This window comes from Momordica charantia (genome assembly GCF_013281855.1).
Source record: "Momordica charantia cultivar OHB3-1 chromosome 7 unlocalized genomic scaffold, Mcharantia_2.0 BLBB01000007.1, whole genome shotgun sequence".
In the NCBI taxonomy this organism is placed as follows: Eukaryota; Viridiplantae; Streptophyta; class Magnoliopsida; order Cucurbitales; family Cucurbitaceae; genus Momordica; species Momordica charantia.
In genome coordinates, this window is record NW_028275165.1 from 7,770,859 (window position 1) to 7,832,858 (window position 62,000).

General features: G+C 38.8%; 2 protein-coding genes and 1 pseudogene across 2 annotated transcripts; 2 read left to right on the forward strand and 1 right to left on the reverse strand.

The window, feature by feature from the left end:
- The first annotated feature begins 1,416 nt into the window (after positions 1-1,416).
- Positions 1,417-6,184, forward strand: LOC111023799 (RGG repeats nuclear RNA binding protein A). Its single transcript, XM_022301278.2, has 7 exons — positions 1,417-1,856; positions 2,588-2,882; positions 2,967-3,032; positions 3,339-3,471; positions 3,738-3,896; positions 4,021-4,077; positions 5,759-6,184. Exons 1-7 carry the CDS (start codon positions 1,652-1,654, stop codon positions 5,936-5,938), a joined length of 1,095 nt encoding a protein of 364 aa, XP_022156970.1. The 5' UTR covers positions 1,417-1,651; the 3' UTR covers positions 5,939-6,184.
- An 11,513-nt stretch (positions 6,185-17,697) lies between these two features.
- Positions 17,698-24,893, reverse strand: LOC111023805 (uncharacterized; annotated as a pseudogene).
- Positions 24,894-39,664: 14,771 nt separating this feature from the next.
- LOC111023798 (RGG repeats nuclear RNA binding protein A) lies at positions 39,665-43,795 on the forward strand. Its single transcript, XM_022301277.2, has 7 exons — positions 39,665-40,151; positions 41,386-41,680; positions 41,764-41,829; positions 42,024-42,156; positions 42,410-42,568; positions 42,694-42,747; positions 43,360-43,795. The coding sequence occupies exons 1-7, from the start codon at positions 39,953-39,955 to the stop codon at positions 43,543-43,545; spliced, it is 1,092 nt and encodes a 363-aa protein (XP_022156969.1). The 5' UTR covers positions 39,665-39,952; the 3' UTR covers positions 43,546-43,795.
- The last annotated feature ends 18,205 nt before the right edge of the window (positions 43,796-62,000 follow it).

Consider the following 62,000-nt stretch of genomic DNA (forward strand, 5'->3'; position numbering starts at 1 on the left):
TAATTAGGGCAATGTTGGGACTAAAAAATTAAATTAAAATCTCAGATTCTAGATTTGTAAAATTTGAAAGAAAAAATTTGAAATATCATCTCTAGATTTAGCCTCCCTTTAATTTATGATAACAATAACAATTGTTTTTCCTAATATTTTTATAATATAATTTAGGTTAAACAAAATATAATTTGAATTTTAGATAATTATCTTACAACAAATTTAAATATTGGGTACCAACATCAAAATAATTGAAATAATATGTTTAAAATTTGAAATATCATTTCTAGATTTAGCCTCCCTTTAATTTGTTATAACAATTGTTTTCCTAATATTTTTATAATATAATTTAGGTTAAAAAAATATAATTTGAATTTTAAATAATTATCTTACAACAAATTTAAATATTGAGTGCCAACAGTCAAAATAATTGAAATAATATGTTTACTTTAGTCATTAATGATTTTAATTTGAATTTACCGTACATTACAACTAGTTCAAAATTAAAATTTACCGAACACTAATTCACTTCTTATCACAGCTAATTTTTCTAAAAGCTAAGTTGCCTATAGTTATTTTAAAAGTCATAGCAATTCTAAACTAAGCATTACTGAAGAGAAGTGAAACTTTGTGGGATTGGAGAATGTGTTTCGAGCCATAGAAAGAGTAAAAAGAGAGGAAAGAGATAATTAACCAGAGAACAAAATAGAGAGGGATAAGATGATATAAATGAAACTCAAAATAAATGACAAATTAGGTATTAAAAAAGAAAATTTCTTCCACGTACATATTCTTATATATATTATAGATATAGATTAATACAAAATTGAAAACGACTTACCATGGAAATTGAAGTAATAAATTTGTAACCCTCAATAAAAAACAAGTTATATAATATTCCAACAATGACACGAGTTCTCAAACGACATTAACCTAAGCATAACTCTACATACATATTGATTAATACAAAACTATATAAAAAGAATGACAAATTAGGTATTAAAAAGTGTTTATTCCACATCCATATTCTTATATATATTGTATATATAGATTAATACAAAACTATATAAAAAAAAACATCCGGTACTCACAATTTTAACGACTTAAAAATCATCATTATGAAAATTGAAGGAATAAAATTTGTAACCTCAATAAGAAAAACAAGTTATATAATATTCCAACAATGACACGAGTTTCATATATATAAAGTTCGAAAGATGTTAACCTAGCCTAAGTATAATTCTACATACATATCTACCAAAGCGAACATAACTGGTCGTTAATTGATATATATCTCAAATCAAGAGATTATTAGTTGGATCTGTAACGTATGGTGAGAAGGGAAGGTCAGAATCTAAATTTAAAAAAATAATAAAATAATATAAAAAATCGAAGGACGCAAATAAATTGAGCGTTTTAGGTCAGGCGTGTACTTGTGCTCTTACTCCCATCAGTCACTCAGCAATTGCGGCTAGGGTTTTCCTCTTACTCCTGTTTTCCACCAGTTATCAATCTGTTCTTTTACAGATCCCTTGTTCTTGTTCTTTCGTTCATTGGATTCATGGAGTTCTTGTTAAGATAGGGGTGTGTGGTCGCCTTTCTCGGAGTGGAATTTCTTCTTCAGGTTTTTTTGGGTATTGGTTTTTGAGATAGTTTGGAAATGGCGACCGTTAATCCATTCGATTTATTGGGAGATGATGACGCCGAGGACCCTTCGCAGCTAATTGCGGCTAAGCAGGTGGCGGCGGTGGCGGCGGCGCCTAAGAAAGGCCCTGCTCATGCTCAGGCCAAACCGGCGGCTTCGGCAGCCCCACAGAATAAGCCTGCTACTCTTCCATCCAAGCCTCTTCCCCCTGCTCAGGCTGGTGAGCTTCTTCGTTTTTCGTTTAAATCTCTGGGTTTGATTGTGAAGTTTTATCTGTTTATCGCTTTCGTTTGATTGATTTTACATTTCCTGATATTGGTTGGTGTTTCGTTCTGGCTGTTTGTCTATTTACTGTGAACTTCGCAACAGTTAGGGGTGATGACTGTTTAATTCAGTGGTATATTAAAATTACTTTACCTGCAAAAGATTTATGGTATAGTTGTATTATGTATGCACACTTCCGAAGGCCCTGGAGTTCTAGTTTGTTTTAAGTTCAGGTAATACTCAGTAATTTGTGGTGTAGCTACCATGATTGGAACACTAATGAAATGAAAGTATCAATACAGTTTTTCAAAGAAATCTGAACAAACTTGTTTGCTTAATTTCTCTTTAAATGGTTTGTGATTTTTTTTTCCTTTTATAAATTTTATTCTTCTTGTTATGTTATGTTGTTTTTGTCCATGGTGACTTTAAAGAATTTGAATTTATTGATAATTATTTACAAGTTAAACTTTACCCAGTACTGGTTCTTGATTTGGGTTGTTCTGTGTTATGATATGGAACTTGGGAGTCTGCAATTAATTTCTTTGCTTTTTTATGATTTTGTCATCCTGTTAGATTATAATTTATCAACCTCTACTATTTCTATCCATTTGGTTTTTATGACCTTTTCCCAGTTGGTATAAATTATCTATTGAGTAATTGAGATAATCTTTTCCTGACTTTGAGTAGTAAGGGAAGCAAGGAGTGAAAACAGTCGCGGAGGTCGTGGAAGTGGGCGTGGTGGAGGAGGACGTGGATATGGTCGAGGCCGTGACACTGGTGGCTTCAATCGTGACTATGCCAATAATGAGAACTCATTTAGTAGCGCCCCTGAAGATGGAGATGCTGGAAAGACAACTGAAAGGCGTGGATATGTTGCTCCTCGTGGACGTGGTGGTCGTCGTGGTGGCTTCAACAATGGAGACGCTACTGATGGGGAACGACCTCGTAGAGCATTTGAACGCCACAGTGGAACCGGCCGTGGGTATGTGCACTTAAAAATAATTCATTTTACATATTCCTGCTGTACTACTATGTTTTGATTCCTTCAACCTGATTTTACGACTAGAAATGAGTTCAAACGCGAAGGGGCTGGGCGTGGAAATTGGGGAAGGTCAACAGACGAATTTTCTGAGTAAGTACATGAATACCTAGTCACCTTCTACCTTCATGGATGTCTTTTTTTGTTAAGTGCATGCATGTGTGAACCCCCTCAATGCCTCCAATTTGATGGTTAGTTAAGCCTCTCACCATGAGAAAGATGCACTCAAGCATCCAACCTAACCTACACAAAGGGCTTTGGCTCAAAAGCCGGCCACTCTGTGGGGGTTGGGGGGTGGGAGGAAATTTTTATGCATGTGTCAGTTCTCTCATACGCTAAGAAGGTTATTTTTCTCTTATCAACAATTATTTGTATATTGATATTATTGTTCTAAATCAGAGTACCGGAGGAAGCTGTTAATGAAACTGAAAAAAGCACAGGTGACGAGAAGCCTGTTCAAGAGGATGATGCTGCAGGTGTCAACACAGAGAACCCAGCTAAGGAATTGGAGGAAACAGAGCCAGAAGACAAGGTTAGTAGTTTCTTCAGTTTTTCTGGAACAATTTCGTTAAATCTGGAGCCTACCGTCTCACTTGTCCTTGATATTCTTGTGATTTAAAAGAAATTTTCGTTTTTGCTTGATTAGAAAATTTAGTAGGGTTTTATTACTTTGTCTTCAGTATCATACGTTTGATGCATGTTTGAGTTGTAAATTTGACTGCATCATAGCTTGATGGTCTGTGAACTTCTTGTACTTGATTTTGAATCTACTATTTGCTTTTTTTTAACCTGATGCAGGAAATGACTCTGGAGGAGTATCAAAAGTTGCTGGAGGAGAAAAGGAAGTCCCTTATGGCGCTAAAAACTACTGAGGAAAGGAAGGTGGATGCTAAAGAATTTGCATCCATGCAACAACTTTCAAGCAAAAAGGAGAACAACGACATTTTTATTAAATTGGTACACCTACCTAATCCTCTTTCACAGTTTAAATTATCTGTTGATCTGATGACCTTTGCCTCTTGGTATTACATCAAATGTAGACCTGACTTGGCCGATTTGTTTTCATTTGTTCCACTTGTAGGGTTCTGATAAGGATAAGCGAAAAGAAATTACAGACAAGGAGGAGAGAGCTAAGAAGGTATTACCTCATATTCTTAAACGGTTTATTTCCCATTTGATTGTTTACTCAGGATTGATGTCTAGTAACTTTTTAAAAGGTGCATGGCTGTGTCTAAATATATTACACCTAGTATTTTAATATTCATGTAAAAATATTAATTATACTTGAAAATTAATAACAACAAAAGGGAAAATCTCAATTGTGTCAATCAGTGTACATCAATGTGTAACTTCCTTGAGTTAATAATCTAGGCTCATCCTCAAAATGGAGAAACAAACTGGAAAACTTTTTAGATTGAACAAATGAGTGAATGGTTAGAAAAACCAAGATAGACAAAGGATTAGTAAAGGAGATTTTAAAATTATCCAAAAGAGAGGACATTCTTACAAAATGCATAATATAAAAAAAATACGATAACCTTGCCACCGCAGAGAAGATGGAAAAGCAACGACTTGTAGACCCTTACCGGCCTCCTTTTTCTTAAAAAATTCCTAAGATGACAATAAATAAAGATAAGAGAATAAAATTGTAAACGTGAAAAAGAAAAATAATAGGAGACACCTCTTAGCTTTGTCGCCTCCCACCACCACACTTTTTTCTTCTCCAGATGAGACAAACTTAGGGCTGTCTTTTAGTATGCGTGTGCCACCTCTTTCTTTTCTGTAGGCATAAGTAGAAATAAGTAGTGAGATTTTTGCTTAAAATAATGCGCCAGCCTGTGTGTTAAACCTTCAAGGACTTTTAAATTTGTCTTCTCAGTACTACTCATAACATTAAAGACAAACCCACCACCAGCCACCAGCCACCAGCCCACAATTTAAATCCTCTGTATAGTTCTCAATTGTTCAGTGAGGCATACGCCTTAAATGCCTCAAAGGCATACGCCTTCTTTTCAATGTAGGCACGTAAGCCTTGAGACACTTCACCATTGCCTTGCCTTGAGGTATGCCTCAACCAATTTTGAAAACATGGATGTCTAAGCTTGGACAAAGTGCTTCATGAGGATGCTTTTAAATTGGATCTATTTGGAACCTACATTAAGAAATTCAATTGAGTTTTCTTATTGAATCACTTTTGGGATTCATTTTGAACTAGAAGAAATGAAGGGATTGGCATTTTGGTTCTTAATCAAGTATTCCATTGTAACTTAAATTATGTGTTGAGTGAATATAATAATATTTTTAAGTAATAGCCCCTAGGCGTTGGCAAATATTTGGGGTCTCTTGGTCATACTAACTTAGAGGTCTTTAGTTCGAACCTTTTGGTGAGTTTAATACCAAAAACTCTTGATGTCTCCCGAGTCCGGGCCTTGGGTCGCTCTTGGGTATTGGGGAGCAAAACTCTGACTTCCAATTATCAAAAAAAAAAAAATGTAATAATATTTAAAGTAATATAATTGAGGAAATTAAGTATATTAAAATCTATTTTCTACGAGTATACATGAAAAAATATAAAAATTCTACTTTTCCTGTCATGTCACAATCTACTGCAACTTAGAATTGTTCGCTGCACATTGCTGGAAGTGGTAGAAAATAGAAAATGGCTTTTAGAATGCTTTGGCCGTTCGAATTTTAGTGCTAGACTTTATGCAAATGGGCCATATGGGTTTTTTTCAGATTGAAATTCTGAACCTTTGGAAATAGACCTGATAACAAGGTTAAAGTTACCTGATATTTTTGTTATTTGCTTTGCGTTTTAGTCCTTGAGTATCAACGAGTTCTTGAGGCCTGCCGAAGGAGAGAGACAGTACGCTCTAGGTGGTCGGGGTAGGGGTCGTGGCCGTGGTTCAAGGGGAGGTTACAGTGGCAGCTCGATGAGCAATGTTGCAGCCCCATCCATCGAGGACCCGGGTCAGTTCCCGACCTTAGGTGCAAAGTGAATTTCTCAATAAAATTTCCCTTGAAACTGTGTTTCGGGTTTTGGGCGTCTTTGATCTGGGGCAGGAAATTGACTAGAATAATTTAGAGTTCCCCCTGTATCAAAATGATTTTTAAGTTTATTTGTTTAGGTGTAAATTGTCAAAGCCTTGTATTTTTCCTTGTCCATTTTCCATTGTGTGTTCTCTTAACTGTTGTTTCAGACTGTTTGCTAGATCAGACTATTTATTTGACTTTTTTTTTTTTTACCTCATACTGTTTGTTTTCAAATTTGTATTTGTTTTATTGCTCTTTAGTAAAATGGGAGTTGAAATTAGCTGTTGGTGATATACAAGGGAATAAATTCTCTTTCTAATTCGGGGTGGAAGTGGGTCGGTTTCGTCCTTTTTTTTGTTTGGCTAAAATTGAAGTTGAAACAACCTTTCGATTTAAGAAAAGTAATTGATGTTGTAAATTGTAATCACTTTGTACTGATGAAACTCAAGTGTTGAACTAAAATTGATCACTTTTTTTATTGTATAATCAAGGTTTAAAATCATATGTTGAGGTTTTGATTTTGTGAAAATTATAAAAATAAAAATTTATGGAAATTATTTGAATAGTAAATGATGTTTTAATTGGGGTTCAATTAGATAATAATTGGTCACTTTTAATCTTCATTTCTAAATACGAGATATCTAAAAATATAAGTAATATTTATTTAATTGGTTAAGAGATGCATTCTTGTGCGGCAAGAAATCACAAATGAGCTAGAGCAGATGAGCATAGACATCTTTCCCTTCTATGCAAGTAGAGATGTGTCTCTTCATTTGAGTATCATAGAAATCTCAGGCCCGACGATGGATACAACATTATATTCTGTCACAGAAAATTTCTTCTAGAGAAGGGATTAGCATTGTTTTGACAGGGATGAACGGAGGAGGGACGTCTCTTCATTTGAGTATCATAGAGAAATCCCAAGCCCACACTGTATCCTGTCACATAAAATTCATTCTAGAGAAGGGATTAGTATCGTTTTGATAGGGATGAACGAAGGAGGGACGTCTCTTTATTTGAGTATCACAGAGAAATCTCAAACCGGACGATGGATACAGCATTGTATTCTATCATAGAGAAGAGATTAACATTGTACTGGTAGGAAAGAATTGCATCTCTCGAAGAGATGAGATGCATTTGAACAAGGACAAAAATATCTCTCATTTTACTAGGTAGTTCTAAAATATATATTTTTTTTCGAATAACTTTATTTTCCCAGAAAGTCTCAATGATGAAATAAGGCTCAATTTAGCTACTGACATGAAAACATTTATAAAATTTGAGATACCAAAACAAAATTAGAGTAAGTGGAAAAAAAATATTAAATTAAAAATTTAATTCAGTTTTAGTCTAAATTTTTATAGGTCATTTGGTTTAATGTTTATACGAATTCATTTTAATCCTTAACCTTAACGAGTAAACAGATTCATGACATGACATTTTTTAAGATGAATAAGTGTGTAGGTAGGTAAAAAATCTGGGTCGAATCTTAAATCTTTGTTCGAATAATCTTTCTTCCTTCGTATCTATGGTGATTCAAATTATTCGAATGGAGACTACTTTCAACAATTTTATGCAATTATAAAACATCACAATTCATTTACATTAGTTAATTTTAAATAATTAATTGTTTTTAGTTAATTTAATTTTATTGAGTAAAATTATTTTTAAAATAATTTTAAAAACTTAGATTATTTTACGTGGATTTTAATTTAAGTTCATTCATTAAATTTATTATAAATAATATACTTTAAATTTCATGTGGTTGATTTTATTTAACAATCCACCTGAATAATTATCCTAAAACAAAATTATTTAATAAACTTATATAAACTCTTAATTGTAATTAATTAGTATAATAATTGTTGGATGCCTAAATTTGGATTACCTAAATTGCCAAACTCGCATCAATCTAAGAAATAGATGACTTGAAAAACAAGCTAGAATTACACCCGTTATGGTGCTAGCCACACACACTCTGATGCTTAAGTCGGAATTGATGTTTTACGTAAAGTGTAGTAAAGAGTAGAGTTATGTAGCATATCTTTATTATGAGTTTCTTCTTCCTTCTTACAGAGGAGAAATTCTAAGGGTTACTAGGATATCTTTTTCTTATATCTCCCTAATATTTCTTCTTAGATAAGATGTCTTCTTCTTTTTGAACGATTGAGCTTTTCGGACCTTTTTTAAGGCTTTTGGCATTCCTCGTACTTGAACGAGAATCAAACAGATCTGACTAGGAAAATTGTTAGGCTAGTTGGCTGCAGGCTAATCGGCCTCCGCCTAGTGCTGAGCCTGAGCTTTAGAACGCTTGTGGCGTGGCCTTATCACCACTCGAAGCTGGTCGGCTCCGCTCGACTAGTTGGCTTGGCTGGTCAACTGAGCGTCTAGGCGTCGAGCCCAAGTGTTAGGGCGCTCAGGGTGTGGCTTTGTTGACACTCGCAGCTGGTTGGTTTGGCTGGTTGGCTGAGCGCCAAAGTGCCATCCTTAGCACTCTAACGACAATGCTATTTTTTGGGTCAGCTACAGATATCTTCGAGTCTTTGGTTATGGTCCATTGGTTGTCTTTGGCTCTCGAGTATTGATCCATGATTCATTTGTCTTACTTTACTTCGTCCATAAAAGTGGTTCTCACTCTCAAAGTAGAAGATAAAAATATCGGGCTTCTACATTGAGAATATTTGTTGTTTTGATTATCTCGAAAGAGCGTATCACTTGTGGCTTGGGCTTGGGTTGTCTGATCAACTCGGGTGGTTAGCTCGGCTTGGGTGGTTGGCTAAGCTTGATTGGTCGGCTCGGCCTATATATATATATGTTTTTAACTTCATCACTCTATTCGTCGTTTGATCTAATTAAGTCTTATGGGTTTACTTATGACTTGGCTCTTCGCCTACTTTCACTTTTAATACCCTTTAAAGTTCCTTAATTGGCATGATTGCTTTTAATCAAGTCTCTTAGGATTTATTAAGTAGCTGAGTTTATTCGCTCGCTTTTAGTTTTATTATTCTTGGGTCTTAACCGTCTGAGCTCATTCACTTGCCTTTAGTTTTAATACCATAGAGTTTTATCATCCGAGTTGGCTCGTTTGCCTACTTCCAATTTTCATATCATTGGTTTACTAATTGGCTCAGCTTATTTGTTTTCTTTCGATTTTAACACTCATTCGAGTTTCTTGATTAGTCTTGTTGAACTATTGCTAATTACTTGGCCACCAGTTAAAAAGGAGGTTTTTAGAGATGTTATATAAAAAAACACTACTTAAGTATGCAGAAAATGAAGAAAATAATTTATTTAAATAAAAAGAAAGTCAAATGAAAACATCGTGAAAAATGCAAATCTAACATGTATAAAACTTAAGATTGTAAAAAAGAAAAGTGAACTTCCAACTCATAAGTTTAGTTTTGTTGCCTTCAAGGCGATGTAGTAACATTCTCGGGATATTCATTGTTCTTTTCTAATCTCTCCTACCCTATATTTTATGTATAGCATTGTAGGATGAGGTGTAATTCACGACAAGGAACTCGACCATTCTCATTGTGTTTTTTTATCCTTCTCCAAATGTTATAGGGAGTTCTATACTTCCTTCATTGACTACCCGTTCTCCTCCAAACCCAACAACCGGTGTATGTCTACTTTTCAACTTGCTTTCACCCAAACCCATGACACTGTATGCAGTTAAGGAGAGTACGTTTGTCAAGCTTTCTCCTTCTACTAGAACTTGCTGAACCTTGATATTTGCTATTTTAAAGCAATTACCAAAGCATCATTATAGGTATGGTTTAAGTTAGCCATTTCACTTTTTGAAAACTCAATTTTTGGGGTTGGGTTGGCCACACGTGCATTGTAGATTTCATGAATTTATGGAATTGTCTTGGTTTCCCTAGCGTATGCTTTCCTTTTTCTTATGGATTCTCCCCCATAGGCCCTCCAAATATCTTCTTTATTTCCTTGGGAGGGGATTGATGTGATCATGATGAATTCCAAGCTCCAAGACTCAACCTACTCCAACAAAGAAGAAGAACTAGAAGAAATACCCTCAAAGAGAAGAAGACTTCATTGGACCCATCAACAAATTTTGTCCATCTTGAAGGTCAATGAACATCCAACAAGGGTCAAGAGGAAACGAGAAGTAGAGGAAAGGCCAAGTGAATGGCCACATCTCAAAGACATGCCCATCGCAAGGCAAAGGTCATGCCCTAAGCGCAAGGACACGCCAAGCGTGCACGCCCCACACCGCGTATGCTAGCACGCCCAGTAGCCAGGCGCATGCCCTGCCCCATGCTTTCACCTGCAAGGCGCTAACCTCGAAATGCCCCCTGTTGACACCAACGCCCGCGCGCCCCTGCCTTACCCTATCGCGCTAACCTCATAGCACGCCCCCTATTGTCAGCGCCTGCGCACACCCCTGCCTCACTCGCGACCGCGAGTCCCTGCCATGCCAACCTCGCAAGAGACTAACACCTCCCTAGCGCACACGCCTGCCTGGTTATCGTCGGTGCCAGCCCTCATGCCCCGCCTGTGCGCACGCTTGCCCATCGCCAGCGCTAGCCCCTCGCTCGGCTGCCTGCCCTCGCCAGTGCCCACGCCCCATGCGCACGTGTTGAACGATTTTGTGTCCCTTATGTGCAAGTATACACCATCATCGTAGCAAGTAATAAAATGTTCGAATCCACAGGGACTACTCACTAAACACTTCAATAATGGCTCAAGAAAGCTAATATTTAAACGACATATTTGGGACAACAGAAACAAAAAGGGCAATAAAAGAATTAAATGCTACGGTGTTCACTGAATGCAATTAATCTGAACTTAGATCAACTTCCCTTAATATGAAGAGTGAAATATGCAATCAAAAGGTTAACTGCTGACTTTTAAAAAGGTAAGGGGGAAAGTTTAATGTGACCTTTTATGGGCTAAACAAACGATGTTATGACATTAACAATGTTGAGATATTGGCCAAACAGAGATGAAGTCTTCCCAGACATCCCAGATTTTCTGCTATTAGGGTTTTTAGACAAACTCAATAGCATATAGTAACAATTTAAAACCGTGTTAGGTGAGCCCTATTCCTAAGTATCCACTATTTAACTTAAGCATATTCTAGCATGAATTGAAGTTTATCACTCCTTATTACAATTTTCCAAGAGTTAATAAGGAGATATTGCAATAATGGTGATCAAGCATGCTGAAAACAAACTTTGAAAACAACCTCAACTCAATATTCATTCATCATTAACACTAACAACACAGTTTATAGCCCAAGAAAAGAGTTCACAACATTTCACCTTTAGAAATGGGTTTAGCTACGCATAGCTATAAAAGAAAACAAGAAAAAGACAAGAAGAACTGAAATACAAAATAGAGTTAAGGATGAAGAGATGGAGCTGAAGGTTTAAGCTCCAAGTGGGTCATTTGATTGGAGGTTTTGTAAGGTAAAAATGGGTAAAAGTAAACGAAACTCATATTTGGTATACAGTTTTGTACACTTTATGTGGAGACAACTTATTCTTAGTCCATAGTTATTCCTCTCGACAAGGTTTTTATGTCCTTCAATTTTCATGAGTTTTAAACAAGTAGAAAAGACTATAATTTCTTATATATATAGTTTTTCTTATACTAATTTAATAACTTTCGAAACTACAATTATTTAAACATTTCTAACTAAAATATATATATCTTTAACTTTCCAATAAAAACCTATACCAGTTTTTTAGATAAATTTTGTACTAATTAATTATACAATCAATATGTACATATTTAATTTTACTTAAATAACATATACTATTATTCAATTTATCATTATGCTAATTTATTCAGTATAACTATAATTTAAAATTATATGATTTATAGTTAGTATATTTTGATATAAATTAATCCATTAAAATCTCAATAGATTGATTAAATTAATTAACTACAATAACTTAAATCATTACAATCAATTTACTAATTAAACTTAATTGATGTAAATTAATTTTTACTCATTAATGAAAATTAAATGAAAAGGTAAAAATCAACTAGATTGAACTAAATCGAATCAAATTAAATTATATAGAAAAATTCAATAGTTAAACATAGTTAATATAAAATAATATTTTAAGAATGTTAATATAAAATAATTAATAACTTAAAATAATTTGCCAAAGCGAGCCTGACTCAACGATAATTGGCATATACCTCAGTTCGAGTTCCCTCCCCAACACATGAATCCCCTGTTCCAAATGACCCCTAAAAAGTTTCATATGCTGTTTTAAGTCTAAACGTTAAATTATGATTCTATATAACCTACGTGTTGACTAATTGATAGCGTAGCCTGTCTTTAAGATAAAATACTCGCTAATTTAGCACACCTTATAGAATGATTAGGGCTAAGTCAAACATAGTTTCATTTGGTTAAAACACTATAATCTCATTTTAGAGGGTTGTAAATTCAAATTTCCACTCTCATGAATTAAAAAATTAATGGACAATTGGATAATATAGAGTGATACAGACTATAAAAAGTATTTGATACATTGTTTTGAAAAGAAGTATGTCGCACGTGACACTTTATTTTGTCTAACTATCTACTTTTTTTTGTTATTTTTTTAGCATGCATCATATAAACTTTAATGACTATGTAAAATGATCAAAAAGGGGAATATTGATTATCGAACCAGTTCGTCTGTCTGTTTAAAATGATGGACAATTTATTAGAAAAAAAGCGTAATATTATGGTTCATATAAATCAGATTCAATTACTATTTTTGTTTTTATATTTTCGGTTTTGGTTCATTTTTATTTTACAATGGGAGGGGAGTTGCTGGAAGATCCACGAGATATATGAGATTAGTAGGAAAACTAAATTGTCTTATAGTGACTAGGCCAGATATAGCTTATCCACCAACTGTAACAACCCGTATTTTCCAATACGGTCATTCTGACAAAATGCGGAAGCGTAAACAACTAAACACTAAATTAACGGAAAGACTTTTTTATTTAATACGATACTATGACAAAAAATAAGGACAAGTCCAACTTTGAAACAAAACAAAAAAACCTACACTATAATAAAGCCAAAGAATAACTACCAGAACTAACTAAGTTATCATAAGCTAATAACAATAGAAAATACTAAAGATTTCAACTCCTCATGCCAGAACGCTATTCCTCAATCACTATCTGAGCAGTCACTTGAACCTTCATCTGAAAACATTTAGAAAACAGAAAAAAAAAATGAGTACAAAAATACTCAATAAGCAATTTCCATATCGAATTTCGAAATTCATTTTCCTTTCAAAACATTCGTAAACAAAAATACGAACAAATCAAAACTTTTAAAGTCCTTTAAAATGTTTAATACAACTTTCAAAACTTTCAAAATAAACTAGATTTTCAGAAACAAAAGTCTTCAAATAAGATAAAATTTCCAGTCAATCAAAACAAACTTTCGTTCTTTCAAAACAAACTTTCGTTCTTTCAAAACAAACTTCCATTCATTCAAAACAAACTTTATTCGATCAAACTTCAAATCTTTCAAAACAAACTTTCTTTCACTCAAAACTTTCAAAGTTCATTCTAAAACACTTGGTACAACTTTCAAACTTTTGAATAACTAAATCATTCAAACATTCAAAACAATCTTACATTCATTCATACTTTCAAAATCATAGTGGAATGTTGCATTATTTTGGTAGCCTACAGAACATATGTGGTTACCCGTTGGTAACACCAAATCAATCAGAAGCTTCTATCAGAGTTGTCGAATTAATATCGACCAGAACAGAGTTACTTAAGTGTGAGGCCATGTGAGTAAATAACACACACATGAATCTTCATTCCCAAGGAATGTCAAACCACAAAAGTGTCTTCCCACAAATAAGCCAGAACAGAAATCCATCAATTCCAAATTAGGCTACAATCCCAAATAAGCAAAACATTCCTCAAAACAAAATCATGACATATCCGAATAGCCCTATCAAATCAATCAAAATATCTTTCAAATAAAATGAAAAACAAATACTTACTTTCAATATTAAATTAATTCAAAATATTGAAATAATTTAAAACAAATTTTATCAATCCTCCAAAACGTGATTTCAAATATTTCATAAATAAACAAAATATCAATTTCAAACCTTTAAATAAATCTAAACAAAACTTTATCAAATCACTTGACAATACTTCAAATACTTTGCAAATAAACATAATTTCAATTGTCAAATTAGTTTTCAAATCCATAATAAGACTTGAATTTCATATGCAAGATATCAATTTCAAATCTTCCTATCAAATCGAAAATAAATTATAGTTTGTTGTTATGATTTTTACATGAAAAATTATATATTTTTACCAAGTTTTAAAGATTATAAGTCACTATATGAGTTTTCCTACCATTGACCATTGGGCCACGTTGGAATATATTTATGCTATTTGAAAGGTTCTAGGCGTGATTTATTATATAAAAATCATGTTTGTCGCAACGTCATCGCGACGTGGAGCGGTCGACGTCATCCCCTGATAGGTCTCTTTCGAGATTCGGGTTTAGAGTCTCCACCAACCATCTACAAGGTGTGATTGGTCACCTATTTTAAAAAAAACTTGGTCTACGAAAACAAAATTTTGGTTCGGGAGTCGGTTGAGCGTAGGGAATGTGTTAGCACCCTACGACACCAGTTCGAAAACGGTATCATATTTTGTCGAAAATTATCCTATTATGTTTGGTCCAAAAAGAAAAAAAATACTTTTGTGTTTGATTTTAAATGTCCCAAATTTATTGGTTCATATTTTGGGATAAAATATGAACCAACAAGCATGAGTGGCGCAAAGACCATTAGGAGAACAAATTATCAACTCGAGAATATTAGAAAGTCTAAATTTCCGTCATTGGAGCTTCCGAAATAAGTATTTAAAAAAATTGATTAGAAAAATGAAATAAAATTTAATTTGAGGCCCACAAGGATTTGAACTTCCACCATGAGTATTATTACCCAAGTGCCTTTCCAATGTGCCAACACCTTAGAATGCAATTTAAAATTCTTTTTTATAATTCAAACTTTTTATTTTTGAATTTTGTTTAAAAAAAATTAAACGAAAATCCTTTATTTAGAAAGAAGGAAAAAAAATTAAATGATTATCTGGTAAAAACAATGAAAAAAATAAGAAGAAATAAAGTAAAAAAAATAAAAAAATCAATTTGTGGTACACATGAAGATTTGAACTTGTATCATCAATGTTAACACCCAATGCTTTTGCCACACTTCTTTCTTGATTTTACCCATAAGCTAAGGCATGGGTCTTTTTAAATAATAAACTTATCTTCGAAATTTGTATTTAAAATATATATATATATATATATATATATATATATATTAACGAAAAAAAAATTATTTTAGGGATTTTGAAATTCGTTTAAGACTATTTTATTTATATATAAAAAAATAGAAAAAAAATCATATAACCAAACTTATTTAAAATAAGCTCATATTCAATTTCTTCGAAACCTTATTTAATAATTATTTCATTTTAAAAAGCAAATAGTACTTTGTATTTTTTTAGAAGCAAAATTTGTTTCCTCTTAAACTTTCATAAAAACTTTATTTTAAAAGAAAATTTTTTTCCAACTTAGTTAAAATAAACTCTTATTCGATTTTGTTTCAAAACCTTTTATAAAAATTTTGGTTTGGTTTACTGGTAAAAGAAAAAACAAACAAACATTTTCCAAAATCATTTTTGTTTATTAACAAAATAAATAAAAAATAATAAAAATAATAAATAAAATAATAAAATAATAAAAAAAACACCTCCTTTATTCACTTAAGCTACCTCAATCACTGGAATAGAGGTCGCAGAAGTGCTGGTTGTCGCTACACCAGGATGGGTCGCTGGAGTTTGTGTTCTTCCTGCCAGGTCCAGCTATGTCGTCGCTGGAAGTCCCGTTGTGTCAGTCGCTGCAAGTTGGAGACAATGGCTAGAAAGAAACCCAACGCCACCAAGAGATTGGAACAAAGGGAGGTTTGGGGATTTGGTACAAGAAGAATGAAAGTGATGGAATTGAGTGATTTTATGATGTGGGTATGCTTAGGATTCACCCAACTTTTCTTCTCTACTTTTTATGAAACCAAAGAGACCCTCCTTATATAGGGGAAGAGGTGAGCCAAAATAGGAAGTAAAATTGATTTTGAGAAAAAACAGGGAGAAAGAACGAAACTTACTCCCTTTTACTTGACCATTTAAACAATAACTAAATAATAATAATAATAATAATAAACAAATTCCTTTTTTAAAAAAAAAAAACATAACCTACTCTAATATTTAATTCAATTAAAAAATTACATTAAAACTTTATGATAAATTAAACTTAGGATAATTTAAACCAAAAAAATTAAAATACCATTTAATACAGTAATGATAAAAAATAAAAATAAATAGATAAATAACAAAAATTAAGCCGGACCAAATACGGTGTTTACAGCTTGCCCCCTTTGTGTATCCTTGTAGAACTAAAAGGGTAGACAAAGGCAAAAGACAAAGTATTGGGAAGACGATATTTTAAAAAGGCTAGAATGACGAACCTTGCTTGACAGACTTGACCACGATCTTTGATCGGGTTTGATTTAACCAACAGAAAACTAAAAGGCAACGGACCTGGCTTGACACAGGCTTCGACCTGATCTATCGGGTTCGATTTAACCAACAGAAAAATAAAAAGTGACGAAACTGGCTTGACACAGGTTTCGACCACGATCTATCGGGTTCGATTTAACCAATAGAAAACTAAAAAGTGACGGACCTGGCTTGACACAGGCTTCGACCACGATCTATCGGGTTCGATTTAACCAACAGAAAACTAAAAGGCAACGGACCTGGCTTGACACAGGCTTCGACCACGATCTATCGGGTTCGATTTAACCAACAGAAAACTAAAAAGTGACGGACCTGGCTTGACACAGGCTTCGACCACGATTTATCGGGTTCGATTTAACCAATAGAAAACTAAAAAGTGATGGACCTGGCTTGACACAGGCTTCGACCACGATCTATCGGGTTCGATTTAACCAAAAAAAAACTAAAAGGCAACAGACCTGGCTTGACACAGGCTTCGACCATGATCTTTGATCGGATCGATTTAACCAACAAAAACTAAACAAGCTTGCTTGAGCAAAAATGAGTCGTCATGAAATTCTCTGCCATAGGGCTTTTTTGAGACTTCTCCAAGACAAATGCATGAAATGACGCATGAAACGATGCATGAAATGTGCGTTTGACGCATGATGATAACATGAAAATTTGTCTTGGATGCAAAAATAGAGTGAAATCACTTGCTTTTATAAAAACTTGGGATTGTTCAGATAGCCCGATCACCGCATTTCGCTTTCCTTCAAAAATCCTTTTAACTGGATCGAGAGTAACCAGAACAAATGGGACGACGACTCCCCTGATAACTTTGTAATGTCATATTTGCCCCAATGTTCCAGAGAACAAATGTTCCTATTTTTTGGTTTCCTGTGCCCTTATGCTTCGAGTAACACAAAGCCTTGGAGACGTGAATATAAAAGCTACCGTCCTTCGTAAATAGAAAGAGATGAATGGACACCAGACTTTATAAATAAGATTTCTAGTTATGACAAAGGACACAAATCTCAAAAATGTGGTTCAAATTTGTAGGCTATAATAGAAAATGAATACACAAAATGCCTTTCAAGTGAAATACTGAGATCAATGTGAAATTTTCGAGATACACGAGAAATTATGCATAATACTTTCGAACATGATCTGAATTGACTGGATTTAAAAACTCGCTGCCATCCATGTTAGCTAGAACTAGTGCTCCTCCAGAGAAAGCTTTTTTCACCACAAATGGTCCTTCATAATTCGGGGTCCACTTGCCTCGATGATCTTTCTGTAATGGGAGAATTCTTTTTAGAACTAAATTTCATTCTCTAAACCTTCTTAGGCGCACCTTCTTGTCATAGGCTTTCATCATTCTTCTTTGGTAAAGTTGTCCCCTGCATAATGCCGTCAACCTCTTTTCCTCTACAAAATTTAGTTGCTCATAACGCCTTTGGACCCACTCAGCCTCTTGTAACTTAGCTTCCATGATAACTCTCAATGATGGAATTTCTACTTCAATAGGGAGAACAGCTTCCATACCATAAACTAAAGAAAATGGCGTTGCCCCAGTTGAAGTACGGACTGAGGTGCGGTAACCATGTAAGGCAAACGGAAGCATTTCATGCCAGTCTCTGTAAGTTATAGTCATCTTTTCAACTATTCTTTTTATGTTTTTGTTGGCGGCTTCCACTGCACCATTCATCTTAGGTCGATAAGGGGTTGAGTTGAGATGTTTGATCTTAAACTGCTCACAGAGCTCACTCATCAATTTATTGTTCAAATTCCTTGCATTATTGGAAATTATGGTTTTAGGAAGACCATAACAACAAATAATTTCCTTCTTGATGAATTTGAGTACAACTCCTTTTGTCACATCTCGGTAAGAAGCTGATTCTACCCATTTAGTAAAATAATCTATGGCTACCAAAATGAATCGGTGCCCATTTGATGCTTTAGGTTCGATAGGTCCTATCACATCCATGCCCCATATAGAGAAAGGCCAAGGAGCTGTCAAAGTATGCAAATGAGAAGCAGGAACATGAGTCTTGTCCGAGTAAATTTGACATTTGTGACATTTTCTTGCATATTTAATACAATTGTCTCTATAGTCAGCCAGTAATAGCCAGCTCTTAAAATTTGTCTAGCCATCATGTGTCCATTTGCATGAGTGCCACAAACTCCTTCATGAATTTCCTCCATAATCCTATTGGAATCTCTTCCTTCGACGCATCTTAGGAGAACCATGTCATGGTTTCTCTTGTACAGTATCTCTCCGTTTAAGAAAAACTTCATTGCCAACTTGCGAAGGGTGCGCTTGTCATTTTCTGAAGCATATGGTGGATATTCTTTACTCTTGATATACTACTTGATGTCATAAAACCAGGGGTTACTGTCGGGTTCTTCCTCAATGCTCAAACAAGAAGTTGGGGCATCTCTCCTCCCAACTTTAATCGGACGGACATCTGTATTGAGTTCTAAATTGAACATCACTGCTAATGTGGCCAATGCATCTGCTACTTGATTATTTTCTCTTGGCAAATAATCAAATGAAATTTCATCAAATTCTTGTGACAATTCTGTTATGAGTTGTTTGTAAGGCAACAACTTAGCGTCTCTTGTTTCCCATTCTCCTCATAGCTGATGAATTACTAGCATAGAATCCCCAAAAACTTTAAGTTTCTTAACCTTCATATCAATAGCAGCTTGGACGCCCATCGAGCATGCTTCATACTCGGCCATATTATGCGTGCAGTCAAAACATAATCTGGCGGTAAGAGGGTATAGTTCCCCTTTGGGTGATATCAAAATAGCCCCTATCCCATGACCTAACTCGTTAGAGGCACCATCAAACATCATGGTCCAAGTTTGTGGGTCTAAACTTTCCTCACTTACGGTTATGGTGGAGATATACTCATCTGGAAAGTCGAACTTTACCAGTAAGTAGTCATTTATAGGTTGTTGAGCTAGGTAGTCGGCCAAAGCACTCCCCTTAATGGCCTTTTGAGTCACATGGACAATATCATATTCGGACAAAAGAACCTGCTACCTTGCAATTCGACCCGGGAGAGACGGCTTTTCGAAAATGTACTTTATGGGGTCCATCTTTGAAATGAGCCATGTGGTATAATACAACATGTATTGTCTTAGACGTCGGGCAGCCCAAACTAGAGCACAACAAGTTTTTTCTACTTGATAGTATCTAGTCTCGCAATCGGTGAACTTCTTACTTAAATAATATATAGCCTGTCCTTTCCTGTCTGAATCATCATGCTGCCCCAGTACACATCCCATTGAGTTTTCAGTCACTGTGAGATACAAAATAAGGGGTCGTCCTGGAGTTGGTGGCACAATAATTGGAAGGTCTTGCAAATACTACTTAATCTTATTGAATGCTGCTTGATAATCTTCACTCCATACCCCATCGTTGTTCTTGCGGAGCAATTTAAAGATGGGTTCGCAAGTTGCTGTTAAATGAGATATGAACCTTGCGATGTAGTTGAGTCGTCCTAGAAATCCTCTGACTTCTTTCTGCGTCTATGGAGGTGGCATCTCTAAGATTGCTTTGACTTTATCCGGGTCAACTTTAATGCCTTCTTGGCTTACTACAAAACCCAGGAGTTTTCCAGTGGTTGCCCCAAATATGCATTTGTTGGGATTGAGTTTCAATTTGAACTTCCTCAATCGATCAAACAGCTTCCTTAAAATAGTTGTGTGCTTCTCGCCCTGTTTTGACTTTACAATCATATCATCCACGTAAACTTCAATTTCTTTGTGCATCAAGTCATGAAAGAGAGTAACCATGCACGCTGGTAGGTTGCCCCAGCATTTTTTAGCCCAAATGGCATAACTTTGTAGCAGAAAGTTCCCTATAGCGTAATGAATGTGGTTTTTTCACGATTCTCAGGTGCCATCTTGATTTGATTGTATCCTGAGAACCCATCCATAAAGGAGAAGGTTGAGAATCCAGCAGTATTATCAACCAAAACATCGATATGAGGAAGCGGGAAGTTGTCTTTTGGACTTGCACGATTCAAGTCTCTATAATCCACACACATTCTTACTTGTCCATTTTTCTTTGGTACAGGGACAATGTTCACCACCCACTCAGGTAATTAGATACCGTAAGGAACCCTGCATCGATTTGCTTCCGTACTTCATCCTTTATCTTGATCAACATATCTGGCCTCATTTTCCGTAACTTCTGTCTCACCGGCTTGAACTCTGGGTTGATCGGCAATTTGTGCACTACGATGTCTGTATCTAAACCAGGCATATCCTGATAGGACCAAGCAAAAACATCAGCATACTCATGAAGTAACTCTATCAACTTTTTGCGACTCTCTGAAGACATATGAGTGCCTATTTTAACCTCTTTGGCTTTGGCTTGTGATCCCAAGTTAATTGTCTCAGTTAATTCTTCATCGGGTCCCAACATCTTTTCTTCTTCTTCTAGCATTCTCAATAACTCAGTAGAGGGCTCGTCATCTATTTCCTCATCAGATTCAATATTGTATATAGGTGTATCGAGCTCGTATTTCGAATCATTATCGCATTCAATCTCAGTATTACTGTTTAAGACATAATAGAAGAGAAAAGAAAAGAAACATAAATAAATGAATAAATTGGCCCAGAGAATAGTAGAGGAAAGAAACAAAGTGAATGAACTCAGACTTTATTGATATGGAAGAATTATTAACAAATAATAGTTCTGGATGGAATGTACAGGAAATAGAAAATTAATTTAATTAATTAAGAAAATGAAAGGAAGGAAAAAAAATGGACAATTACTTTGATTTATTATTTACAAAAGACGGTAGCTCTAACACGCTCCAATTGTTCAACTCAAAACCGTCCGGGCACGGGTAGACAAAAGGTCCGACTTGCTCTCTTTCTTCTGTCACTGCTGCCACTACAGAGCTCTCATCGTACTCCTGATGGATTATGCCGGCACTTCTGAAAGAGTGGCTGAGAGGTGGAACAGTCCTCCTAGGGTAATAACACTCCTCATTCTCAAATCTTGAAAATCGTTTTGCTTTTTCCAGACTCCGCACTCTAATGATGTCGCCTCTACTTGGTTTATACCCCAACCCGAACTTCTTTGTATTCTTAGCCATCCTCAGCAGTTTGTCTAAGCTCTCCTTGTCTCCTTTAAAGGCGATCTCTAAAAGTCGTGGCTTAGGTCTTCCAAACTTCCCATGTAAAGTTGTAGCATTTGCAATCTCGAATGATTGGAATGAAGACTCAAAAGCTTCTTCTGCTACTTCAACGTATGGCATCGAAGCAAGCCTTGAGACTAGAATGTCTTCTTGTCCCGATATGATCACTAACTTTTGGTCCACCGCAAACTTAATTTTCTGATGTAAAGTGGATGGAACTGCTCCTGCCGAATGTATCCACGGTCGCCCCAGAAGGAAACTATAAGCTGATGAGATGTTCATAACCTGAAATGTTATGTCAAAGGTGCAAGGACCTATCTGGATCGGGATCTCAATATCTCCAACGACAACGCTGCGAGCTCCATCGAAAGCTCTTACTATCATAATATTAGGTCTCATATAGGACATATCAACCGGTAACTTCTCTAGTGTGGATCTTGGCATTATGTTTAAAGAAGATCCATTGTCCACCAGGACTTTTGCTATTAGGAAGTTTTTACACTTAACTGAGATGTGGAGAGCTTTGGTATGTCCTGTACCCTCTGGCGGTATCTCCTGATCTGTAAAAGTGATGGAGCTAGATGCCGTTATATTCCCCACAACGTTGCTCAAATTATCCACTGTGATGTCTTGTGAAACGAAAGTCTGCTCAAGGCCTTCAACAGTGTATTCTGATGTGCTTCAGACGATAACAGTAAAGATAATATAGAGATCTTTGCTGGTGTCCGACCTAATTGTTCAATAACTTTGTATTCACTTTGCTTCACTAGCTTTAGAAACTCTTGGGTCTCTTCCTCGACACAGGTTGTTTAGGACTTACATCCTTTACAACAATTGCCTCCACCAGTTCATCATGGACATCCTCATGGAGTTTTGCCTTCCCTTTCTTATCCTCTTCCACTTTCTCCTTCTTCTTCTTACTTGCTTTCTCTTTATTCTTTCCGCTAATAGTTTCATTCACGCGCTTTAGTAGGTTATCCAGTGTATAACATCTCTCAGTTCGTGTCAAACCTCCCACTTTGGTGATATTGTCAACTGGGAGTGAAGGAGATGATACCTCTTGCCCTACAGTTACCTTGCATTCATATCTCCAAGGCACTGCTTTGGAACTTTTACACTCGAAAGGAGCTGGGACTGTGATAGTGATTGGTTTCCGACTGCAGCTGAGTGCATCTGGCTTTTCACAGTAAAAGATGGTGAGAGGTTTTGGCTTAAGAGAATCACTTGAGCCCTCAGCAACCAGGATATCTTCCACGACATTTGTCCCTTTCTTCAGGTGAGATTTTGTAACAGTAAGGACTTTTGAGTCTAACAACTCTTGAACTCTCTTTTGAAAACGGTTGCATTGCTCTAGAGAGTGTCCTTTCGCCCCAGCGTGGAACGGGCACGTCAGAATTTCATCATACCCTTTATACTTGAGGTTTGGGCATAGGTACTCCACTGATACATATCCACTGCCCAAGAGAATTTCAAATAGTTCCTCCATAGGGGTTGTAATATCGGCAACCTCACTCTTCGACTCGATCCCTTGGCATTCAATTGCATTTATTTGGATATTCTGATGATTCAGCAGCGGATTCTTACTTACATCAAGCCCATTTTCTTTTTTAAAGTTCAACCAACCTACCTTGATCAAAGTTTGAACTCTGTATTTCAATGCAGTGCAGTTCTCTATTGAATGCCCTATGGCTCCTGCATGATAGTCACAACGAGCATTTGCATCATACCATCTTGGGTATGGAAGCTGGATTGGATCTACAGATACAGGTGCCAGCTGATTATTTTTAAATAACTGAGGCAGAAGCTCAGTATAAGTCATGCGGATTGGGTCAAACTGGGTCTGTTTACGTGCCCCTCTATTAGTCTGTTGCCCTTGAGTATAGAATGTATTATGTTGCTGACCCCTAGGTTGGAAATTTTGATTGGCTGGGGGTCAAAAATTTTGAGAGGCATAAAGGGAGTAATGTGAAGTTGCATTATTCACAAATGGTTGATTATACCCGTATGGCGTTGGGTAATAATACGGAGTGTATCGCGGTGTCTGACCGTACGGTTGTTGTTTCCAAGAGTGTTGTTCTGCTCCCACCATTTGCACCTCACCTTTCTTCTTCTTGGAATGACTTGCCTTCTTTGCTGCTAATGGCTCCTCGGCAGTACTGGTTATTCGCCCGTGTTTAACCCCGTATTCGATCCTTTCTCCTATGGTCATAACATCAGAGAAATTTGTGGAAGCGCTTCCTATCATCCGATCATAGAAAGGATGTTTTAGGGTATTGATGAACATGGCAGATAGCTCCTTATCTGTTAAAGGAGGTTGGACTTGAGCTGCCGTGTCCCTCCACCTTTGAGCATACTCTTTAAAGCTTTCTGTACTCTTCTTCTCCATCCTCTGTAAATCTAAGCGATCTGGAGCCATGTCTATGTTATGCTTATATTATTTTAGGAAGGAGTCGGCCAGATTCTTCCACGAGCCAACATGAGAGCTATCTAACTGCATGTACCAACGAGAGGTCGGACCAGATAAACTATCTTGAAAGCAGTGTATCAACAATTTGTCATTTTGGATGTATGCTGCCATCTTCCTACAATACATTATAAGATGATTCTTAGGACAAGAAGAACCATCGTACTTCTCAAACTCTAGCACCTTGAATTTTGAAGGTCTGACTAATCCAGACACCAAACACAATTGTGAGGCATCAATGTTACCAAAAGCGTCCGTCCCCTCTATTGCTCTTAATCTTTCCTCCAGAACTTCGAAATTCTCGTTACTGGGGGCATTTTGTCCGACTGGGTCTGTCTTGGCTGGGAGACCACCTAGGTTAAAGACTGTAGGGGGTGACATCATTTGCTCGGGCTCTAGAAAAATGATGTTCGTTGGGATTTGCTGAGCTCCTTTAACAAAGGGATGCGGATACTGACCAACCGGGACGTCATACAGAGGGTTATACGTTGTATATTGTGGCATGAAACCCTCTGCCACTGGCCTAAGAGGTGGACCGTACCCAGGTGGATAAGGTGGGGTTTCTTGCGACTCATGGACAGGGTTGCTAGATGTAGCAGGATCTGCAGCCGCTTTGCCTTTTTCCAACACGAGGAAGATGGCATCTAACTTTTCTCGCAACTCCTCAATATCTTTCCTTGTTTTCTCCTGCTCGGCTTTTTGATCTTCCATCATTAATCTTGCCCTATGTCTGGTACGGTAAGTGCGATGCGATGCCAGTGAGCGAGCTATCTTGAATAATCCCTTTTGTTTTTTAGAAAAATAGAAGACAAAAAGAAAGAGAAAGAAAACCATAAATAAATAGTTCGTGACTTTATTATAAATTGGATAAATAAATAAATGAAGATTATAAGAAAACAACAATTATGCCAAATTTGAACCCCAATGCTTAAATCATGGAATTGAAAGTACATTAAAGCAGAGTGTCAATAAAACTGTCCCCAATGCTCTAGATCTCGCCGAAGATTGCCCAAGAATTTGAGTGTGCTTTTGCCATTCGGCTGTGTAGGGGCAATGGCAGACGTGAGAGCTCGTTCCTCTTCAGCTAAACCATTTGCCCTACGGGCTGCCTGTCTGACTTGAGTGAGTACATGTTCTGAATTATGACGCAACAATGTGTTATCGCGCCTCACATGGTCTAATTCATACCCCACTTGGTTGTATTGTTCCTTGATATGGGCATAATCATGCATTAACCCATCAGCAGCATTCCGAGTTTTGTCGAGATGGCTTGAAACCGCCTGAACAGTTTCCCTTAATCTTTGATTTTCTTGAGCATACTGAGCTAAATGTACTTCTTTCTCCTCCAACACAATGACTTTTTCACGAAGGGACATGATTTTTGTTTGTAGAGAAGAAATTTGTTGTGATATTTGATTGTCTCGCGCCTTCACGACTGTCTGTGAGCTCTCTTCGTACATTCTTCTGTTTGGGTCCCAAACCTCTACTTCTAGCGATCTGTTTTCTTTCCCTTGGTAACCGACCTCCCTTCTTGCCTGCTGTAATTCCAGCTCAATGCTTCGAGGTAGATTTTGATTGAACCCTAGTTGTAGTCTTTCTTTAGCTAGTATGGGGTTCCCTTCTCGCAGCTCGTATTCTATCCTGCGAACCTTCCGCTGAGTGGACTGATTTGGGCTCATTTCAGAAAGAATTCTCCTAGTGGGAACCTCTAGCTTTCCTTTGCCCTTGTCGGTTGGTAGGAGAACCATAGTTTTTCCTCTACTCGAATACCACTGTTCGTATCCTTCAAATATATTATCGTGGTAATTGCCACTTTGGATTCTGACAATCGCCTTCCACGCCTTTACAACCTCCTGAATTCTGTTTTTGCAAAACCCAACATCATAGGCAAATTCAGAGTTTCTTAAGTCATGTGTGGCCGGAATAAACTAACGTACCCATATCTGGCGCAGTACCATTAATGGGGCATAAGATACACATCCTCATGGACCCAATAACAGTAGACTGTGAAATTTACCACACCTATACATCATAGGTTTGGTTGACATCCATCGGGCCCTCCACTCCACGTCTTCTGGCCTTAGTCCTGCGAAGAAAATGCTCCACTCTTCTTTTCCTGGGTGGATTTGACCCCAATTCCCTTGGTTGAATTCAAGGATGAAATTTTGTAATCTACTCCACGATCTTGAAAATTTGACCTGAAGACACTTAAACTCTGGTGGACAATTTATATGGCTGAGGATCCAAATGTATAGCAGTTGAGCACAACCTATAAATTTCCCTACTTCTCGCGATCTGCAAAAATTTAGTGCTCAGAAAGTTTCTACAAGGATGGGTATTACGAGATTAACCCCCATCTCTACCTTGACAAATAGCTTGACCACCCACTCTTCAACGTATCCACTAACTTTAGGGAATAAAACCAAGTTGAATAAGCATAGAGCTAATAGCGATAGCTCCCTTTCTTCATTAACGAATCTCTGCTGAAGACTCAAGATATATTCTATCGGCAAGCATGTGTTTTCTCCTTTCCTTTTCACATGTTTTTCAATCTCACCAGCAGATATCTTCCCTTCAAGCAGCGATACTGCCCTTTTCAACGTAAACCCACCATCATAGGAATAAACCTCAATTTTCTCTTGCAGTGGTATTTGTAAGAGGGTGTGGTATTCCTCGATAGTTGGGGTTATATCCATTTAGCTAAAAGTAAAGCATCTATAGGCCGGATCCCAATGTCGAACTAATGCTCTCAACACTGAGAAGTTTACTCGTACGTACAGGAGCTGCGCTATGTGGCCATATTTTTTTATGAACTGGGTCTTTTTATCTGGTCTTAAACCTTCACATAAACGTTTCAAGATATCCAACTGATTTTCTGGAAACGTTACATTTTGAAATGAGATGATTACATTCTGTGATAATGCGTCACCATGAGTATGTTGCATGTTCTCTGACCATTGACGGACAATTTCTTGGTCTTGCTCTCTCCACTCTTGGGTAAGAGCCTTATTGGAACTCATGCTTTAATTTACTGTCAATGTTAATGATTTAAGACTTAGTTCAATTTTGGAAAAATTGAAAGAAAATAAATTTAAAGGGAAAGTTGCGAAACTCTTTTTTTTATTGTTGTAAAAAAAAAGCGATTATTAAGTGAGGAATGCATGAGACTCTTTTAAACAAATCACTTTATTAACACCAATGGAAACAAACTAAACAAAAAAAAAAAGCAGAAATCTAATGCTAAAATGAGTGTAAAGTTAATGCCTACACAACGTAGAGGGAAGCGGCCCCTAAATCTTCTATACGCTTGCGCGGTATGGTCAACTTGAGTGGAGAATTTCATGCGCTTGCACGGGAACCGAAATTCCATGAAGGTCACACTACTCAGTCTCCGATCTAATCTTAAAGGTAAAGCCCGGGTAGGAGGCTTGTGTATTTGTGCGAGATGCATATGATGCCAAACCAAATTAATAATACAAAAAAAAAAAAACAAAGCGAACAAGAAAGGACAAAATATATATATATATATATATATATATATATATATATAATAAGATAATAAATGACAAAAATAATGGCTTGACTTTCTAAAGGTCCCCAGTGGAGTCGCCAAGCTGTCGCAACGTCATCGCGACGCGGAGCGACCGACGTCATCCCCTGACAGGTCTCTTTCGAGATTAGGGTTTAGAGTCGCCACCAATCATCTACAAGGTGTGATTGGTCACCTACTTAAAAAAAAACTTGGTCTACGAAAACAAAATTTTGGTTCGGGAGTCGGTTGAGCGTAGGGAAGGTGTTAGCACCCTACGACACCCGTTCGAAAACGGTACCATATTTTGTCAAAAATTATCCTATTATGTTTGGTCCAAAAGGAAAAAAAAAATACTTTTGTGTTTGATTTTAAATGTCTCAAATTTATTGGTTCATATTTTGCGATAAAATATGAACCAACAAGCATGAGTGGTGCAAAGACAATTAGAAAAACAAATTATCACCTCGAGAATATTGGAAAGTCTCAATTTCCGTCATTGGAGCTTCCAAAATAACTATTTAAAAAATGAAATAAAATTTAATTTGAGGCCCACAAGGATTCAAACTCCAACCATGAGTATTATTACCCAAGTGCCTTTCCAATATGTCAACACCTTAGGATGCAACTTAAAATTCTTTTTAATAATTCAAACTTTTTATTTTTGAATTTTGTTTTAAAAAAAATTAAACGAAAATCCTTTATTTAGAAAGAAGAAAAAAATTTAAAATGATTATTTGGTAAAAACAATGAGAAAAAATAAGATGAAATAAAGTAAAAAAAATAAAAAAATCATTTTGAGGTACACATGAAAATTTGAAGTTGTATCATGGATGTCAACACCCAATGCTTTTGCCACTATATCATACACTAAGACATGTTATTAAGGGTCTTTTTAAATAATAAACTTATCTTCGAAATTTGTATTATATATATATATATATATATATATATATATATTAAAGAAAAGTGAAAAAAAAATTTATTTTAGGGATTTGAAATTCGTTTTAGACTATTTTATTTATATATAAAAAAATAAAAAAAATCATATAACCAAACTTATTTAAAATAAGCTCATATTCAATTTTTTCAAAACCTTATTTAATAATTATTTCATTTTAAAAAGCAAATAGTACTTTGTATTTTTTTAGAAGCAAAATTTTTTTCCGCTTAAACTTTCCTAAAAACTTTACTTTAAAAGAAATTTTTTTTCCAACTTAGTTAAAATAAACTCTTATTCGATTTTGTTTCAAAACCTTTTATAAAAAATTTGGTTTGGTTTATTGGTAAAAGAAAAAACAAACAAACATTTTCCAAAATTATTTTTGTTTATTAACAAAAAATAATAAAAATAATAAATAAAAAAATAAAATAAAATAAACACATCCTTTACTCACTTAAGCTACCTCAATCACCGGAATAGAGGTCGCAGAAGTTGCAACGTTTTTTAGATTTTCAAACTTTTGATATTCTACTATTAAATTCAAATGAAAGCAAAACATATTTAATCATATAGTTTATTTATGTAAGTGAATGCAAAATTTTTCATATTTTAACATTTGATGTTTCTTATTACATTATTGTAAGCTTTAAAAAAAGCAATAATTTTTTTTATGATAAATCTTAGGAACTCTTAAACTTTTTTTTTTTTTTTGACTTCTGGACACAGAAGGGCTCGAACATGGATCTTAAACCTCATGTCACTGCACCAACACCTGAAGGTTAATTTATTGATTAGAATTCATAGTGATTCTATCAATTTAATGATAATAGTTGTACAAAAAAATAATGACGATGGTAAAATACTAAATTTGTAACCTATCATCTCTCCATGGTAAAAGTAATTAGTTTAATTTCTTATATTGAATAATTGATTTTAATGTCAAATAAAAATTTGATATAATTGTTGTATATTTGTAATTAATGTTGTTATTAATATTTAAATTTATTAATTATGAATATTTTTTAGGAATAACAAATAAAAGGTGGTTAAATCAAAATGATAGGTTTGTGATTCATAAAACACAAACGGCACGATGATGTACTAAAAAATGATATATTTGTAACTTTACACAATAAAAAGGGTAATATGGTCTAAAAATATTTTTCAAACATCTATGCTTTTTAACATAGTATAGATATAAATATAAATATAAATATGATGGACAATGAATAAATATATGTTAAAAAGTAAATTTTATTATTTTGAATGACAATTTTAGAAGTTTGGCATATGTATTTTAAAACTAAAAAACTTACCCATAATTAAAAATAAATCAAATGTCATTGTTTTAATGACATTTTTATTTAAAAAAAATTATTGAAGGACTTTCTTTTTTTTCTAAATAGAATGTTACATATTTTGAAAATCCTAATTTTACTTCCTCATTTTACCACTCTCATGATCATCACTGACAAACAAATAGGGTGTGGGTTGATTTTCTTCAACTACATGCATTTTCGTCGTCGCATGCCTCGGCTTACTTCCTCATTTTACCACTCTCACAACCATCACCGAGAAACAAATAGAATTTGGGTTGATTTTCTTCCATTGCATGCATTAATTCTCGTTGTCGCACACCTCGACTCGAAACCAATCTAGGAGAAAGAATGGGTTGATTTTCTTCGACTGCATGCATTCTCGTCGCCGCACGCCTCGACTCGAAACCGATGTATGAGAAAGAAGGAGAACAACAATTTTGTGAGGACTTATTGTAGAGCAGTGAAACCATGTTTTGAGGATGAAAACAATGGAGTCAGGATTTTAGAAATTCAATTTTGAAATTGAATTTGCTTGTGCGACTTCAGCCTCCTCCCGTCGATTTCCATCCTGTTGGTGAAATACATCACACCAAACTTATTTAGAACCAATCACCACACTGAACTATCTCTTCCTCACCACAATTTATAGAATTGGAAAAATTGGATTTCAAAATTTAATAAAATTTGAAAGGGTTTTTTATAAATAAAAAAAAAGAAAGGTCATTGAAACGGTACTCTAATAAAATCATAAATAAACAGTTGAGTTATAAAATTGTAGATTAATTATAATTTTCAATGCACATATCAATTTAATTATATTTTTCAATGTACGATTGTGAATTACTATAAATATTATTTATGTAATTTAGTTAAATTTAAAAGGATATTGTGGACTAAAAATGTTTTTCACAAATCATTACTCTTTAGTATAGTTGTTTGGGAGAAAGAATACCCTGGACACGTGGAGGACAGCCATTGGTGCTCCGAGGTGACCCATGAGTCATGCCCCAGCTCGGACCACCGAGATCACCACCACTAGCGTTGACAGACGCTAAGTATGAGGGTCGAGGTGAACCTGGCCAAGGTCCGATCTACCGGGAAGCTCGGTGGGGGCCGATGTGAGCTACTGTCAGCGGCGTGATTATCGGATGTAACCGTCGGTCCCGAGATTACCGGGTGTAACCGTCGCGAGATTAGCGGGACTACCACCCATAAGTAGAGGACCTCACTCCACAATCAGGTACGATGATTTCTGACCTCGAACTAAACTGGGAATCCGACCTATACTGACTTGATCGTCGGAGTGCTCACCTTTTTGTGCAGGTCCGCCCAAGTATTCAGATCGGTCCGGAGGCCGAGTTCGAGCTGCAATCAGAAATACACTGTTGTGCATATCCTTGCATAAACATTTGGCGCCGTTTGTGGGAATTCGACAATCTAAGTCATCCCAATTCTTTTAAACCAACACGCAAGCGAAAATGGTTCAACCCGCAAACTCGACCAATACGGCAGATCGAAGGACCCTAGCTGCCAGCGATGCCCACCAGAGGGAGGTCGGAGCAGCAGTGGTAGAGGGGCAAGGTCACGACGGCCTAGCAACAGAACCCCTCCGCAGGTCGGCGCGAATCACCGCGCCTGTTCTACCACCTGCGTACCCAAGGACATCCAAGGCCACCCGTGGCCGAGGTGGGACCTCTAAGAAGGGCGTCCGAGGTCCAGCCCCGACTCCAACAAGTGAGAACTTTGACGCACTCCAGAGAGAAATGGAGGCAATGCGCACACAAATGCGGTCCATGGAGGAAATGTATAACGAAATGATACTAGCTGCAGGCGCAGGGTCCCGATCTGAAAATCGAGTAACGCGCATTGACGTACGCGAGCAAAGCGGTTCCCGCCTCGGCCCAGTCGAGGAGGAACGTCCCGAAGACAACGAGAGCGAGGGACACACTCGCCAGAGGGGAGACCTCCGTGAGCATCTCGACAGAAAGAGAGGCTCATCTCTCCGAAAAGGACAGTCACCATCCCGCTCATACAGGAGCTCCAACCAGCAGGCTGAATCCTCTCACAACCCAGCAACTCCTGCAGGGGTGATCACAAGGGAGGAGTTTGACCAGCTGAGGGGCAAGCTCGATGCTCAGGTTGAGGCCTTAAAGGCCAAGTGTGAGCAGAAAGAAGGTCCACTGAACGATGGCGACCTGGGAGAATCGCCATTCACCTCGGACGTTTTGGAAGCATCGATCCCTCCGAAGTTCAAAGCTCCAACTGTGAAACCTTATGATGGGTCAAAGGACCCTAAGAATTATGTTGAGGTCTTTGAGGGCCTCATGGATTTTCAAGCAGCATCAGACGCAATCAAATGTCGCGCCTTTCAGATCGCGCTTACTGGCAGCGCGCGTTTGTGGTATCGGAGACTGCCAGCCAGGTCGATCTCGACCTACGCTCAGCTGAGAAGGGAGTTCCTTGCCCAGTTCTCTTCTCGGCACTATGACAAAAAGACAGCGACCCATCTCGCCACCATCAGGCAAAAGGAAGGTGAGACGCTGCGGGAATATGTCACCAGGTTCCAGGAGGAACAATTGAAGGTCTCACACTGCTCTGATGACTCGGCCATGTGCTACTTTCTCACCGGTCTAGCCGACGAAGCCCTACGGTGAAGCTTGGAGAGGAGGCCCCGGCCACCTTCGCCGAAGTGCTGCAGAAGGCGAAGAAAGTCATCGATGGACAGGAGCTCCTCCGAACCAAAACCGGCCGACCAGAACGAGGGATCAGCCGGGGCAGAAGCGGAAAAGATGAAAAGGCGGATCTCAAGTCCAAGGACAAGGGATCTTTCTCCAGTGGCCGAGCTGAGTTTCGAAGGGCGGTGAACGGACCCACCAGGAGCCGACCTTACTAACGCTTCACCCCGACCACGATTTCAATTTCCGAGATCCTAACGAACATCGAGGAGTCTGGAATGGAAAAACTACTCAAACGTCCTGAGAAACTTCGGGGAGCCCCAGAGAGGCACAGCAAGGACAAGTATTGCCGCTTCCATCGGGAGCACGGCCACAACACGTCAGACTGCTGGGAGTTGAAGCGCCAAATTGAGGATCTAATTCAAGATGGCTACTTCAAGAAATTTGTGGGAAAGCCTAGGACCAGCTCGGCAGAGAAAAAGGAAGCGCGGAAGCGTTCGAGGACGCCGCCCCGGCGCACTGACCGACCTGCGGTCATCAATACCATTTTCGGGGGGCCAAGCGGGGGCCAATCCGGACATAAAAGAAAGGAGTTAGCTCGTGCAGCCAGGCGCGATGTGTGTATCATGAGGGAGCAGAGGCCGACCTGCCCAATCACCTTCGACAGTGCAGACTTGGAGGAGGTCCACCTGCCCCACAATGATGCACTTGTGATCGCTCCCTTGATTGATCATGTGGTGGTCAGAAGGATGCTGGTAGACGGAGGCGCATCTGCTAACATCCTGTCCTTACCGACCTACCTCGCCCTGGGATGGACGAGGTCGCAATTGAAGAAAAGCCCGACACCGCTGGTTGGGTTCTCTGGAGAATCGGTCATCCCAGAGGGTTGCATCGACTTGCCGGTCACATTTGGGCAGGACCAAACTCAGGTCACCCAAATGGCCGAGTTCGTGGTAATTGACGGTAGATCGGCCTATTACGCCATCTTTGGGAGACCCATCATCCACTCATTTCGGGCCATTCCCTCGACACTTCATCAAGTTTTGAAGTATTCCACCCCCAATGGCGTGGGCACGGTCCGAGGAGAACAGACCGCTTCGAGGTAGGCTATGCCTCCGCACTCAAAGGCTCATCGGTCTGCGCCCTCGAAACTCTCGTCAGTAGGGATGGGACGCTCGAGTTCAAGGCCGACCTGCCGAGGAGGGAGTTTGCCGCACCCACTGAGGAGCTCGAGCTTGTTCCTCTGCTTAGTCCCGAGAAGCAGGTAAGCATAGGAACCAAGCTGGGAGCCACCGACAGAGAGGAGCTAATCCACTTCCTCAGATCCAACTCGGACGTCTTTGCGTGGTCCCATGAGGATATGCCTGGCATTAACCCGAAGATTATGACGCATCGCCTCAGCATAGATCCGTCATTCCGACCTGTAAAACAAAAAAGAAGACCTATAAACAAGGAAAGGAGTGATGTAATTGTTGAGGAAGTTAGCAAACTTTTGAAAGCTAAATACATAAGAGAAATTTCGTATCCCGAGTGGCTCTCCAATGTTGTATTAGTTAAAAAATCTAACGGAAAGTGGAGAATGTGCGTAGACTTTACGAACTTAAATAAGGCATGCCCGAAAGATTGCTTCCCACTGCCGAGGATTGATCAGCTCGTGGACGCCATAGCTGGGCACGAACTGCTCACCTTCATGGATGCCTACTCTGGGTACAACCAAATCAAGATGCATGTCCCAGATCAAGATCATACCGCATTCATAACAGACCAAGGTCTGTACTGCTACAAGGTCATGCCCTTCGGTTTAAAGAACGCAGGAGCGACCTACCAGAGAATGGTGAACAAAATGTTCGCCAAGCAGATCGGCCGGAATATGGAAGTGTATGTGGACGACATGCTCGTCAAGAGCAAGCGGTCTAAGTCGCATCTTTCCAATCTGACCGAAGCCTTCGAGGTTCTAAGGACATATCAAATGAAGCTCAACCCAGCTAAATGTGCCTTTGGAGTCTCTTCGGGAAAATTACTTGGCTTCATGGTGAATCATCAGGCCAACCCCGAAAAGATTAAAGCCGTGCTCGAGATGGAGGCACCCAAAACGCTGAAACAGCTTCAGTGCCTCAATGGCAGGATTGCAGCCCTGAACCGGTTTGTTTCAAGATCGACAGATAAGTGCCTCCCTTTTTTCAAAGTCATACGAAAGAAAGGGCCGTTTGAATGGACAGAAGAGTGCGAACAAGCATTTCAGCAATTGAAGAGCTACCTCTGTTCGGCACCTTTGCTCGCCAAGCCCCTGCCAGGGGACAAGCTCCAGTTGTACTTAGCAGTGTCTGACAGTGCCGTCAGCTCGGCCCTAATCAGGCAAGAGGAAGCGCGGAAAAACCCGGTCTACTACACAAGCAAGGCTATGACCGAAGCCGAGACTAAATACCCTCAGATGGAAAAGTTGGCTCTCGCTTTAGTCACCTCGGCCCGACGGCTTAGACCATACTTCCAAGCCCATACTGTGGTGGTGCTCACTAACTTGCCCCTAAAAAACATCTTCCATAAGCCAGAAGCTTCTGGACGCCTGATGAAGTGGGCAATGGAGCTAAGTGAGTACGACATCCAGTTCGAACCCAGAGCTGCGTTGAAAGGGCAAGCAGTGGCAGACTTCATAGCCGAGCTCACACCACCTTCCGAGCCTGGCGAGTCCGACCTACCGTGGACAATCTATGTCGACGGATCCTCCAATGAGAAGGGGTGCGGGTCCGGGGTTCTCTTGCTCGGACCAGGAGACGAGCGATTTGAGTATGCCTTGAGGTTCGGCTTCCGGACTTCCAATAACGAGGCTGAGTATGAAGCATTTATTGCCGGTCTACGAATCGCCAGAGCATTGGGGGCCTCTTGTGTTAAGATCTTCAGCGACTCCCAGCTGGTTGTGAACCAGATCACGGAAGAGTACCAAGCCAGGGAATCCCGAATGGGGAAGTATTTGGGCAAGGCCAGATCGTACCTCGCCCAATTTCGAACTTACGAGGTAAGCCGGGTTCCCCGAGCAGAAAATTCTAATGCCGACGCCTTGGCCAAGTTAGCATCAGCGTACGAGACCGACCTGGCAAGGTCGGTCCCCGTCGAGATCTTAGGTAATCCCTCGATCTCAGAGCCAGATCTGATGGAGATCGACGCTCCAGAGTCCTCATGGATGGACCCGATTGTGGACTTCATTAGGGGCAATTCACCACAAGACCCCAAGGAGCGCAGAAGGTTGGCAAGGCAAGCAGCTCGGTTCGTGGTCCGAGGTGGAGCGTTGTACCGACGCGGCTTTTCCCTGCCTCTATTGAAATGTCTAACCCTTGAAGAGGGCCTATACGTCCTTAGAGAAATCCACGAAGGAGTGTGCGGCAATCACTCAGGCGCCCGGTCGCTGTCAGCCAAAGTGATCCGACAAGGATACTATTGGTCGACCCTCAACCAGGACGCCAAGAAGTTCGTTCGAACTTGCGACAATTGCCAACGCTACGGAAACATAATCCACCAACCTCCCGAGCTGCTCACCCCTATCTCGGCCCCGTGGCCATTCGCGCAGTGGGGGGTAGATATCATTGGTCCTTTCCCTTTGGGCAAAGGCCAGACCAAGTTCGCTGTGGTTGCTGTGGACTACTTCACAAAGTGGGCCGAGGCCGAGGCACTCCCCCACATAACGGAATCCAGAGTCACGTCCTTTGTATGGACAAATATCGTATGTCGCTTTGGTATACCGAAGGCCATTGCGACAGATAATGGGAAACAGTTTGACAACGCAAAGTTCAACGACTTTTGCAGCAAGCTTGGCATAAGTCACCTTAGCTCGTCCCCCGCACATCCGCAAGCAAATTGGCAGGTGGAGGCAGTCAACAAGATCATCAAGCGAGACATCAAACTTAGACTGGACTCCAAGAAAGGCAGGTGGGCCGAGGAGCTACCAGAGGTTCTATGGTCGTACCGGACCACCCAAAGAGAATCGACGGGTGAGACCCCGTTCTCCCTGGCCTTCGGCTCCGAAGCTGTAGTCCCGGTTGAGATCGGCATGCCATCTGACAGAGTAGAGCATTACGAGCCTACAACAAATGAGGAAGAGCTGCTCCTCAACCTCGACTTGTTGGAAGAAAGAAGAGCAATGGCCCAGCTACGCCTGGCAGAATATCAGGGCAGAATGACCAGACACTACAACGCCCGCGTTCTACCTCGGAACTTCCAAGTCGGACATCTGGTCTTAAGGAAGGTCCAAACCCATGTGGGTGCCCTTGACCCGACCTGGGAGGGGCCGTTTGAGGTCAAGGGAATAGTCCGACCTGGGACGTACATATTGGCCGATCTGAAAGGAGACGTCCTCGCGCACCCGTGGAACCTCGGAGCACCTGAAGCGTTATTATCCTTGAAATGCCAAAATGGTTTTCAATGGATCTGTAAAAACTGTTTCAAAAGAATTATGATCGGAATAAGTGTGATGATTTAATTTCATGATTCCGAGTTCGACCAGAAATTAAATGGGGGCCACGGACTCCCACACGATCACATTCCAGCAGTCGGTTAAAATTCAATCCTCCAAAACCTAAGGGTACGAGGTGCGATGCCAAAACCGTTGGTGAACTTAAAATTCAAACCTTCAAGGCAATGGGGCGATGTGAAAAGTTCAGAATGATCAAGCCTTTGAACCTGAGGGTACGAGGTGCAATATGAAGAACAGTTATGGACTTAGGACCCCCAGAAGACTCTAGCTCGATCACTGGGGCTGGATCTTCCGAGGCTGGCCCTGCCACAGCAGGAGTGGCAGGTTCCGAACTCTGGGCGGCCTCAAGAGCATGGGCTCAGCCTTTGGACTTGCGTTTCACGTTGCTTGCAAATCCGCAAACCATGGCTGCAAAACAAAAACAGGAGTCAACACAAAGTTAGAGGAAAAAGGGGGGGAGCAAGCTCGGCATACCAAGTTCGGAGTTCGGCCTTGAGGATTCAATGGGACGAACTGCAGGGTTGTAATCTAGCAGCCCGGACTCAAGCAGCAGCTTGTCGGTAACCAAGGTTCCGACCTTCCTACCCCTCGGAAAATGCTCCTTGTAATATTTCAACGTGTCGAAGAAGGCTTGCGTAAGCTCGGGGACTGGTCGGATTGAAACTGCACAAAGACAAAATCCGAGTCAGACCTGAATAACAAGAAAGAAAGTTATCACAAAAAGTAAGAGCTACTCCGTACCTAGGTTCCCAAACCTAGTGGGAACGTCAAAGAAGGAACGACCCGACTCGTCCTTTGCAAGCCATTCCCCGGAAGCGTAGAACCACTTCCTCACCCATCCTTTGATGGAGGTCGGCCCCTTAACTATACCGCCTGCGCCTTTCCTTGGGCACATATAGAACCGACCAGGCTTCTTAGCTATCCTTTTCGCTTCGAAGCACGCGAGGAGCTGGTCTACGTACAACAGCTCGACCTCTTCACTATCCCGAGCTCGTAGCCAAAAAAGGATGGCCAAAACGAAAATGACACCCCACCCATTGGGGGCCACTTGAGCCGGAGCCAACCCAGTTCGGAAGAGAAATTCTTGGACAAAAGGGTGAAGGGGAAGCCTGAGGCCGTACTCAAACATTTTGAAGTAGAGAGTGACCCATCCCTCTGGAGGATTGTCAGCTCTCTCCCCCTCCTCCGGAATCCTAAGGAGGATGTTCTCAGGGATAGCGAACCCCCTACGAAGGGATCCGAGGTAGTGCTCAGGTATCCTAGAAGGGTATTCCAAACCCTGACCCGAGGTGGAGGCATCACTATCCTCCCCGTCATCGGAGAACCTAAAATTTTCTATCTCCTCGAGCTCGGACTCCAACCTACGAGCTAAATCCTCATCGGATCCTAAGTCGCTGCTAAAAAAGGACGACATGGCAACTGCGTTCGAAAGAGAAAGTGAGGGAAGAGACCGACCTACCGAGGGTTCGAGCTGCCTTCAGATCGAACTCCAAGAATTCAGGAAACGTAAGGTATGACCTGAAGGATTGGGGGTATTTATAACTCATCGGAAAAATTTCCCCACCGTACACGTGTAATCAACGAGCGGCTGGGATCCTCCCGAAAATCCGAAGCGTCGGAATATTTGAATATTCCGACGATAAATGCACCGCAACAGTGATGTTTTCCCACGAATGGGAAGTCGCCACGTGTCCGAAGCAAATCGAATGAACTTCTCCGCCAGGTCGAGATCGGACCAAACGGAGAGGGGGCCAATGTTTGGGGGAAAGAATACCCTGGACACATGGAGGACAGCCATTGGTGCTCCGAGGTGACCCATGAGTCATGCCCCAGCTTGGACCACCGAGATCACCACCACTAGCGTTGACAGACGCTAAGTATGAGGGCCGAGGTGAACCTGGCCAAGGTCCGATCTACCGGGAAGCTCGGTGGGGGCCGATGTGAGCTACTGTCAGCGGCGTGATTATCGGATGTAACCGTCGGTCTCGAGATTACCGGGTGTAACCGACGGTCCCGAGATTACCGGGTGTAACCGTCGCGAGATTAGCGGGACTACCACCCATAAGTAGAGGACCTCACTCCACGATCAGGTACGATGATTTCTGACCTCGAACTAAACTGGGAATCCGACCTATACTGACTTGATCGTCGGAATGCTCACCTTTTTGTGCAGGTCTGCCCAAGTATTCAGATCGGTCAGAAGGCCGAGTTCGAGCTGCAATCAGAAATACACTGTTGTGCATATCCTTGCATAAACAATAGTATAGATAAATAAACACTCGAACAAACCATTAAAATATCATTAATCTCCCTTGTGTTGAAAATTCAAATTTCTATCATTGCACTTACAATTATTAAGATACATTCTACCTCCAAACGGTGTCTCATTGGCAACAATTTTGGGTCTCATAGTCACATAGATTTAGAGGTCTCTCGAGGGTTAAGTGAGTGCAAGCTACCCAACAATGATTCCAGATTATAAAAATAAAAAATATATAAAGGTACATTCTTATTTATAAAAATAGATTAAAAAGGGCAAAAAAAGAAAAAAGAAATATTGAGCGTTTTAGTTTTAGAGTAGTTTCTCTCTCTCATTCCATTTTTCGATCTTACAGTCCCATTCGTCACTCGGCCATTGCGGCTAGGGTTTTTCCTCTATCAATTCATAACTCTGTTTTCAATTTCTACCATTAACCCGATTTTGTTTTCTACAGATCCGTTCCATCTTTGGGTTACAGATTCATGGAGTTCTTGTTAAGGTAGGGTTTCGTGGTCGCCTTTCGCGGAGAGGATTTTACTTTGAGCTTTTCGGGTATTATTGGTTTAAGATAGTTCGGAAATGGCGACCATGAATCCCTTTGATTTGTTGGGAGATGATGACGCCGAGGACCCATCGCAGCTAATTGCGGCTAAGCAGGTGGCGCCGCCGCCGCTTAAGAAAGGGTCCGATCATGGTCTCGCCAAACAAGCGCCTGCCGCACCTAAACACAACAAGCCTGCTAATCTTCCTTCCAAGCCTCTTCCACCTGCGCAGGCTGGTATGTATGTTATATCTGGATTTGATTTTGATATTCCATCTTTTTGTCGCTGTTCTTCCTGTCTAGATTGGCTTTGCATCAAGTTGTTTCTCCACTTGCTTTCATGGTTACATCGTTCAAGTTGTTGGTTATGTAACGTTACAATTGCTTACCCAGGTGTAATGGGTGATAACTGCTTTAAATTCAGTCAAAATGTTTTAAATTATGATTACTTTTATCTGCTAAAGGTTCGTTGTATCAATAGCCGGCTCGGTCGTATTCTGTATTTACACAATCCAAGGCTTTGGATTTCAAATTTATTTGTAATTCAGATAATATTCAGTGGCTTGTTTGCTAGGCTAGGCTGCCATGTTTGGAACATTAATGAAGTGAGAGTATCAATGCTTGTATTTTTGGAGGAAATCTGAGTGTCAGCAATGCGGATATGGTTTTATAACTAAACTGATTCGAGAAATTTCTTTTTGCATTTCTCAGTTATTTATTTATTTTTTAGATGTAAGTTTTCTTATTATGCTATGTTTGTTTGTGCATGCTCAATGGTGATCACATAGAATTTGAATTTGTTGATAATTATTTACAAGTTGGATTGGAATGTTATGATTGGTTCTTGATTTGTTGTCTTTTGCATTAGTTTCTCAATGGAAGATAGTGGGTTTCAATATTTTCCTCGGAGAATAATTGATGCTATTAGAATTCTTATAACTTTTTGGTGCGAAAATTCCATGTTTTGTAAAGAAATCATGAGTTGGAGAACCAAGTGTTGGAGATGCGTGATAAAGCTTAATTGCATGAAGACAATATTTGCATATTTATCCGAATTGTGGAATGTTGTACAGAATTGGTTGGTCCCATTATTGCATTCTTGAATATTCCTGAATCTTGATAAGGAACCTGGAAGTCTGCATTCAATTTTTTATTCTTTTGTTGAACATAGTTTTTCTTTCTAATTATTTTGTCACCAAAATGACAAAATTATTCTTATGTAGTTTTAGCCCACTTTCTTTTGTTGGTTCTTGATTATTTCTCTTTCTCCTTTTGGAGGTTGTTTCCTTTGTATCTTTTCATCCATCAATGAAAAAATTGTTTCTTTGAAAAAAAACCATTTTGTCACAATGTTACATCATAATTTTTTGACCTACTATTTCTTATTCTATTGGGTTCTCATGAGTGATCCCCCAATTGGTATGAATTATCCATTGAGTAACTGAGAGAATGTTGTTCATACTTTGAGTAGTAAGGGAAGCAAAGAATGATGGTGGTCGTGGAGGGCGTGGCAGTCGGCGTGGTGGAGGGGGACGTGGATATGGACGAGGCCGTAGCAGTGGTGGCTTCAATCGTGACTCTGCCAGTAATGACTACTCATTTAGTAGTCCCCCTGAAGATGGAGAGACTGGAAGGACAACTGAAAGGCATGGATATGGTGGACCTCGTGGACGTGGTGGGCGTCGTGGTGGTTTCAACAATGGAGAGGTTGCAGATGGGGAGTACCCTCGTGGTGGATTTGAACGCCACAGTGGAACTGGGCGTGGGTGTGTGATTTTTGTAAAACCAATTTACTCAATTCTGCTCCGTTCTACTCTGTTTTGATATTTGCAACCTGTTTTATGCCTAGAAATGAATTCAAACGTGAAGGGGCTGGGCGTGGCAACTGGGGAAGGCAAAATGATGAATTTTCTGAGTAAGTACATGTGTGTCATCTGGATGTTATTGTTGTTGTGGGTGGTTTTTTTCCTTATTCCTTTCTTTTTTTTTTCCTTTCTGTGGAAGGGTCGGTGGAATTTTTTATGCATTTGTAAACTCTTGTGCGCTAATAAGGTTATTTTTTTCTCCTTAACAATAGGATGTACTTTAACATTGTTATTTTGCATACAGGGTAGCAGAGGAAGTTGTAAATGAAACTGAGAAGAAGGTAGGTGATGAGAAGCCAGTTCATGAGGATGATACTGCAGGTGTCAACACAGAGAACTCTGCTAAAGAATCGGAGGAAAAAGAACCAGAAGATAAGGTTAGTATCTTCTAATTTAATGGTAGATTTCACTTAAACCTGCAGGCTACCATTTCACTTGTCATTGGTTTTTCTTGTTGTTTGAGCAAGCAATTTGTGTTTTTGCTTTTGAGTATCAAACAAATTAAATGCACATTCAATTTACAAATCAGAGTTGTAAATTTGACTAAGTTGATGGGCTTGGATTGTGAACTTAATTATACTGTTTGACTTGATCTTTAATCTACTATCTACTCTTTTTTCCCTGATGCAGGAAATGACTCTGGAGGAGTATGAAAAATTGAGGGAGGAGAAAAGGAAGGCCCTTCTGGCTCTGAAAACTACTGAGGAAAGGAAGGTGGATGCTAAAGAATTTGCATCCATGCAACAAATTTCAAGCAAAAAGGACAACAATGACATTTTTATTAAATTGGTACACCTACTCAATCTTCTTTCAGAGTTAAAATTATCTGTTGATCTGATGACCCTTTGCCTTTTGGTGTTACATCAAATTTGGACTTGACTTGCCTGTTCCATCTTCATTTGTTCCCCTTTTAGGGATCTGATAAGGATAAGCGAAAAGAAATTACAGATACGGAGAGAACTAAGAAGGTACTACCTCATTTATATTTCCTCCTCCTTTTTTATTATGAAATTTTTGTTTCTTAGAAAAAGGAAGTGGTAAAAAAGGCACTATTGCAATGCTTTTTATTGTTTCTATTTGTAATCTATTCCTTTAAGAAATTCAAACGGGTTTTCTTAGCTCCAAGGGTAGCCCAGTTGGCAAGGGATTTGGGTCTCTTGGTCTGGCTTAGAGGTTTCAAGTTCGAATCTTCTAGTGAGCTTAATACCAAAAACCCTTGATGTCTCCTGGATCCGAACCTTAGGGCAAGCACAGGTGCCCTTGGGTATAGGGGAGCAAATCTCCGACTTCCAGTTATTAAAAAAAAAGGGTTTTCCTGCGGCATTGTTTACTTTGAATGACTTTTCGGATGCCTTCTTCTGTTTGGAACAGATTTTGAAAAATTAAGACTTTGAATGAAGAACTGAGTTGATTTGTAAGCGTTTTACAGATCGGTTGTTTATTAAAATAATCTTTCCATTCGTCTCCTACATTATGTCTATAGATTGAATAGGATAGTAATTTTCTTAATTTAGGAGAAATATATATTGTGACAAGGTTAAACTAACGATCTTTCTGTTGTTTTCTTTTATGTTTTTTAGTCTCTGAGTATTAATGAGTTCTTGAAGCCTGCCGAAGGAGAGAGGCACTACACTCCAGGTGGCCGGGGTAGGGGCCGAGGCCGTGGTTCAAGGGGAGGTTATGTTGGCAGCTCAATGAGCAGCAATGTTGCCGCCCCATCGATCGAGGACCCGGGGCAGTTCCCTACCTTAGGAGGTGCGAAGTGAGTTTCTGAATAAATTGCCCTCAAAAGGTATGTTTTCTGGTTTTGGGCGCATATTTCTATTTGGTGATGTGGGGCAAGAAGTTGACTAGAATAATAGAATTTTCCTTCCCTGTATCAGAAAAAAGATAAGTTTATTTGTTTAAATGTAAATTGTCAAAGCCTTGTATTTTTCCTTGTCCATTTTCCATTCTGTGTTTTCAGACGTGCCATATCAAACTATTTTCCCATTTATCTATGACATTTACCCTATAGCATATTGTCTTTTTCTTCCTCTTTTGTTCTCCTTGCTTTGGAATTCTCAAATAGGAGGATAAATACCATTGATCTTCCTCATTTCAAGATTATAGTGTTGCATTAGAATAGTTGGCTTTGAGTTGGGGTGAAACTTGGTGTTAGGGAATCAGTTCGAGATCGACTCGAAGATTACATATATCCAACTTGTTTTTAGAGAAAGTAACCCGGTCGGTCAGTTGGAGACATTCGATTGCAACAAGGAATAAGACTTGCCTGCTTTTATTTATAATTACATCATCAAGTGATATATTATTTTATTTTATCGTCCCACAGCATTCTTAAATAATTTTGATTTTGGAAATTTTCTTGGGCAAATAGTCTTACAAGTTTGACCATTGGTTTTGTCATATAATATAATTGCATGGAAAATCACATTTGCGGTCATAAGTGCTTATCATCACAACCACTTTAGAACCATACCTTTTTATAATAGGATACAATTTTCAAGATCCTTACTATCAAATCTAGTTTTCAAATTAAAAATTTTTAATCAGTTACTGATGATGGAGATCAAACCAAATAGGTTTTAATTTAATTTTAATTATTATTTTTAACTTCGGGTCTTGTACAAAATCATATTTTTCCAATAGGTTTGGAGATGCTCACTATTCTTCTACTGTGTAACTTAAGTTTGTATAGCTCTTTCTTGGAGTTTAACAATGGAAGGTGGGAGATTGAACTATCAATTTTTTGAATGGTAATAGGTATCTTATCTTGAACTATGCTTGATTTGACACACACGGCCATTCTTTTGCACTATTTAAAGAGAAGTTATACAAACTTTTATTTACTTAAACTATTTTTTAACAAGCTCAAACTATATCAATCTAAAATTCAGATTCTATTTATTATTTTTAGATTTACTGATTTATTTAGGGGATTTGTTTTTTAAAACTATTTTTTTGATTTTGTAATTAAAATAGTGGAAATTTTAAAAATAACACTAAAACTTTAAAATGCAGAATTACATTAAAAAATGATAAAAATATATCATAAATTCATTTTATTTTTTGTTAAAATTAGAACATGTATAATATAATATATTATAAATTATATAATATTGTGAAATAATAATTATTCAAAATTTATAATAGCCAAATGCAATCTAACAAATTTATAACAACATTTCAAGAAATTAGAACTTGTTTAGTGTGTGATGAGGCAGTGTTGGAAATTAAGTGTTAAATGGATATAATTTTCAAAGGATACTTTGCCGAAATTTTCATATTATTCTCTAAGGCTAAAGTTTGCACCCCCCCTTTCACGACCTCTCAATGGTAGGATTTTCGAGAAATATGGCAACAATGCTAGAAAATTGGATTGCAAAGTTCGAACGTGTTGAAATGGACGATAATTGAAGATGCTGGAGAGATCACGAGAGTCGGAGCTCGGATTGATGTGAACAAACTGTTGGATTTTTAATATGTGAAAGAAAGTGGAAAAACCGTTGAGTATACGAATTTAACATCCAAAAATTAAATTCTTATATTAAGAATTTGAAATTTATTTTATATTTTGTAACAAATTCCATATTTATTTCTTTTGTCATGTTTATTAATTTTATTAAAATTGAAGTTATATGTTTAAATAAAGAGTTGTTTCTTAATCTTTGTTAAAGTTACATGTGTAAAAAGGTTACATATGTGAGAGGTTACATATTTGTACAACTATATATATATGTGTGAAGTTATGTTGTTGATTTCCTCGTTTGAGATCAAGCTTTCTCATTTGAGTTTCTCCTTATCTCATAAGAATTATCTCTTCTTTTGAGTTGTTGTTATTGTTTATGTTGAGAGCAAGTATCTAAGAGTTCTGCCCGATCTGAGTAGTTGGAGGTTGCTTTTCTACCGAGGTTAGTCGTTGAATCCTGCAAAGACGATCGCTGTAGTTTGCTAGCTGAAAGGATCAAATTCCACAGTGGAAGCGCGTGAACACTTGTGCTTCGATTTGTTTTAGGAAAAACTACAAAGAAAAACAAATAAGCAACAAAAGGAAAGATACACTACCTTTGAAGACCGTTCTTCAACAATAGCCCAACCCACCAAAAAAGTCTTCCCTCCTATTCTCTTGGCAAGAATCGATTTGTGGGAACCTTCTTTTGAAACTGAAGGAATTTGGTTTTCGTGAGAGAGCTATTTGAGAGAGAGTGTTCAACCTCTGAACAAAATTGATCACTACTCCCATTGAGGGAGAGGAGTGGGGAGGACACAACCTCCCCACCCACCAACTTCCCACTTTTTGTAAGGGGGTGGGTTATTTAATTAAATTAAAATTAATTAATTAATTAATTAATCAATTATTAAACGAATTAATTAATAATAATTAAATATCATATATTTAATTAAAGATTTATTTGAATCATATTCAAACGTATATCTCTCTCATAACATATAGTTTTAATGTGAATGAGATTCACATTAATTTTAACCAATAATTTTAATATGAATTGGATTCATATTAATCATTTTCTGAACCTTATTCAAATATAACTCTTATATTATATAGTTTAATTATAAATGTAATTCAGAATTAACTTTATTTATGATGTATCTATATACATTATATTAATTGTATCTTATACAATTAACCTACATTCTCTTAAATAAGTTGAATCCCTTAAATTCTTTCACAATTCTTGATCCTTGTTTTACCCGTTGTGAGCTAGCGGGGACCTAATGGACCTACACATCAGAAGCTCTAATGATACGAGATTAAATAATTAAATTCATTAACTAAAATAATCAACATTCGTTAATTGTGGGTTTTGCGTCCATGGATATTGATAATTAACATTAAGTCAATCCTTCATGAGCGTTTGTAACTTCAGATGGGTCAAGTTCTTGTTTTACTCATGAGTTACCTCTTTCTCCTTTAGTACCACTATCCTCTAATGAACAACCTGTTTATAGTCCAACCATCAAACAAAAGTTCTTCTAGGGCCAATGACAGGGTGGGGCCCCTTGTTCAAGTTCCAGAGTCAACATTTAAGGAAACACTCATCTACTTTCCCTAAAGTCGGGAAGAAGTGAATTCCATCTTATGTAGTTATGTTCCCAACTCCCCACTCGGTCTCGTCCCCAAAATGGTAGAAATATTAAGTCGGCGACCCACTCTCACCCATACAAATCAAATGACGATTCCTTATAGGCAGGAGTCCATAACTCACTCAGGATTGAGATTGAGTTACTTGGTATTCATATGAAATAATAATCTATTAGTTAACGGTGTTACATATAAAGATTAATTATTTCGCGGTCCTATCTCATACAAACTCATTGCATAGGATACCTCCACTCTCATGTCTCCACATGAACGATTTGGATTAAGTCGTTTGTAATTATTACAAAGTGGGTCGTATCCATAATGTTACCAGGATAAGGTACCCAACCTTACCCATATACTATAAGTCTTTTAGGTTATTACTGGAACATTATCCACCTGTATATCGAATATATACTGTATTATCAAATGTATACCCTCTATATCAATTATATATTGTATATCAATTATATACTGTTCCAATTACATGACATAACCTCGAACGTTAGTTTATTGGATTTTGATTAATGCAATTCTAAAAGAAACTTCAATAACAGGTTTATTGAATAAATATTAATTTTACATTTAAACCACGAGTTTAGAGCATAAAACTCAACATAACAACTTGTGCATAGTAAATAATTGTCTTCAGGTCAGTGCTATTGAAGCATGTCTTAACTATATTTATCAAGTTTTTATGGGATGAGAATCCCGCAGCAGAAGTGATGATCTATGTTCATGAATTTTGAGAGACAAAAAAAAAAACATAAAACAAAACTTGAAATACAGGGGAAAAGAACATTTCTTACCTTTGAAGAACACTTCTTCAAGTAAAACACCAACGAACACCACCAAATGGTCTTCCGTGCTATCCTCTGGGTACCAAGAGCATGCTTGTGGGAGCGTTCGATATGGAACTAGAAGGAATGAAGAAGAGAGAGCTTGAGAGAATTATGCTGGGAGTTCTTGGGTGTTTCTTGTTCTGTCCTACCAGCGGAACAGTTCTGCATTCAAAACCAACAAAATGACGTGGGTGTTGGGTGTGTTGCCCAAAACTCGTAGTTTATATTAGTGTAAGAACAAATGTATATTCAATAAAGTTTTATTCAATAGATTTGTTGTTGAATTCATAGCATTGCATTGTCCAAAATCCAATAAACTAAACATCCGAGGTTATTTTAGTGTAACCGGGACAATATATGTACTTGGTATATATTTGATATACTGGGTATATATTTGATATACCCCTGATATATGAGATATATATTTGATATACCCTGATATACAAGTGGATAATGTCCCGTGAATAACCTAAAGGGTCTATAGTATATGGATAAGGCCGAGTACCTTATCCTGGCAACACTATGGATACGACCCACTCTGTAAAGGTTACAGACGACTCGATCCAGGTTGTTCGTGTGGAGACATGCTAGTGGGGGTATCCTATACAATGAGTTTGTACAAGACCGGACCACGAAATAGCCAATCTTTAGATGTAACACCGTTAGCTAATAGATTGCTGTTTCTTAGGATGACCAGACAACTCATTCTCAATCCTGAGTGAGTTATAGACTCCTGCCCGTGAGGGCTCGTCCTTTGATCTGTATGGGTGAGCGTGGCCCGAGTTGTCGACTCAATATTCCTACCATTTTGGGGACGAGACCGAGTGAGGAGCTGTGAACATAACTTCACAAGATGGAATTCACTCCTCCCCGACTTTAGGGGAGTAGATGAGTGTTCTCTTAAATGCTGACTCCGGGACTTGAACAAGGGGCCCCACCCTCTCATTGGCCCGAGAGGGACTTCCGGTTATTGGTCGGACCATAACCGGGTTGTTCATTAGAGGAGCAGTGGTATTTAAGGAGTAAGATGTAACTCAGGGGTAAAACGGTAATTTGATCCAACTTGAGTTACGAGCACTCGTGAAGGATTGACTCGTCATTAATGGTCGTATATCCATGGACACGAAAACATTCTGCAGTGAGAAGAGTGCAACCGCGAGTCTTTAGTGGAATGACCCGTAGTTAACGAATCTTGATTAACTCGGTCAATGAGTTTGACCGATTAATCTTGCATCATTGGAGCTTCTGATCTGTAGGTCCATTAGGTCCCCTTGCTAGCTCATAACGGGTAAAACGAGGATCAAGTTTTTGGAAGAATTTGAATTGTTCAAATTACTTAAGGGATTATATGTATATTGATACATTATAATATATAGTTAATTATAAATTACAACTATATATTATTAGAGAAATTATTTGAATGAGATCCAAATAAAATTAATATGAATAAGATTCATATTAAAACTATAGGTTAAAAATAATGTGCATATGATGTACATTAGAACTATAGGTTATAAGAGAGAATGGTTTAATTAAATATGAGATATTTAATTAAATGTTAAATAATTAATTGTTAATTATTTAATATTACATTTAATTAATTAATTATTAATTTGATTAATAATTATTTAATATTACTTTTAATTAATTAATTATTAATTTGATTAATAATTATTTAATATATTAATTATATTAATATAATTAATTATTAACTCCCCTCCATTATTGCAGGGGAGTGGGGAGTTATGTGACCTGCGGTAACTCCCTACGTCACTGGTTTTTCTGGGATTGCACAACTGTTCTACAAAGAAAAGAATAGAATAGAGAAATAGTTGAACTCCCAAATCTCTCTCAAGCCCTCTCTCAACACTCCCTCTCATTCCAAAGAAACGCTCCCACAAGCGTGTTCTCGAAACCCAAGAGGATAGCAAAGAAGGTCGTTTGGTGGTGTTCGTTGGGAAATCATTGAAGAAACGTTCTTCAAAGGTAATGGTTTCCCTCTGTATTTTCATCTTGAATTTTTTGATTTTGTTTCCCAAATTTCACGAACAACTGTCCGCTTCCGCTCCGGGATTCACATCCCTTCAGTTGGTATCAGAGCCAGGTTGTTGTTCTGATTTTTTGGGAGCAAAATCGGTGTTTTTGGTGGGTGTTTTCATATTTTTGAAATATGGGTTTGCGGGTTGGAAAATTTCCGGTTTTGGCATGTAGATTGCGATTTAAGTCTTGATTTGATCATGTAAGGGCCCGGTGTTTTGGGCATTGTGTTTCTGTAAGTCTGGGTCGCTCGAAAGTCGTTCGTGGCGTCGGATTTGGCGAAAATTGCAGAAAACAGCAAAAAAGACGAAGTAGACTGCGCAGACGGTGTCGTGGCGCTATGCAGCAGCGCCATGGCGCTGCAGGGATAGCACACGGCGCCATGACGTTGCACTGTAGCTCCGCGGCGCTGTGCAGCCTCATGGCGCCATCCCTGGGCGCCGCGGCATTGCTGGTGCGGCATTTTGCTGCAGCAGCGCCGAGGCGCTGTCCCGGGTGTTTTTTGGCGCGTTTTCGTGGCTCCAGTTCGTGGTTCAAGGGCGGTTGCAGTCGTTTTCTTAATTTTGTATTATTTTGCTTTCTTAGGGTGCCAAAAAACCGTTCCAATTTTGCTATTTATTTATTTTATGCATTATGAATGTATATTTTAATTAAAAGCATATTGCATATTGTATGCCATATAGTTTTAAAATCCCACCATAGGTTACATGCATAATATGTATGTTTTGATATATAGTATGTATGTATGGTCATGCATCATATAGTTATAAATGTTATAATATATGAATGCATGTTTTATTTTCATAATTAATATAAGTGTTGTATTAATTAGATGAGAATAAAGTTGTATTGAGCATGACATTACTTTGGATAATATAATTGTTATATTAATGTATGCTTACAATGCATGATTATAGTTTTAATTTCCTAAATTTTATAAGAGTTATAAAATGTGGTAGAAAGAAATTAAAATCTATAATAAAAAATTGCATGCAAACATAGGGTCTAAATTAATTAATTTTAAAGGGGTTTAAAATTAATTAGACCTTAGGATATATCTTCTAATATGATTAGGGGGTAGTCTTTTATTTTATTTTAACTAGGTTTAAAATGAAATGATAAAAGACTAAATATGAAATATTGCCTATAAGGGAACCCTGTCTAAGGAAGGTTCTGTCTAGGTTGAGGTATTTAAGCTGACCGTAAGGGAACACTTCTACCTGGGAACCGACCGGGGGTTGACTAAAAAAACACTTAGTTATTTTCACTTAGCCGGGATTTATCTAAGTAATATACCCTAGTCTTAGAATACTAAGTGGGAGCTAAAGAGAATATGTAATATACAGCATATATATTTGATATACAAAGTATATATAACATACTTTTCTCTCTCTATCACGTTCTCCTTTGTATTCACACTATGAGTTCCATGCTCGGCCTCGTGTCGCCCTGGGCGCGGCCTCCCTACGGAAGGTGTTTGCATGGTTCAATATCGAGGTGAATGGAGATAGTATTCATAGTAAGTGGGAGAAGGACGTGTGACAACACATCCTGCGGTCTCCGCCATTGGTTTGCACCGTGAGGTTTCATACATAACCTGCGTGTCGTCCTGGAGCAACCATCCCTACGGAGGGTTCATTTTATGGAATCAAAACCAAGACAAACTCCAGAAATGGATAAGGGTCTCTTAGGTTTTGCTTCAATATTTTCCTTCCCTACGGCAGGATTATTGGGGTGGATCTCTGAGGTCCGAAAATGACGGGTCACACTTAGAAGGAATTGTTAAGTTAGTTAGCAATTTCCTGACCAAATAAACGATGACTAAAGTTTATAGGAATAAGAGTTATTCTGGTGTAAAATTTAGTTGAGAAAGTCTCAATTCAGTGAAGGAGTACATGTCTGCCCTACGATAGCTGTTGCTTTAAATCACTGAAGCGTCGTTGCAAAACAATTTTGTTAGGGTGCTTAATTACTTTTGCTAAAATTTGATTGGGTTTAAAGGCTAATGCATGAAACTGATATAGGTTGTTTTTACTTTCAGCATGTCTGCTTCCATTATTGCACTCCTACCCGCTCAAAAACTTAACGGCGAGAATTACAAACAATGGAAATCAAACCTAAATACTACTCTCGTGATAGATGATCTTAGGTTTGTCTTGCAAGAGGATTGTTCTCAAGCTCTTGCGCCTAACGCCACTGTGGCGGTGCGCAACGCCTATGACAGGTGGATCAAGGCCAATGACAAGGCCAAGGTCTACATCTTGGCGAGCGTATCTAATGTGCTTGCCAAGAAGCATGAGGACACGGTCACCGCTAAGGAGATCATGGACTCACTGCAGAACATGTTTGGACAACCGTCCTCACAGGCTAGACATGAAGCCCTTAAGTTCGTTTACAACTCCCGCATGAAGGAGGGCTCCTCAGTGCGATAACACGTTCTCAACCTGATGGTCCACTTCAACGTGGCAGAGTTGAACGGGGCTGTCATAGACGAGCAAAGTCAGGTCAGCTTTATTCTGGAATCTCTTTCGAAGAGTTTCCTGCCATTCCGCAGCAATGTGGTTATGAATAAGCTGGAGTACACTCTTACCACGCTCTTAAACGAGCTGCAGACCTACCAGTCTCTTATGAAAAGTAAGGGACAAGAAGGGGAGGCAAACGTTGCCACCTCAAACAGGTTCAACCGAGGTTCGTCCTTTGGAACCAAGTCTCTCTTCTTCTGGAAGTAAGACTATTAAGAAGAAGAAGGCTGCTGGTAAGGGGTTTAAACCTGACTCCGCTACTGCCGCTCCCAAGAAAGGCAAGGCCAAGGTTGCAGAGAAAGGAAAGTGTTTCCACTGCAATATGGACGGGCATCGGAAGCGCAACTGCCCAAAGTACTTGCCGAACAGAAGAAAGCCAACGAAGGTAAATATGATTTACTTGTTTTGGAAACATGTTTAGTGGAGAACGATGACTCTGCCTGGATATTGGATTCAGGAGCCACTAATCACGTTTGTTCTTCATTTCAGGGAATTAGTTCCTAGAGGCAGCTTGACGCCGGAGAGATGACTCTCAAGGTCGGAACGGGAGAGGTCGTCTTAGTTGTGGCGGTGGGGGAGCTCAAGTTGTTTACAAACAAGAATATGTATATATTATTAGATAATGTGTACGTGGTTCCTAAAATTAAAATGAACTTAATTTCAATTTCTTGTTTGTTAGAACATATGTATTCCATTTCATTTCAACTGAATGAAGCGTTCGTTTCGACAAATGGTGTTAATATTTGTTCTGCTTTGCTTGAAACAACTTGTATATGCTAAAACCAACCATAACTAAAGCAGTTTTAAATACCGAGTTGTTTAAAAATGCTAGAACTCAAAATAAAAGGCAAAAAGTTTCTCAAAAAGAAAATACCTATCTTTGGCACTTAAGATTAGGTCACATTAATCTCAATAGGATTGGGAGGTTGGTTAAGAATGGCATTCTAAGTGAGTTAGAAGACGATTCTTTACCACCATGTGAGTCTTGTCTTGAAGGCAAGATGACTAAAAGACCTTTTACTGGAAAAGGTTATAGAGCCAAAGAGCCCTTAGAACTTATACATTCAGACCTTTGTGGTCCAATGAATGTTAAAGCTCGAGAAGGGTATGAATACTTCATCTCTTTTATAGATGATTATTCAAGGTATGGTTATTTATACCTAATGCAACATAAGTCTGAAGCCCTTGAAAAGTTCAAGGAGTACAAGACTGAAGTTGAAAATCAATTAGGTAAAACCATTAAAACACTTCGATCAGATCGAGGTGCAGAGTATATGGACTTGAGATTCCAGGACTATGTGATAGAACATGGAATTATGTCTCAACTCTCAACCCCTAGTACACCTCAACAAAACGGTGTATCAGAAAGGAGAAACAAAACCCTGTTGGACATGGTTCGATAAATGATGAGCTATGTTCAGTTGCCTAACTCGTTTTGGGTTACGCAGTGGAGACTGCGGTTTATATTTTGAACGTAGTTCCATCAAAAAGTGTTTCTGAAACACCTTTTGAACTATGGAAGGGTCGTAAAGCTAGTTTACGTCACTTCCGCATTTGGGGATGCCTGGCATACGTGCTCATGACTAACCCAAAGAAATTGGAACCTCGTTCAAAAGTATGCCTATTCGTAGGTTACCCTAAAGAGACGAGAGGTGTTCTATTCTTCGATCCTCAAGAAAACTTAGTGTTTGTATCGACAAATGCTACTTTCTTGGAGGAAGACCATGTTCGAGATCATAAACCACGAAGTAAGGTAGTGATTAACGAGATTTTCGAAGAGGCTACAAACACGTCAACAAGAGTTGTTGATCAAACTGGCACTACAACAAGAGTTGTTGATCAAGCCAGTACATCACGTCAGTCACATCCACCTCAAGTGTTGAGGGTGCCTCGACGTAGTGGGAGGACTGTGTCATAACCTGACTGCTACGTGGGTTAACTGAAACCCAAGTTGTCATACCTGATGACGGCGTCGAGGATCTATTGACCTACAAAAGGGCAATGGAAGATACTGACAAAGACAAATGGGTCAAAGTAATGGACTTGGAAATGAAGTCGATGTACTTCAATTCCGTTTGGGAACTTGTAGATCAACCTGACGGGGTAAAACCCATAGGGTGCAAATGGATCTATAAGCGAAAACGAGACGCCGAAGGAAAGGTACAGACCTATAAGGCGAGACTTGTGGCAAAAGGCTACACACAAAGGGAAGGGGTGGACTATGAAGAAACCTTCTCCCCTGTAGCTATGCTTAAGTCCATTAGACTACTTTTGTCCATTGCCACATATTATGACTATGAGATATGGCAAATGGATGTCAAGACTGCTTTTCTGAATGGCAATCTTGAAGAAAGTATTTATATGTCTCAACCCAAAGGGTTCATAGCTCAAGGTCAAGAGCAAAAGGTTTGCAAGCTTAAACGGTCCATATATGGACTGAAACAAGCATCTCGATCTTGGAACATAAGGTTCCATACTGCGATCAAATCTTATGGTTTTAACCAAAACGTTGATGAGCCTTGTGTATACAAGAAGGTCGTCAACAACACTGTAGCCATCTTAGTGTTGTACGTGGATGATATTCTACTCATTGGGAATGATGTAGGATACCTCACTGACATAAAGAAGTGGCTAGCGACTGAGTACCAAATGAAAGATTTGGGAGAAGCTCAGTATGTTCTTGGCATCCAAATTCTAAGGGATAGCAAGAACAGAACATTAGCCCTGTCTCAAACAACTTATATCGACAAGATGCTTGTTCGATATTCGATGCAGAATTCCAAGAAAGACTTATTACCCTTCAGGCATGGAATTCATCTGTCTAAGAAACAATGTCCTAAGACGCCTCAAGAAGTTGAGGATATGAGACGTATACCTTATGCTTCAGCAGTGGGCAGCCTGATGTACGCTATGTTGTGCACGAGGCCTGACATTTACTATGCGGTAGGGATGGTCAGTAGGTACCAATCCAACTCAGGATATGATAACTGGACTGCTGTTAAGGGAATCCTCAAGTATCTTAGGAGAACGAGGGACTACAAGCTCGTGTATGGCGCTAAGGATTTGATCCTTACAGGATACACTGACTCTGACTTCCAAACAGACAAGGATTCAAGGAAATCCACGTCGGGGTCAGTATTCACTCTTAACGGAGGAGCGGTAGTTTGGCGAAGCATCAAACAAGGATGCATCGCTGACTCCACCATGGAGGCTGAGTACGTTGCAGCTCTTGAAGGAGCAAAAGAGGCGGTTTGGCTTAGAAAGTTCTTGACAGATTTGGAGGTCGTTCCAAACATGAACTTGCCCATAACACTTTATTGTGATAACAGTGGTGCTGTGGCAAGTTCATGTTTGGAACGACTTCCAAATCTGTCAAGAACTTTCTAAGCCAAACCGCCTCTTTTGCTGCTTCACAAGCTGCAACGTACTCAACCTCCATGGTGGAGTCTACGATGCATCCTTGTTTGATGCTTCGCTAAACTATCGCTCCTCTGTTAAGAGTGAATAGTGACCCCGACGTGGATTTTCTTGAATCCTTATCTGTTTGGAAGTCAGAGTCAGTGTATCCTGTCAGGATCAAATCCTTAACGCCATACACTAGCTTGTAGTCCCTCGTTCTCCTAAGATACTTGAGGATTCCCTTAACAGCACTCCAGTGATCATATCCTGGGTTGGATTGGTACCTATTGACCATCCCTACCGCATAGCAAATGTCAGGCCTCGTGCACCGCATAGCGTACATCAAGTTGCCCACTGCTGAAGCATAAGGTATACGTCTCATATCCTCAACTTCTTGAGGTGTCTTAGGACATTGTTCCTTAGACAGATGAATTTCATGCCTAAAGGGTAATAAACCTTTCTTGGAATTCTTCATCGAATATCGAACAAGCATCTTGTCGATATAAGTTGCTTGAGACAGGGCTAACGTTCTGTTCTTGTGATCCCTTAGAATTTGGATGCCAAGAACATACTGAGCTTCTCCGAAATCCTTCATTTGGAACTCAGTCGCTAGCCATTTCTTTATTTCAGTGAGGTATCCTACATCATTCCCAATGAGTAGGATATCATCCACGTACAACACTAAGAAGGCTATAGTGTTGTTGACAACCTTCTTGTATACACAAGGCTCATCAACGTTTTGGTCAAAACCATAAAATTTGATGGCAGTATCGAACCTTATGTTCCAAGATCGAGATGCTTGTTTCAGTCTATATATGGACCGTTTAAGCTTGCAAACCTTTTGCTCTTGACCTTGAGCTATGAACCCCTCGGGTTGGGACATATAAATACTTTCTTCAAGATTGCCATTCAGAAAAGCAGTTTTGACGTCCATTTGCCATATCTCATAGTCATAATATGTGGCAATGGACAAAAGTATTCTAATGGACTTAAGCATAGCTATAGGGGAGAAGGTTTCTTCATAGTCCACCCCTTCCCTTTGTGTGTAGCCCTTTGCCACAAATCTCGCCTTATAGGTCTGTACCTTTCTTTCGGCGTCTCGTTTTCGCTTATAGATCCATTTGCACCATATGGGTTTTACCTCGTCAGGTTGATCTACAAGTTCCCAAACGGAATTGAAGTACATCGACTACATTTCCAGGTCCATTACTTTGACCCATTTGTCTTTGTCAGTATCTTTCATTGCCCTTTTGTAGGTCAATGGATCCTCGACGCCGTCATCAGGTATGACAACTTGGGTTTCAGTTAATCCCACGTAGTAGTCAGGTTGTGACACAATCCTCCCACTAAGTCGAGGCACCCTCAACACTTGAGGTGGATGTGACTGACGTGATGTACTGGCTTCATCAACAACTCTTGATGATACTAAGGAAATATACCAATTGAATATACATTTGTTTTCAGTTAAATATACGCTATTTACATTAAATCAACAACACCCTCAACACTAATGTGATATTCAAAGAAACTTTATTGAATATACATTTGTTTCTACAACGTGGGGTAACTCCCCACGTCATTTTGTTGGTTTTGAATGCAGAACTGTTTTGCTGGTAGGACAGAACAAGAAACACCCAAGAAACGCTATGCTAAAATGAAGGGGAGTTAATAATTAATAACATTAATTAATTAAAATTAATATAATTAATATATTAAATAATTATTAATCAAATAAATAATTAATAAATTTTAATTAATAATTATTAATCTAATTAATAATTAATTAATTAAATATAATATTAAATAATTAACAATTAATTATTTAACATTTAATTAAATATCCCATATTTAATTAAACCATAGTCTCTTTTGTATAACCTATAGATTTAATGTACATCTTAAGTGCATTAATTTTTAACTTATAGTTTTAATATGAATCCAATTCATATTAATTATTTGAATCCTATTCAAATATTTCTCTCATAATGTATAGTATTAATTTTGAATCTCTATCCAAAATTAATATATACTTATATATAATGCATCAATATACATTATATATATTCCCTTACATAATTTGAACATTTCAAATTATTTCATAATTCTTGATCCTCGTTTTATCCATTATGAGCTAGCAAGGGGACTTAATGGACCTACAGATCAGAAGCTCCAACGATACGAGATTAATCGGTCAAACTCATTGACCAAGTTAATCAACATTCGTTAAATTACCCCTAAGTTACATTTTACTCCTTAAATACGACTGCTCCTCTAATGAATAACCCGGTTATGGTCCGACTAATAATCGAAAGTCCCTCTCGAGCTAGTGAAAGGGTGGGGCCCCTTGTTCAAGTCCCGGAGTCAGCATTTAAGAGAACACTCATCTACTCCCTAAAGTCGGGAGCAGTGAATTACATCTTGTGAAGTTATGTTCCTAGCTCCCCACTCGGTCTCGTCCCCAAAATGGTAGGAATATTGAGTCGACGACTCGGGCCACTCTCACCCATATAGATCAAAGGACGAGCCCTCACGGGCAGGAGCCCATAACTCACTCAAGATTGAGAATGAGTTGCCTGGTCATCCTAAGAAATAGCAATCTGTTAGTTAACGGTGTTACATCTAAAGATTGGCTATTTCGTGGTACGGTCTTGCTCACATCCTAAAAGAGGTATGCCAAACTTCTCCACTTGAAGTAATCACTCCTGGTATTTGAATCTCTATCCAAAATTAATATATACTTATATATAATGCATCAATATACATTATATATATTCCCTTATATAATTTGAACATTTCAAATTATTTCATTATTCTTGATCCTCGTTTTACCCGTTATGAGCTAGCAAGGGGACCTAATGGACCTACAGATCAGAAGCTCCAACGATACGAGATTAATTGATCAAACTCATTGACCGAGTTAATCAACATTCGTTATGTAACGCCCCGAGTCCCTTAGGTTAGTTAGTCTCGAAACGGGAGATTTTTCTTTTAATTTTCAAAGTGAATGTTAATTGAATTTATTTATATTTATCGGGCTCTAAAATCCAATTAAATTAATGTTTACCGGATCCCGTGTGGTGGGTCTTGTTTAAGAGGGGGGTAGATTCCTTATCTTTGGGCTTGGACTTATTGGGCCTCCTTTGGGTTATTTTGTTTTTAAAACAAAGGAAAAAAAAAAACAAAACAAACAAAACCCTAAATCTAATTTTTCCCTTTCTTCTTCTTCTTCCTCCTTCCCTTTCTTGTTGCAGCCGTCAGCCCCCCCCCCCCCCTTTGTGTTTTCATTTCCGTCGGCCACCCACCCATTCTCTTATTCTTCTTCAGCAACTCCGGCGGCGGCGGCACCCTCTGACGACGCCTGCAACGCGCGGCTCACGAATTATTCTCCCCACGGCGGCGTAGCAAGGCGGCAACAGCAGCACGACCCTTGGTCTCCTCACGGCGGCGCAGGTCCCAACCTTACCTCAACGGCGGCGCGTTTCGTTTGGCTGTAACACTCCCGTCCCTCAACGACTCCGGCGGCGGCGGCCTGTAGTAGGGTGCGGCGGCTCGAAGAGCAGCGAAACCGGCGGTGACTCGTGGTGTTGCGACGAATTCCAGCGGCGTCGGCGTCGTACAGTGGCGACGCGTGACCTTCCCTGCCTGCAGCAAACTTCGACAGTCCCGAACAGTCCGAACTCGTGAAGCCCAACGAGTTTGGTGGCGTTTTCCGGCCTTCCAATGACGTTCGACGTTGACCCACACCCACACGGACCTTGATTTGCGTTACCCATCACTTTTCGACATCGGATCAGCGAACCCGAAGCCTTTCGAACTCGATCTTAGAAGCTTGAACGTTTTCGGGAGTGACCCAACCATAACCCAAGTGTTTTGGCGAGAGTTCGTAGGTACCGAATCACCCAAACTTAGTTCGATGCAAATTAAGTGTTTATAAAGTGAACTCTAACCCAAGTTTGGTTGTTTTCTTTGGATTTAGGAATCTTGCGGCGAGCTTAGTAACACGTTAGGATCTTGTAGTAAGTAGCACGGGGGCGGGTGCGTGCGTTGATATGTGTTATTTGGTTGCCGATGTGCTATTCATGATGTTTAATATTGGTTCTGATACGTTGTTGTGCAGTGTAACCCTTGTTTATGTTGGTTGGTATGCCTGGGTAGTGTTGAATGTCCGTCAGTGATAATAGTGGGAATTTTGTATCGTTGAGCTGCTGAGATCTGTTGTAGAAAGATGTATGTTTATAGGGAATGTTCGTTAAAGTGAATTTATTTAGGAATGTTTGTTGTCTGAATTTGTATGAAGTGTTTGGCGTGTCTCATGAGTTTTTTTATCATATCTAGCAATGCTCATTGGACATGGACGTTAGGTATTAAGTGTTTGGGTGAATTGTGTTGGGCTCCGATCGTTTGCAATTTGTTGACTATGCTCTGTTATGACTAAACTCACTGTGGCGCTGTTGTTAAGATTTGATATGTTGTGAAAGCATGTTTGGATTATTGTTTTGCTATTAGAATGATGTTTATGTTGTGGAAGCATGCTGAATTGTGTTGGTGAGCTGAGAGATGCATTGAAATCATACTAGTGGTGGTGTTGTTGATGAGCGTTGTGGTGGTTGGTGTCATTAGGGAATTAGTACTGGAATCTTGGTTGGAGGCTAGAAATGATATGTGGAGTTTTGGAAGTTATGAAGTGGATGGGTGAGTGTCAGGGCCTATTGTATAAATGGTCGAGGGCTGATACGTCACTAATTGGGTATCGAGGCCTCGGGTATAAATGGTCGAGGGTCGATGCGAGGAGTCTTTCGAAATGAGAACTATTGGGGCCTTGGGTATAAATGGTCAAGGGCCAATAGATTGTAAGAAATCGAGGCCTCGGGTATAAATGGTCGAGGGTCGATGCACTAGTGTCGGGGCTTTGGGTATAAATGGTCAGGGGCCGACACTACCAAAAGAATGGTTTCGAAGAGCTCGAATAACTGAGGTGAACATAGTTGTATTTGAGGTGTTAGGGAGCCAGGTGGACGGTAATGGTTTTTATATGATTGTGGTTAGCATCTGGTCTTATAGAGCATGTTTATGGATGAATGTATAATGTATTAGTAGAGCATGTCTATGGTTGTTCGCATACTGTAATGATAGAGCATGACGATGTATGTTTCCTTTATGGTTATGAGCATGATGTTTGTGTGTGCTTGGTGAGGGCTACTTACGGAGTATATTTTATATTGTAACGACCCAGAAATTTCCGCCCATCTCTAGGTCACATTAACTACCCAACTAAACAAATTTAACCTCGGCTACAGCTTGCCAACTTCCTATGCACATAAACCTATAAAATCAAGTTCTAATCCTCATCAAATTAACGATAAACCAATCTCATGGAATTAGATTCAACAACATTCGTGAACCACTTCACGAGGCAAGTTTATTATTCAATCTATATGAATCTAAACAGATGGAATAAAACTCAAATAGGCACCTAACCCGAAGCAAAACTAACAACAAGGGAAAAATCTCTCAATTATTCAAATGCAAATAAACCGTTTATTGGCCACAACATAAGACCCTAACCAATGAAATAAACTAAATAGGAAAACTGAGCAGCCTATGGTCCTCGCTTGTCAGGTCTCCTCCGTCCCATCACCATGGTCACCCACGTGTCCTTCACCTGAAACAATCATTGTAGAAGGGGGGGTGAGTATATAAAATATACTCCGTAAGTAGCCCTCACCAAGCACACACAAACATCATGCTCATAACCATAAAGGAAACATACATCGTCATGCTCTATCATTACAGTATTCGAACAACCATAGACATGCTCTACTAACACATTATACATTCATCCATAAACATGCTCTATAAGAACCGACGCTAACCACAATCATATAAAAACAATTACCGTCCACCTGGCTCCCTAACACCTCAAATACAACTATGTTCACCTCAGTTATTCGAGCTCTTCGAAACCATTCTTTTGGTAGTGTCGGCCCCTGACCATTTATACTCAGAGCCCCGACACCAGTGCATCGACCCTCGACCATTTATACCTGAGGCCTCGATGTCTTACAATCTATTGGCCCTTGACCATTTATACCCAAGGCCCCAATAGTTCTCCTTCCGAAAGACTCCTCGCATCGACCCTCGACCATTTATACCTGAGGCCTCGACGCTCATCTTTATCCAATATTGGCGTATCGACCCCCGACCATTTATACCCGAGGCCTCGATACCCAATTAGTGACGTATCAGCCCCCGACCATTTATACCCGAGGCCCTGACACTCATCCATTCACTTCATAACTTCCAAAACTCCACATATCATTTCT

Coding starts and splice junctions, on each gene's coding strand:
- LOC111023799 (XM_022301278.2), top strand. CDS start 1,652: ATGGCGACCGTTAATCCATTCGATTTATTGGGAGATGATGACGCCGAG. Junction 2,883..2,966: donor CACAGTGGAACCGGCCGTGG/GTATGTGCACTT, acceptor TTTTACGACTAG/AAATGAGTTCAAACGCGAAG. Junction 3,472..3,737: donor AAACAGAGCCAGAAGACAAG/GTTAGTAGTTTC, acceptor AACCTGATGCAG/GAAATGACTCTGGAGGAGTA.
- LOC111023798 (XM_022301277.2), top strand. CDS start 39,953: ATGGCGACCATGAATCCCTTTGATTTGTTGGGAGATGATGACGCCGAG. Junction 41,681..41,763: donor CACAGTGGAACTGGGCGTGG/GTGTGTGATTTT, acceptor TTTTATGCCTAG/AAATGAATTCAAACGTGAAG. Junction 41,830..42,023: donor CAAAATGATGAATTTTCTGA/GTAAGTACATGT, acceptor TTTTGCATACAG/GGTAGCAGAGGAAGTTGTAA.